Source organism: Rosa chinensis, chromosome 3, assembly GCF_002994745.2.
Source record: "Rosa chinensis cultivar Old Blush chromosome 3, RchiOBHm-V2, whole genome shotgun sequence".
In the NCBI taxonomy this organism is placed as follows: domain Eukaryota; kingdom Viridiplantae; phylum Streptophyta; class Magnoliopsida; order Rosales; family Rosaceae; genus Rosa; species Rosa chinensis.
The window spans coordinates 45855349-45927437 of NC_037090.1; the positions used below are offsets into that span (position 1 = coordinate 45855349).

Genomic DNA, 72089 nt, shown 5'->3' on the forward strand with positions numbered 1-72089 from the left:
AGAAGTTCCGCTGGCGGGGTTTCGCTCAGCGGAGACTTCGTCACTTGGAAGATGACAAGGGAGAAGTTCCGCTGGCGGGGTTTCGCTCAGCGGAGACTTCATCACTTGGAGGATGACAAGGGAGAAGTTTCCGCTGGCGGGGTTTCGCTCAGCGGAGACTCGGACGGTTGGTGAAGTTATCGCAGTGGTTACTTCCACCAGACGCTTCGTCTGGTGGTAGTAGACACGTGTCCAACCCGCAGGGGGTTAGCGTGCGGAGGTCTCTTACCAGAAATGATAGTAATTACGGGTTTCGAAAACGAAGCGACGCCTCGGTTTATCCGGGTAGTAAGTGGAGGTCTGTGACACGTGTACGGCTGTCGATTGATGTCGTTTTGCAGCGGACGGTGGAGGACGCGCTGATGTTGACATAAAAGGGGGGGAAAGCCAGCGAGATTTGACACTTTGGTAAAAGCTTCAAACCCACAGTCGTGTTCTTATCGCTCTACTTGTCCGAGATTGAAGAAAGAGGTTGCCGGAGTTTGGAGATATTGTTCCCGGAGAAACGGCGATAGCGGCCCCCCAGGATTACCGTGCATCATCGTATCGTAGGCTTCACCACCGAGGTTGGTATCCGGATTTATTTTTTCCTGTTTCATTGGATCTGCTACTTTCTGGGTTTTGTTGTTTGTCTTTCTGGGGTGACTGGTGGTTTTGTTGGGCGTGTTCTGAGGTGTAAAATGAGATTTTGGGGGGGGGGGGGGGGGGGGGGGGTTGAATTGCGGTTGGCAAAGCGTTAGTGGTTAGGGCTTTAGATGGTGGAATCTAGGTTGAGTGCGTTTGTTCGTGTTTTGGCATTTTCTGGGTTTTTTTTTTTGTTCTTGATGTCCTCGGCTATAACTGATGTGAGAATAGGCTAGATCTGTGTTTGTGCTAACTGATGTGGGTTTTAGGGTTTTGGGATGGCTAACGTCATAGAGATTTCGAGCAGTGAGGATTACGGGTCTGACGTGTCATTCAGCGCGGCGGATAGGATTTTTATTGACTCGTTGCGTCCGTCTGCCCATGCAAGAACCTCACTGCCAGAACCGCTAGAAGTTGAGCCGCTACAGACCATCCCCTGGGAAGTAGCTATGGGTCGTGGTTCGCGTCCAGAGAGCTCTAGGGTGGGTGAGGCCGCTGCTGCCAACGCTAGGCGCGATGAGCGTTTGGCGAGCAATAGTGCTGCCAGCGGCTCCGCTGGAGAAGAAGAAGTAGCGGGGCAGAATGCTGAGTCGGCGTGGTTTCTATCTGATGGCACCGCCGTCGACGAGGCAGAAGGACGGATGGACGCCGCTGCCATTAACCGAATGAAGCAGACGTTCTGGTTGCCGAGCTCGGTGAAGCTGCGCCCGCCGACAGCGGATGAGAAGGCCTCGATTCTCCCAGCGGGATTTGCTGCCATTCATGAGGCGATATTCCGCCAAGGAGTGACATTCCCGCTGGTGCCAAATCTCCAAATCCTGGTGTGGGAATTTGGCCTTGCCTTTGGTCAGATTTGCCCCAACATGTGGCGGTTGATGTTGGCCATGAACTCGCTCTGGCGGTTGTCCGGGTGCGAGGGGCCTACTGTGGTGGAAGTGCTTCACTTCTACGAGCTAGTGTACGTGAAGCGCCGGGGTTGCAAAAGGCAAGTGAACTTGAGCCGCCGGCAGGGAGCCCCCAAGCTGATCGAAAATCTAAGGGACTCAATGTCCTACTGGCGGGGGACCTTCTGCGTCGCCACAGAGGGTTGGGAGTATCACGCCAGGTCGAACGAGGAAGGGCCGACATTTAGGATTAAGTCGGAGTTCCAACCCATTCGAGGTTGGTAACCGGTTTCCGCTGAACGTAGTTGGCGGGTTTACGTATTTGTATTTGTAGTCTCACTAACGATTACCATTTTTGTGCAGCGGGACTGCGGTACACGCTAAAGCGCGAAGAAGAGTGCCGCGTAGCGAGGATCAGAGGTTGCTGGCGGAACCGCAACTTGCTAGATTTCCGACTTCTGACCGGTTGGGAGTTGCTGGTCGACCAGCGGCTAACGCGTTCCATTGGTGAGAAATCTCCGCCATACCGTTTTCTCTTCTTTTTTTTTTTTTTTTTTTTGTGTGCTTTGGTCTGACTGGTACCCATTTTTTTTTAGAAACTCCGCCGGGTAATAAATCAAGTCGCGACGCTTTCGAAAAGGCCATGGACCGCGCGGAGATAGACGACTTTCTGGAGGCCATGTACGCCGAGGGGCTGGCAGCTCAGCAGACGCTGGTGAACCCCGAGACACTGGAACTGAGTCAGTCCGAGGTTCCCGTGGTGCTGCCTATGCCGCACCACTCCCACCTTGGTGAGGATGGTCTGCCGGTAGTGCAGACGGGGACCCAAGCGGCTGGCTGGGAGAGGGGAGGCGTTGCGGCAGGGCAACAGAAGGAGCGGATGCCTGCTCAGAGGCGTCGCCCTCAAAAGGGGAAAGTGGTGCAACCGGCGGAGCCGCCAGTGAGGGTGACGAGGACCGCCGTCGGGAACCAAAGGGCGTTGGAGAGAAAACGCCGGCAGGTTGATTCTCCTGACGAGGAAGAGGAAGAGGAGGTTGAGGTAATCGGGGCCCGCCGACAGAAGAAGGCTCGCCAAGCTCCTTCGAAAACTGTTGCGGTGGAGGGAGAGACGCCCGCCGGCAGTGATCTGGACTCGTTTGCCGAGTACGCTGCGTTCATGACAGATGGTGAGCGGGAGTTCCTCTTCCATCTATGCGAACGGCTAGGGTTCGGCGGCCTAGCGGGTATCTCGCGCCCCACGGCAATTGACCAATCGCCCTTCAGCTCGGCGTTTGGTCAAATATCGGCGAGACTGCACGACATGTTCGTGGCGGCGTCGAAGCGGCCCCTGATTGAGGGGGAGCTGAGGGATGAAATCAAAGGTCTCCAGAGGGAGTTGGTGGAGACGAAGGAGAAGCTGGCGGAGGCGGAGCGGGGGTTTGCCAAGGCGAAATGTGACTATGCCGACGTCCGCGGTAAGCTCAGCGTAGCCATTGAGCGGGACTTGGAGAGGAATGAATATGTCTCCAAGTTGGAGCAAGACATAGTCCTGCTGCAGGAGCGGATAGCCGCCAAGGACAAAAAACTCATTATTGTGCAGCGGGAGTCCGCCGACCGAATGGCTGAAGTGAAGCGGCTGGGGGGTGAAGTTACCCAGCTGAGGGCTAAAGAGAGTACCGCTGCGGCCGCCGCTGTTGAGGCGTTCAAGCAGTCGGCGGAGTTTAAGAAGGCAATGATCGAGTCGGCGAAGGCTGGGGCCCGAGCAAATATAGACATGCTGAAGCGGAAGGGCGCCATTGACTTCGCCAAAGCATCACAGCCTGACGCGCCGCCGGCTGAGAGTATCCCGCCGGAGACAGACGTGCCTGCCCCAGCCGGAGGTGCCTGCTCGGGCAGCGGAGAAAGTGGCGCTCATCCGGCGGAAGGGTCCCAGCAGACTCCCCACCCCACCCCGTCGGAGGTGTCACGTGCCGGATTCCTGGAGGCACATACCCGAGCGGATGGTACCATGGAGACCCCCAGTCCGACGGCGCGAGGGTCCGACCAAGCGAGTCGATCGATCGTGCCGCCGCCCGCCGAAGCAGAAAATGTCGAAGGCAACCCCAGAAGCCGGCCGAGGCCGCTGGAGACCTTCCTAGTTATTTTTTTTTTTTTGTTTTGTGGCCGCTGAGTCACGACAGCTTGTAAAGAATATTGAAAATGAAATAAATTTCTGAATTGGTTTGCCATGATGTGTTTGCAAGTGCTAGTGTTTTGAGTAATATATATTTCTTCTGTCGATCAATGAAACATTAAAGGAATTAAGATTGGTCCAAGTGCACCACGTAGCGGACGAAGTCCGCCGACGATTGCTAGCGTTGCCAGTTGCCCTCAGTGCTAGACTTGGTAACAATGGTTTGAATAATTCCTCGTTTCATTGATAACTGACGGATCAGTGTACAAAAGTGGGGTAGTACCCGTTGGGTAGCTTCCCTTAGCTAAATATTTGAACAAAAAATTTAGCTAAGTCAAGATGCTCTTGGGTAGCGGTTTGACTATTTGTACTAATACCGAAGGTGTTCAGTATTCCAAGGGTGGGTCGATGTGACGCCGTCCTTGTCCATTAAGTAGAAGGTGCCTGGGCTAACGACTTCCACAATTTTGTACGGGCCTTCCCATGTTGGGCGGAGTTTTGTTGGTGGCGGGATGACTTCCTTCATGACCGAGTCCCCCAATTGGAGGTTCCGGGCCTTGACCCTGGCGTTGTAGAAACGCGATACCTGTTGTTTGTTTTGTAAATTGTGTAAATGGGCCTTGTGTCTTTTTTCCTCTAGGAGGTCCCTGTCCAAGTTGACGCCGTTGCTGTTGGTCTCTGGGCAGTAGCCGTTGACCCTAGCGGTGGGCTGAGTTACCTCAATAAGAAGGACAACTTCTGTGCCGAACATCATACAAAAAGGGGTTTCGCCGGTGGCGGTAGTTGGAGTTATCCGGATGGCCCATAGGACCTCTGGAAGTATTTCTGCCCACAAACCCTTGGCGTCGTCGAGCTTCTTTTTTAGCAGCTTCTTGATTATCTTGTTTGCTGCTTCGACCTGGCCGTTGGTTTGGGGATGGGCGACAGATGCAAAACTTAACTTGGTGCCCAGGTTGGCGGCAAATGAGATGAGTTCCTTATTGTTGAACTGTGTGTCGTTGTCTGTAATGATTGTATGTGGGACGCCATAGCGGCAGTAGATATTCTTCCAAAGGAAGCGGATTACCTTTGCGGTAGTTATTGCCGTCAGCAGCTCCGCTTCTACCCACTTACTGTTGTAGTCGATGGCGACAATGATGTACTTGAACTGGCCCTTGGCGGTTTGGAACTTTCCCATCAAATAAAGGCCCCACGTGGAATGAATCCATGGGCCGATGATGACTGACAGTGGTTCTGCCGGCACGTGTGGGAGATCTGCATACTGTTGGCATTTGTGGCAAGACCTCGAAATCCGTCGAGCGTCATCACCAAGCGTGGGCCAGAAGTAACCTTGTCGCATTGTGCGGTTAGCCAAGGATCTGGCGCCCGAGTGGTTTCCGCATTCCCCGCCATGGATTTCTGCTAGGACGACCTTTCCCTCCTCTGGGGTTAGACAGCGGAGGTTGGGGTGGGTGAATCCCTGGCGGTAAAGCTTGCCGTCCTGGATGTTGTAGCGGGTTGCCCTGCGTTTGAGCTGTCTTGCGTGGATTTTATCTTCTGGCAATGTGCCGTTGCGCTTGTATGCAATGATTTCGTCCATCCAGCTGGGATTGACCTGAATGTTGAAAATCTCCGCCAGGGTCTTTGTGATACTTGGCTTGTCAAGGTATTCCACCCTTGTGTCCGCTGGACTCTGATGTGGTTGGGCGGTTGCCAGTCTCGCCAATGAATCAGCCTTAGCGTTCTTTTCCCTGGGGATTTGTGTGATGGAGTGAAATTTGAACTTTTTTAGCAAGGTTTTGACGTATCCCAAATATGCCGCTAACTGCTGGTCCTTTGCCTGGAAGCTGTCGTTGACCTGGTTAACGACTAGTTGCGAGTCGCTGAATATGTTGACGCTGTCAGCTCCCGAGTCAATGGCGAGGAGTAGACCGGCGACAAGTGCCTCATACTCCGCCATATTGTTTGAAGCCTTGAAGTTGAATTTCAATGCGTACTCCGCGTTCAGTCCCCCGGGTCCTGTTAAGATGACTCCGGCGCCGCTGGCCTTGGCGCAAGCGGAGCCGTCCACGTGCAGGTTCCAATCTGACCGTAGGGGAGTTGCCTCCTAACCGTTTACCATTTCTGTTCCGAGCACTGCTTGAGTACCGGGTTCCGCCTGACGCTCAGTAAGTTCAGCGATGAAGTCCGCCACCGCCTGGCCCTTCATGGCGGTTCTTGGCTTGTACTCTATGTCGAATTCGCTGAGCTCAATGGCCCACTTACTGAGGCGCCCCGAGTGTGCAGGGTTCTGCATCACTTGCCTCAGCGGTTGATTGGTTAACACATGGATCATGTGAGCCTGGAAGTACTGCCGGAGGCGTCTGGCAGCAACGATAAGTGCGAGGGCCAGTTGCTCTAACGGTGAATATCTTGTTTCTGCTCCATTCATGCCTCTGCCGGCGTAGAACACTGGGAGCTCATCCTGGCCCTCCCGCCGGACAATGGCGCAACTTATCGCCGTTGCCGAGACCGCTAGATAGATGAACAGTGTTTCTCCTTGCACAGGGACAGAAAGGAGGGGGACTGCCGCCAGGTATTCCTTTAGGCCCTGGAACGCCGCCTGACACTCTGGGTTCCAGTCAATGAGCTTCTTGTGAGTTGTTTTGAGGAGTTTGAAGAATGGGGCACACCTATCAGTTAGTCGAGAGATGAATCGAGAAAGGGCGGTTAGCTTGCCCTGGAGGCACTGGACGTCCACCTTATACTTGGGGTTCGCCAGGTTAAGGATGGCCTGTACCTTATCCGGGTTAGCCTCGATACCTCGATCGCTGACGATGTAACCGAGAAATTTGCTAGCGGTGACTGCAAAGAAACATTTTTCTGGGTTGAGGCACATATCATAGGCCAGGAGGATGGTTACTATGATCCTGAGGTTTGCCACATGTCCACTGGCCTTTATGCTCTTAACTAGCATGTCGTCCACGTAGACCTCGATGATTTTGCCCAGATGCTCAGCGAACATGGCGTTCATCAACCGCTGGTAAGTTGCACCGGCGTTCTTCAGACCGAAAGGCATGACATTGTAGTAGTAGAGGCCTTTATCGGTGGTGAAGGTGGTGCATTCCTGGTCGCTGGGGTGCATCCTGATCTGATTGTATCCGGAGAAAGCGTCCATCATACTGAGGAGCTCGTGTCCGGTAGTTGAATCGACTAACTGATCGATACGAGGTAGCGGGAAACTATCCTTTGGGCATGCCTTGTTGAGATTTTTGAAGTCGACGCACATCCGCCACTTGCCGCTGGGCTTTTTGACCATTACCAAGTTTGAGATCCACTGGGGATAGATGACTTGGCGGATGAATCCAATGTTCCGTAGTTTGGCGACCTCCTCTCCGATTGCCCGGTATTTTTCCTCATCAAAGGCCCTCCACTTCTGCTTGATAGGGTAAAAGGAGGGTTTGATGGTCAGCTTATGAGTGATAATTTCAGGGGAGATACCTGGCATGTCCGCGTAGGACCATGCAAAGACGGCGGCGTTGTCACGCAGGAATTGAGTGAGCTCTGCCTCCACCTCTGGATCCAGTTGGGCGCCTATGCGGACTGTCCGCTCAGGGTGCTCGTCTGAGATGCAGACAACCTTTAACGATGTGTCCGGGTTGACCGGCTCCTTCCTTACATATTTCTCCTCCTCATCCCTAGGATCCTCAAAGATGTTTGGTGGCGGTGCCTCATTACCCACCGTCAGAATTTCATGGCGGCGCGTCGACCGCGCCATAGTCGTTGAATAACATTCTTGTGCCAGCTGCTGGCTTCCCCTCACACAGCCTATGCCGTTGGGCGTGGGGAACTTCATGAGAAGCATGTACCCGGCAATGATGCACTTGAGCTTGTTAAGCGCTGGTCGACCAATGATGGCGTTGTATGAACTGACACAGTCGACGATAATGAATTCCGTATGCACCTCTGCCATGCACGGACTAGTGCCAATAACCAAGCACATGTAATCCGACCCTAGCGGTTGTGTGATGTCACCGGAAAAGCTGAGCAGTGGCTCGTGATCCTGGAGTAGTTTTTTGTTTCGCTTGAGATGGTCGTAGCAACCGCTGAAGATAACGTTGACAGCGGATCCGCTGTCCACTAAGATTCTCCCCACTGAGAATTTGCCAAGAATGGCATCGACCAAGAATGGGTCATCATGGGGTAAATGCACTCCGCGCTCCTCCTCCTCTGAGAAAGTAATAGGTTCCCAACCTGATCTCGGGAGTTTGGCGGATCTTTCGTAGCGGATGTTGCAGACTTCCTTCGGATGATTAGCGCGTGCATAGCGCTTTCTTGCCCTGTGGGACATGTTGGTGATTGGAGCACTGCCATCGATGGTGTTGATGCGGCCCAAGGTCTCGACGTTGGCAATTACTGGTGGTGGTTGGCGCACCCTGAACTGTTCCATCTTGCCGTCACGGTACAAGGTCTCAACGGCTGTTTTGAGAGCATTGCAGCTATTGGTATTGTGGCCGCTGTCCTCGTGGTATTTGCACCACTTGCCGGTGTTCCTGGGCTTACCCGTTTTTGGGTACTTTGGAGGGGGTGGCGGTGGAATCTGATCCTTGCACTGATTATAGATATCTTCATATGAGGTCGTTAAGACCGTGAAAACTGCATACCGCTGCGAGGACTCCGCCTGCTTGTTGCGGTTATCTCCATGGGTTGGGCGGTTTCCCCTGTTGTAAGGCTGGTCCTTCTGCCGCTTGTTCTGGTGATGGCCCTGCTGCCACTCCCTTTTCTTGTCAGTTGGCGGTGCCGAGGGGTTCTTGTTAGCGGTTTCCTGGTGACTAGAGGATGGCTGTGTTGACTTTGTTGGCGTTGCTGGTGGTGGTGGGGTTTCTCCATATGTGATGAATTCCACCTAAGCGTGAATGACCGCCTCACTCATGACGTGGTCATACGTCGCATTGGGATGACTGTAGTTGAGGTGATAGAGGAACGGTCCTTGAGAAGTCCCTTTCTGAAGGCCGCTGATGCCATAGTTTTGTCTAGGTCGCGGCACTGAGACGCTGCCGCCCGCCACCTTGTGACGAAGGCCTTCAGTGATTCGTCCTCCCCCTGCTTAACGCTGAACAGCTGACACGTGTTGTGATGCCCGGCGGACAATAAGATGAAACGGGAGAGGAAAGCGTGTGATAGTGCATGGAATGAGCTGACAGAACCTGGCGGACACTCAAAGAACCAGTTCATTGCCTCGCCATCCAGTGTTTTGCTGAACAAATGGCATAAGGTGGCGTCGTTGAAACCCTTGTTGTTGGTGACCTTCTTGAAGGTGTCCATGTGGACGAAGGGATCGGACAATCCGCCGTAGTGCGGCATCTTTGGGGTTTTGCATATGCTGGTCTGACAGCCTGCAGAATTGCAGCGGAAAAGGGCCCGGGTCTGGAAGTGAAGAGCGGATTCCGAGTTGGCGCTGGGACGCCCGACTCCGCCCGAATCAATCTCTGCTCCAGTTGGTGCATCCTTTCCAATAGCTGGGCGGTCGCCTCGTCGGCGGAATCGGTCTGAATTATCCGCTGGGCTGGCCTGCACCTCGGCACAGGCGGATTACCCTCTGTCCTCGCCCTGGTTTCTGAGCGGTTGGTGTGTGGGAGTGATTCCGCCTCTTGCTCCAACATTAGCTGAGGTATGGGCGGCGGTCCCATTCCCAACAACTCAGGTGGGTTCAGCGGTACCTGCATCTGTACGACCGGCCCTGGTACCAATGTTCCGGTGCTGGGTCGACTACCCCTGGTGCTACGTGACTGCTCGCTCTGTGCTGGGCGGTCGGTGACCGCCAGCGTCTTCTTTAGTTCCTCAAAACGTGTCATTAGTGTAGCCACCTGCCTTTGGGCTTCAGCCTTTTCCCTGCGCTCCTCCTCACGTTCTCTATTTGCCTTGTGAAGATCCGCCAGTGCTAGCTCGTACATGGTGACGAGATCTTGGCCTGATGGGCGGCTGCTGCCCGGATTTGCCTCACCGCCGGGGTTGTGAATAGTGCGTGGTTAACGCCGATCGCGGGGTCGGAGGGTTGGGGGATGGCGGGCTGTTCTGCTTGCTCCTCCGCGGTTCCCCCGCTACCGTTAGTCATGGTGATTGTAGCGGGATGACCTTCTGTTCAAGGGTTCCCACAGACGACGCCAATGTTGATGTCTAAAAGTCCAGCGGTAGCTGGACCCTAGCTAACGTTGATCCGGTGGGCGGATCGGTACTTGTGTTGTTCTCGAAGCTACCGTTATCTGTCAAATGAAATACAATGGGCGTCAGAGGGAGACCGCGCCGGGTGGTCTTCTGCTCTCCGATGCCTAAGTTAGTCAATGTATTTGTGTTGACAAAGTAACAGTAGGTAAGTATTGAATGCGTCCTTAATGAGGAGAGAGAAGAGAACCTTTTATAGGTGAGGAAGAGGTTGATCTTCTCTTTGTTTTCGATGTGGGACTGACATGCTTCAGTTCCCAGTTTCAGAAGCTTCTGATGCCATCTTGGCGTGGCGCGTGGCGGCGCGTCGGCGGCGATCTGGAGGTGGTCCGACGCTGAGGCCGTAGCCCGTCTAGCGGTGTGTCTGCATGTCATTCTTTTAGTTGGAATTAGTACCTTTGGCGGTACAATGAGCGTGGCCCATTATAACTAATTATGCTTGCAAATGTACATGCATGTACACGAGCAAAAGTGAAGGATCCTCCCCAAGTATTCCAAAGCCAAGGAAGGATTGGACAGATGAAGAGGTTCGTGATCTTCAAGCGGATTTCAAGGTAAAAAATAGTATCACAGCTCTATCTGAACGAGAAAAACTGAGGATTAGTCACTGTGATACTGCCAAGCAGGCATGGCATCTCCTTCACACAACCTATGAAGGCAACAAAAAGGTATGAGCACAAAAACTGCAAAGTCTAATCTATGAGTTTGAAACCATGACTATGGGGGATGAGGAGATAGTGGAGGATTTTCATGGTAGAATTCTGAAAATTGCTGGTCAATGTCTTAGCTTGGGAACACCATTTGAGGATGACAAATTAGTCAAGAAAATACTAAGAGCCTTGCCTGAAAAGTTTCATTTAGGCCTCATCAAAAAGCCTGCGGATCAAGTGGCCCGATGGAGGCCCGCCGGCCCTGAGGGCTAAAAGCCCGGCCCGACTCGATAAAAAGCCTGCAAAAACCCGGCCCGCCAAAGGCTCGCTAGACCGGGCCCGTAAAAGCCCGTAAAATATTTTATATATATATATATGTAGATATGTGTGCGTGTGTGTGTGTGTGTTTATAAATAAATATATATATATATATATACACACACATATAGATTTATATTTGTGTGTGTGTGTTTATACACACACACACACACACATATAGATATATATTTGTGTGTGTGTTTATAAATATACACACACACACACACACACACACACACATAGATATATATTTGTGTGTGTGTTTATATATGTGTGTGTGTGTGTGTGGAAGTTCTTATACTAATATACTTCTATATAGAATATGTGCATTAATGCATATATATATATATATATATATATATATATATTCTACATATCGGTTGACCAATTCGATCGGATTCAAAAATATGGTGAAATTGGCTAAATTTTTTACCACACTCATAATTTATTATAATAAACTCATCCAACGGTCGGTTTTTCCATTTTCTTTGAATTGATAAGGGTTGCTCTTTGGAGTGTATGATATAAAGGACTAATTTCAGTTTACCCCCCTGAGGTTAGGGGTCGTCATCATGTTAGTCCCTCGAGTTTCAATTTAATTAGTAACACCCTTGTACTCTCCAAATTCATCAGCCATGTCCAATTTCTACTATTCCGTCCAATTTGGACTGTTAAGTCTGACTTTTGAGGGCTAAAATGGTCATTTCAAGACAAAAAAACTATAAAAAATATATATATATATATATATTTTTTTTTCTTTTTTTTTTTTTGCATTTTTTTTTCTAGATGATAGGGGTTGCACCTGGTTGTCATTTGTTGCTCTTATAGTTTTAATGCTTAATTTTGAAGTTAGTACTGGTTATGCACATTTAATATTTGATTTCCTTTTCACATTGTTTTCTTGTTTATGAATAGTTTCAATGTAATCTTGATTCATTTGCTTTACCTTTCCACTCTGTTTTGTTTACTATAATGCTCTGTTGCTTCATCTTAAACAACAATCCCAATTCATAAAGAAAAAAAGAAAGAAAGTTGGAAATAGAGAGTAGAAGTAGACAAATACAAGAATCACATAGACATACAATATAATGGGTAGTTGTTGCTCCACAAGTTAAACTATTGTATACTACCATGCCAAAACTTAAATAGAGGAAGAGAGAACTCAAGAACCCATAAATTAGAACGTCAGGACTGAAAAATTGAAACATTGGAACTGAAGAATTGGAACACTGAGGATTTTATGTGAAGTTAAATTCTCTTTCCTCTCTAGCCTAATATAGCTAGAGTTCTTAGCTAAAGTTAAATTTAGCTTTTAAATAAGTATTTTGATGGAGATAAAACTTATACTAAAATTTGTTAAATTTCAAATATTTTTTTTTTGAAATAGGTATTCTGTTGGAGATGCCCTAAATTCTGAGCTTAAGGATTATAAATTTTGGCATCTGCTCTACAACGCCACATGTGTAAATGTTTTATGCTTGGTTTTCTGTTGTGCCACAACTCAAAAAGTGTTTTGGGAACTGCTTTAGTCGGTGTTCCATTACATATATAGTTAGCAGTTTTCAAAGCTTCACCCCACAAAATTGTTGGAAGACCTGACTTACACATCATGCTCCTAACCATATTCAACAATGTTCTATTCCTTCTTTAAGAAACCCCATTATGTTCTGGCATGCCTGGTGTAGTGCACTGTGCCTTAATACCACATTCCTAAAGATAAAGTGCAAAATGACCCTTATTTTCCCAAACTCAGTGTATCTGCCATAATACTCACCTCCCCTATCACATCTCACAACCTTCATAACTGATTTATTTAACTGTTTTTCTGCCTCTGCCTTAAATATTTTAAAGGTTTTAAGTGCTTTAGATTTATCGGGAATAAGATAAACATGAAAAAATTTAGAGTAATCATCAATAAAGTTGATGAAATACTAATTTCCACATATAGTTTTGTGGGGGAAAAGACCACAGATGTAAGTGTGGATGCCTAGAGTTGGTCATTTTTCCTTTCATGCACTTAACACAGATGTAAAAATAAATAAAAAATCCAGATTTGGTAAAATATTTTCTTTGATTAAAAGCTGAAGTCTTTCTTTTGAAATGTGTCCCAATCTTTTGTGCCAAAGAAAAGAAGAGTTTTCATTGAATCTAGACCTTTTATTTCCTATCAGTTTTTCTGTGAAAAACACTTCAGTAAAATTTTTACAATTCATGTATGATTATACGTATTTATATGCGTATAATTATATCTAAAACACTAGGAGTAAGCAAATATCCATGACAATTAATATGTAATTAATCTATTTTTATTTATTTTGTAGAAAATAAGCGGAATTGCAGAAACGAAAGAAAATGGTGCGAGATTGGAGCAAATTGGAGTTTCCGACAAAATGACGAAATAGTCAATGTGCGTTGACCGTGGTCAACACCATTAAGGGGAGCGGAATCCAACCACCTTCGATAATATGTTGTGGAAGTGCATTAAGAAGAGAGAAGAAAGAAGAAAGAAGAAAGAAGCAAGAAGAAAAAAAAAATTGAGGAAAAGAAAGGAAAAAAAAAAAATTAAGTTTGCTGACGTCACCATGACGTCAGCATGGCTGATCCTTCTTCCTTTCACCCACGTGCTCTACTTCTTTCCCTTTTCTTTTAATTGTTTATTTTCCTCTCCTTGTCCACTCACAGGCTGCCACGTAGCAGCCCTATCACTTTTCACACCTGCAGCCACCGAGACCTCACCCAAAATAAAATCCCATTCCATTCTTCCTCTCTCTCTCTCTCTCTCTCTCTGGAGAATATCACGCCCAGAACCATTATTCATTCAAAAAAAAAAATATCTCATTCTTCTTCTCCCAGCAGACCACCACGCCCAAGACCTCCAACTCTCTTTCTCCATTTTCTTCCTTCTCATCTTTGCTTCCCTCCTCACCAAGATTTTCTTCACCTCACCATGATCTACCTCACTAAGATTCCATCTTCTCATCAATTCCACAAATTTCAAAGAGAAGCCCAAGCATCAAGAATTTCATTACCATTAAATTTGGGTAAAAGTGGGGAATCATAAATCAAGGCTAGTCATAATTGCTTAATAGCAATTTGTGGCTTGTTCTTGTTACTCCTACTTCTCTTCACTTTGTTCCTCTTAAAATTATGTATATTGATGTTTGTTTATTGATAGGTAGTGAGTAGATTTGTTGTTGGGGGTTAGGGTTGTGTGCCCTAACCCAAATTTTATGTAAAGGATGCCTATTTTAATGTCATGATGCAATTTAATTTGTTGGATGCTTATATCAATTTTTGTTGGGTTGAAATGCATGTCTAGGAGCCTAGTCAACTCTAGGGTATGTATTTTGAGCATGTCTAGGATGGAGTTAGAGGCTTGACCCCCTCTAATTCCTAAGCTAGAACCCTCAATTTGGTATTGTAGGGGTTATAAGCACGGTGATTTACACCCGCCGCGTGATTGCGAGGGTGAATCGCTTAGTGGTCTAATTCTTGAGCTTTATGCCAACTAGAGCAACTTAGAGACCCTTGAACCGGCTCTAGCTCTCTCTAGTTGCGTTTGTGTGACCCTTGAAACAGCACATTAATACCATAATTGAGAATATATGGTCCTTGAGCCTTGAACCGCCTAGGATACGACTACCGCCAAATGAAGAATTTTGCATCTACATTAGATTAGCTTCCGGCACATAGGATTTGGGTGAAGGAACCTCCCTAGCACCCAACACTCTCTTGTCTTGAATTTTTTGCAAACTACTTTAGCATTGCATTTTTCATTTTTAGCAATTTTCTATTTTCGGTTCTTAAATTTAGTTTATGTCTTCACAATTAAAAATCACAATTTCAGATACTTGTTGGTAGGATAATTTGTATTTGTGTTTAGTTGTCCGTAACTAAGTGGGGGTTCCCTATTCCCTTGGGTACGATACTTGGAGCTTAATTTATTTGCCCTAAACTTGATGACCGTGTTGTATTACGCGTGAGGCGCTAGTATAGGCACCGAATCAATGGCGCCGTTGCCGGGGATTAGGGTGTAAAAACCTTATTCCCTTAGTGTTCGGATTCTTAGGCACTTTGCATATTTTTCTAGCTTTTTGTTTATTTTTATTTGTGTGTGTTAAATATTGAAAATATATTTTGGTAATTTTTATTGCCATAAAAAAAATTTCCAGATTTTTATTTTTGCGTTATTGGTTACTTGTTGAGTTTTTATTATTGTAGTAGATAAGAAAAAAAAAGTTTAATTATTTGTTTGAATTACTTGTGTTTTTTCTTGTGTTCTAGTTTCTAATCATTTTCATAGTTCTCTTTTGAAGGTGCATGAGTGAACTTCCTAATAAGAGAGGAAGAGGTAGACCAAGAACAAGAGTGAGAAATCCATGGACAAATTCTTTTGCACCATCGAGGTCTACTTCACCTATTTTAGAAGAGAGATTACTAAGTCCAAGATTTGAAGAGGTAGCAATGGGTGACGCGGAGAATAATGAGAGACCAATTAGAGCCTATAGTTGTCCTACCGTTGTCAACCAACCATCTTGTATAGTCTTGCCACCTTGTGGAGTCAATTTTGAGATCAAGTCTTCTACTCTTCAAATTTTGCCAAAGTTCAATGGCTTTAGTCAAGAGAGGCCTTACACTCATGTGAAGATGTTTGAAGAAGTATGTGGTACACTACAATTGGGAGGACTTACACCGGATAGCTTGAAGATGCGTCTTTTTCCCTTTTCACTTCAAGACCGAGCAAGAGAATGGTTACATAGATTACCTCCCACGAGTATACAATCATGGCGTCAACTTCAAGAAGATTTTTTGAATGCATTCTTTCCTCCCCACCGGACTACAAGTATGAGAGATGATATCTTGAGGTTTATTCAATTTGATGGAGAGACTTTGCATGAGGCATGGGAGAGATTCAAGGACATTGACCTTGGATGCCCTCACCATGGCCTAGATAAGTGGTTACTTATTGATTCATTCCATAGAGGCTTGCTACCGGAATCTAGAAGACATGTGGATAATGCTACACTTGGAAGAATTGAAAATAAGCATGCTACGGAAGCTTGGGGTATCATTGAAGACTTATCTAAGCAAAGTGCAAGGTGGGACTCTCATGACCGAAGAAGAAGACCAAGAGATGAATTTGAGAAGCCAAGGAGCCGTGAATTGTATGATGAGCATAAGAGTCGAGATTCCTATGATGAGCCTAAGAGAGGCCGTGACACCCTTGATGATTCAAGGAGGAGCCGTGAGTTGTATGATGAGCCACGGACTCGTGAGCATGGTGTTGATAATATTAGAGGTCATGAGCCTTTACCTAGAGGTCGTGGGATTTATGAGGTGTCTATGCCAAGTGATGGAATGATGAGTTCAAAGTTAGATAGACTTGAGAAAAAGATGGAGCAATTACTTGAGAAGCAAGATCGTGAGCCACACATTTCACAAGCTAAGGGCATGCCTTCTACTCTTTCTACTTGTCTTTTATGTGAGTCTCCTAGCCATGTTACTCAAGAATGCCATTTAGCACATTAATATCCCGATTTTGTGGAAGAGCAAGCAAGGGTAATAAATAATTTTCAAGGAAGGCAACAAAAGAATGACCCTTACTCTCCAACATATAATCCGGGGTGGAGGAATCACCCCAATTTTTCATGGGGAGGCAACCAAGGTGGATCAAGTTCGCAAGGTGGTGGTTCTTATAGTCATCAAGGGCAAGGAGGTTCTAGCTATGTTCAAAGAGGCTCTAGTGGCTCAAGTTTTGTACCCCAAGGTCAAGGAGGTTACTATGGTGCATCACATAGCCAAAATGGCTCAAGTTTTTCATCTTTTGGCCCTCACAATAATCAAGGGCAGATTTCACCTATGCATGGTACACATGGAAATGTCACTTATCCTTATGGTTCGAATGTTCAAAATGGCCCTCCCGGGTTTGTGAAAGGTAGAGGCTATGGAAACAACAAGTTTCAAGGTGGTTCTAGTGCTTTTTATGGAGGCAACCAAGGCGGGAATTACAATCATACATCGATATCACATGCGCTTTTGCATTCTAGTGAGCCTAGCAAACCCGGTTTTGAAGAGTCGATGAGTAAACTCATAGAAGCTCAAAATTCTACAAATGCGATCAACAAGCAAACTATTGATTCTCTTCAAGCGGGCTTGCACAAATTGGAGACTCAAGTTGGGCAAATGGCCTCTTCTATGCATTCAAGACCGCAAGGGTCTCTTCCTAGCAATACGGTGCCTAATCCTTGCCACAATGAGCAAGAAAATGCTATATCTATTCTTAGAAGTGGAAAGGTATACGACAATAAGGTGCACATGCCACAAACTTCATCTCCTACTCCCTCGCATGTGTATGATAATATGTATGACCCCTATTCCTCCTCATCCCATTCTTATAATGGTTATGTTCCCTCTCCTATACATGCTCCCAACTCTCCCATTTCAAATTCTAGTGATGAGTATGTTATGGTAGAGGATTGCTCTAGTGATGATAATGACTTTGAATTGATTGATGGTGCCACGAGGGAAGAAAATGCACCTCGTGGCAATGTTGGAAATTCTTTAAATATGCATGATTTTAATTCAAAGGCGGATGGGAATCGGGGGGAAGAAAATGTACCCCCGGAAATTGGAGTGGGTGATGTGCCTTTGTATACGAAAGGAAGAAATAAGGGGGTGGATAAGGAAACCGGGGAGGAAGAAAATGTACTTCCCGGAGGTGCACAATGAAGGAAGACCTCTTTATCTCATTCTACATCTTCAAAGTCTCATGTATCTACTTCACCCGCACCACCTAAGCATGTTCACTTTGGGCCTACTACTATTGCATCATCTTCTAGTGATCATATGGGGAGCAATAAGGTGCAAGACCCTTCTACAAGGAAGCCTCATGCTAAAAATTCAGAGTCTACATAAAAGGGGAGAAATAAGGAGGAAGATTCTCATGTAACTAGTGGAGGTCCTAAGGATAGGAGTACTCCGGTCTATTCTTCACTAGGGGAGGCCGTGTTGGCTAGGGATCCTAGTGGGACCGTGAGCACCCTTAAGGGTCCTATGGGTAACTTGAAATTTACCCTACCATTAGTTTTCTCTCAAGAGCCGATTTTGCCATATCCTAATGTGAAGAGGATGCAAGACCTCAAGATCGAAGAAGAAAGAGCATCAAAATGTGGAGTTCATGGAATTGTTCAAGAAGGTGAATATCAATATTCCACTTTTGGATGCCATTAAGCAAGTACCCTCATATGCCAAGTACTTGAAGGAATTGTGCACAAACAAGAGAAGATTTAGGGATGATGAAAATGTATTTCTTAGAGAGGAGGCCTCTTCCGTGATTCAACGAAGGCTTTCTCCCAAACTTGGAGATCCCGGATGCTTTACCGTCCCTTGTACCATTGGATTGAGAAATTTTGATAAGGCACTTCTAGATCTTGGAGCGAGTATCAACCTTATGCCTTATGAAGTCTACAAAACACTTGCTTTGGAGGACATTAAACCGGTCAAGATTAAATTGCAAATGGCGGATCGAAGCGTGGTTTATCCAAGAGGAGTAGTAGAGGATGTCTTGGTGAAAATTGATGAGATATTGGTACCGCCGACTTTGTGGTTTTAGATATGGAGCCTTTGAGTAGTGATAGTGAGGAGCTCCCCATTATTTTGGGGCGAGCATTCATGGCAACTGCCGGCACCAAGATTGATGTTCAAAAGGGAATTTTAACTATGACTGTGTTTGACACGACTATTGGGTTTCGAATCTTTGATGTTATGAAGAGTTCGGTGTATCTCAAAGATTGCTTTCGAGTTGAGACGATGGATATTATTGATGATCTTGTTGAGGAGTCTAGCTTGAGATTTAATGATGATGACATAATAGAGGACGTGAATCACATGGAGATTATAATGCCATTCCAAAAGGAATACAAGCCCAAAATAGTGCCTCTACCTCCTATTACTACTAGAGTGGTACCTTCTCTTGAGAGCCCACCTACACTTGAGTTGAAGCCCTTGCCGCCCACATTGAAGTATGTTTTTCTTGGAGATAAGGATACCCTTCCGGTTATTATTTCATCAAAGCTTAGTGAGTTGGAGGAAGGGAAGCTTCTTGGAGTTTTGAAGGAGCACAAAAATGCCTTAGGGTGGACAATTGCCGACATTAAGGGCATTTGTCCTTCTAAGTGTATGCACCGTATTCATTTAGAGGAGAACTCAAAACCGGTGCGAGATGCTCAAAGGAGGTTGAATCCTCCGATGATGGAGGTGGTGAAAGCCGAGGTGCTTAAGTTACTTGATGTGGGTGTGATCTATCCAATTAGTGATTCAAAGTGGGTTTCAACGGTGCAAGTTTTTTGGAGAAGTTTGACATCGATTGTGAATTTCTGAATTTTGGAGTTTCGGATGTTGATTTATAGGAATCCAACCTTCGGATTTCCCTTGTTTCCGCTATGGAATACTTTAATTGATGGATTGATATTAGTGATGAAGTTTGGCTTGAATCTTGAAATAAATGGAGATATTGGTTTACGAAGGGTTCTCAAGTTTCGTTTTAGAATCGTATTTAATTGTCGAATTGTTGTTTACGGAATATAATTGTGTACAGGATGATGTATCGGGCTACTGCTCGACGAGGAAATCCGTACGAGTGATCGCCTAAATCGTACTGTGAATGCACATTTGATTTTAAATGATCTATGCAAATGATATGGCAAAAGTAGCATCCAACTTAACCCTGTAAAATATCATCGTTAGTATACGGTAAATACGGATCCTTCAAATCCGGGGATTAAGGGTACACCTGTCATTTTAAAACCAATAAAGAATTAAAATAAATACAAAGTATAATATTTACAAAAATAAACAAGGGATACATACAAACATAACGAAACAAGGGGGGTTTAAGAACTTGGGTTTCGAAAATTAAAATAAATAAAAGAAAGAAAATATAAAAACACATATACAAAGATAGAACGTAAGAAACAAAGATAAAAACCAATTCCATGTAATCAAACTCGATTCAAATCCTATAATTGATCATCTAAGTCATGAGAAAGAAGTTGATCATGTGAACAATTCGAAGCAAATGATTTCCCATATTTTACTTTCCTTAAGCAATTAATTTAAGTGGAAGGCTGAAAGCAATTAAACTAATCCTATTAAACATGCAATCAAAGTCTAGAAAGCTAGCTAATTAACACATGTTCAATGCAAGAAGCATAGAGAAAGGATATCAACTTGAGTGCACAACCTAGTATGAATAAGTTCATCTATTTGCAATCTTCTTCAATTGAATTTGACTGTCCGAAACCTTTACTACTTTTGATTTAGGGTTACAAAACTATTAGGTGAATTGTTAACCTAAATCTAGAACCAATTATATGCAAACCGTAAAAGTTTTGAACCAATTAAGATAAACATATAAAAGATTTCTATCATGCAAATTCAATCAAACAAACTTAGAATCACAACTATGGAATTCGAAAATTTTATTTAAACATAAGAATTGGGCTTAAACTTTGCCCTAAACGTTAGGTTAACTAGTAACATGTTATACGAAATCAAACAAGGAAACCAAAAGTGGTTACAAGGAAAAAGAATGAATTACACCGTGAGTGGAGATGGAGATGGAGAGCTTGAACGTTGAACTTGAATCTTGGAAGCAAGTCTTCAAGGCTTCACGGCTTCAAGGTTGATGATGGAGGCTAGGATCTTCACGACTCCTTCTTGCTTGAAAACGCAGAACTTGAAAACTAAAGAGTGGAGAGAGAGGGTGAGAGCTTTGACGTTGAGAATTTTCTGAATGGAGAATGTGTAGAAAACGTCCAAGGGTGTGGAATATATATAGGGGATGTGAACTTGGTCTCCAAACTTCATGAATCTTCTTTTATTTTCCCCAAGAATTATCTAATAATTCCACACAGCTTCGACTAATCACATAGTGCCATGTCAGCCCTGTTGTGTCATCCAACCAACCAAAAATCTTCAAAATAAGTCCCTAATATATTGTTGCCGAATTTTTAAGGATTTATTCTGATTTTATTCATAAATTTTGGCCAAAATATCTTGAGGGAAAGTAGGAATGAATCTGGACAACGAATCTGGACTTGTTTTGATCCTTATCTTGTTGCACACACTTCCCCATCCCTTGATACTCTCCCTAGATATTCTCCAACGTCATCAATTTGATTCTCACTTGATTTTCAGGGCAACTTCATGATATCCATCCAATGTCCACGGAAAAATACATATATTCTCCAAAAATATCTCCATTACGTCCAACAAAACCCTAAATCCAATGGGATTCCTCCATTTGCCGAAAATCCAAATTAATCCAGAAGATTTTTGGGCCTCCATGCGTCATCTTCAAGCCATAAGGTATCCTAGTGCCTCCAAGACTCTTCTCTCAATGCCATTTTCCTTCATTATTTCGATCATGCTTCCTGATTGGCTCAGGAGTCTTGCTTTGACAAAGTTTCCTTTTCTGAACAGGATTTCCTGGTTGAAACAGGATTTCCTAGTTGGATGAGGAAAACTTCATTTCTTCTTTTTAGCTCTTTTTTGCAGCCCTTGTGCCTTGTCTTAACTTTCTCCAACATTTCCTAGCTTTTCTTTCTCTTTTGAGCTCATTCCAGCTTCGTTTGCTCCATGGGACCTGAAAATAGAAACTTTTGCTAAAGTTACTTAAAATATAAACTTCCTAAAAATAGAAACTTTCCTAAAGAAGAAGGATTTATTTAAGGAAATAACTAAGTAAATACAAGGAAATAACGCTTAAAATGTCGCATTAAAATGCTCCTATCAGCGAATTTTTTTTTCTGAATTATTGATTTATTCGATTTATCGAACACATTATTGGTTTTGCTTTATAATTGGTTTATTGGTTGTTTTTCCATCATGATTTTCTAATATGAATTTGTTATGCTCGAATTTGGAATTATAATTTATGATGATTTTCGACGAGTTATTTTCCGATATGATTTCCAGAATTAAGTATATTTTTATTCTTCGACTTTGAGATTTTTGAAAGGCTTTCAAAAATGGGATTTTTCAAGGAAATTATATTCATTTGTTGATGGATTTGAGAATATCCTTTTGGCATGTGGGACACGTCGTTGTTTCATGTGATTTATTATGCAATTCTCCTAGTACGATTGGGAATCGTACTCGAGCTTTTATTTGTGAGATTTTGGGGAAGCCTTATTGGTTTTCGATTTTCGTATGATGTTACTCCACCATACCTGGGTCAATGTAATTAGTTCTCCTCCTCACGTGGGTGTAGTCGAGCATATTAGTACTCCTCCCCGCTTACTATATGTTTATAGGTGAGTTGAGTAAAGAGTATGGGATGCTTAAGAGGCTGGGAGGCTCCGACCCGAGCCTGGGAAGCTCCTGTAATCGTATAGTGATGACTTCTTCCCCATACTCTATTGTTACTTGACTAGGGGGACTAGTTCGATTTTGTTTAACCAGCAGGGCTGGTCTTATTTTCTTGAGCATTGGAGTTTCAGTCTTTTTACTTGGTTGTTTGTGACTAGCGGGGCTAGTCGGTTTTCTTGAGCCAAACATCATTCAGATTATTTTCCTTCAACGTTGCATGCATCGAGGTTTTATAAGTTTAATTACGTGGGAAAGTATTACAGCTTTGCTTCATTTAAATTATTTATTTGTTTATTTTTGTCCACTCACGCTAACGTGTTTTTCAATTACCTTCCCTTGGGCCCTTCAGTTTTAAATGCCTAGTTTGTAGGTTAGATTAGTTGAGGTCGGGTGTATATGGTGTTGACGCATAGTCAACAGTACTGCTTCCGCATATTCATTTTATTTATGTTTTCCTTGTTTACCTTGGATTAGTATTGCTTTCATAACCTATGGGATTAATGGTGTTGAGTTGAGACTTGTATTTGGGAAATTAGAGGTGATATGATATTGGGAGCAGGGTGGCTCCAGGGATATAAGATTGGTTTGCTAGAAGTGTTTTTGTGTGGTTTGCAGGTTTTGGGTAGTCCATCTTTAGGGGTGACTTCGTCAAATTTTCGATAGAGTTATTCTTAAAGTGGGTCCCGCAGGGCCACCTTGGATTTCATGATGAAATTCGAGACGGGTTTTGTCATAAGATGGCTAAAACTGCTAGGCAGAGAATGCAATGCATAATGCACTACCTGTTCATCCCTAACCCCCATCAATATCTCTTTGAGCTTGCTATTGATGTTGATTAGCTTCATGATATGCTCTCTAACTCCCCCTGAACCCGTGTACTTAAGGTCATGAAATTCCTTAGTTAGCCTAGTTGCTTCTGCTTTCTCACTTTCTTTAAACTTAGTTGTTATAAGTTCCAAAAAATATGATGCTAGCATAGGCTCTTCTATGCTTCCCCTGACAGTGTTGGACATAGAGGTACGGATGAGATTCTTAGCCATCCTATTGAATCTATGACACTTGTTGTAAAGATCAATTTCTTTCTTAGTGCTCTTATCAGTCAACTCTTCAGGCTTATCCTCAATAAAGCAATAGTCTATATTCTCATGCATTCCCATATAGTTCTCTACTGAGTCTAACCAAGCTCTATAATTGGTTCTAGTTAGCATCAAGACACTGTTCAAATTGACACTGTTCAAATTCACACTACTACAAAAATTGAATCAGACGACAGTTTTTAGCCGTCGTCTGATGCGGAGCTGACTGTCGTATATCTCGCTACCGTCTGATGAAACATGATTTAGAGAACTGTCGTCTAAAGAACTTGGCATCCATGTCGACAGCATGTCGACAGACTGTCGATAACTTGTCGACATCATTAACTGTCGTGTGAACGTCACTCAGACAACGGGCAACTTAAGAACCCATTGTGTGATGGTGATTCAGAAGTTATTTTTTTTGTTAAAATTGTTGTGTGACTGTTATTCACACAACTAAAACATTGATTGCATCTGTGATCTGTATTACTCTCACACAACAGTTTTTATTGTATGGCTGTTGTGAACATTGTGTACGTACAGCAGAAAATGAAATCAAAAATCACCAAATGAACAGTAATTACCAATATATATCTAATATTGTTGTAATCCACATAATTGTACTGAAACGTATTAGACAATATTGCCAAAAAGGAGCACTATACTACTCCAACACTAAAATATGGAGCACATCTATACTACTCCACCAGCAAAATAAGTGAAGAAATGTACTTTAAATTGTCACTTTGGAGCACAAAAACACATTTCTAGCCTATTTCTTCAACACATAACTTGCGAGCTCATTACGCACTTCATCAATTTCCACTTGACCATAAACATGGTTGGCTCTCCTAGCCCACTGTAATAGTTTGAAAATAACAATGAAAGAAATGTCATTTGATAAACTAAAACAAAACTATTTTGAAAAACTAACAGCAAACATCCAAATTAAGAAGTTTCAGTTACCTTATCTACAAATGACAAGTTTGTATCATGGATGATATCCCTCATATATCTCATCACAAAATGAGAAAGGAAATAAAATTTGAAGAACCTTTTTCTCCTTCACTGAAAATAATCCTTCAGTTAATTGATTTTCTAGTTTCTGCAATTCTTTCAAGCTCAAACTAGACAAGTCATTGCCCAATAGACGCCTACACAATCAAATATATATCTTACTTCATGCAAGAGATGCCACATATTCCAAAAGTCTAAAAGGTTAGATATAAAAACTAACTAATACGTACAATTGATTCTGTTGTAGCTTCTCAAGTTCATCTTTTAGAACATCCACGTCCTTAGGGTCATCCTCCTGAAGAGTCAGATAAAGTTAGAATTTTCAATAGCATGTTGAATCTAGAAAGTATGATTATTAGAGAAGAAGCACATAGCACATATATAGAGCATAGAGTATGCAAACAGATAAAAGCCTCAAGGATACATTAAAATACCTATAGACTGTGCAAACTCAAGTCCGGTCTACAACAATCATGCAAAACAAAATGTTATAAATTAAATGGTATGCATGTTAATAGTCTTTTTTGAATATGGTACATAACTACATTGTCCAACCACTGGAAAACAGGGTATTGACTTCAGCAGTTCAGCCTTCTAGGTTACAAAAATTTTCACTAGCCAATTCAAAAAAAAAAGAAAAAAGTACAAGCTATTTTCTTTCAGTGTTCGTGTATTAAATCTGATGCAATGAGTGTAGCTACTTCTTATAATGCCTAAATAAAGTCATTTCTAGCAGCAGAACAATTCTTAAAACCTTCCATATATAGTATATTAAGTAGTTACCTTTGATGGCTAAAAGTAAAATGTTTTTGTTAAGACTAAGACTCCAGAACTTATGTTAATTATTTGCAGTCCCAACACTATCCAGGAAGGTCCAAATAATTTCTGGAAACACATAGGTACTTCATTTACCTCAATTACAAGGGAATCAAACCCCTGGGAAAACAGAACAATTGGAACATATGACCTTTTGCCTTAACATCTATACTGGATTCTCATTTCCCATACAATTAACACCAATATGCAACCAGGAGAAGAACAATTAACAACAAGAACAGCAAACATATGGCAACTGATTAACAAAATTATGTTTAAAGTTTGTGAGGTACAAGATAAATTATCAAGTTACATTATATGGAAGAATACCTCTGCCCTTGATTCTACCAGAGCGGTCTCTGAAGACTCATAACACTTGCTGTATCTTGCAATAGTTCACTTCATACTGTAAAAAAATTGGTACAGATAAACATCAGCAACTATAATTTGTATAAAACAGGGTACAATTAATTTCATGTGGCTATAGCACTTGCATTGCAGCATCATTTCTAAGTTATTATATATGAAATCAGTATTAGATCGGCAACTGAATTAATGCTTCGTCTCAAGCTTAATGCAATCATACAAGAGATGCTTTAACCGAAAATATATGGTAGAAAGATACCAATGGAACCAACTAATTAACTAAAGACATTACTTTGTTTCACTAATCCTTGGAGAAAAGAAAGTATGGTTGCCAATGAAATGTCCCATAAAGACTGGGGACTGGAGAAAGCACCTTTACCTAAAGAGGAGACAGCATCTTCAGAGAAAGACTAATAGCTTAAGAGAGTAGGGATATTCAAATATTGTAATATCAGTGAGGACTAAGGACATATGAACTCTCACTCAAGTGCTAATTGAGCTTCTATAACAGGTGGCTACACACAAGTCAAGACAGTCAAACAGAGATTGTAGACTTATTTACGCAAGGCGAATAGGTTAGCAGAGATTCGAGACTTGGTTAATAGGTCATTAGAGAGCTCAACAACAAAATTCACAGTCTGGATATAAAATACAAGAACCAGCTAGACCGGCATTGCATCAGCATAAAGCGAAGACTTAAAGTCATGTAAGAATCCTCAAAATCAACCCATGTCCAACTTCCCCAAAGGCACAAACGAGGAACAACCAAACAAGGGAGTTCTCACGAAACAAAAATATCCTTTAAAGTCTAGTAGAGTAGATTATTTTTCTGCTATAGGTTTCAACGCTAGAGTGACCAGATTACCAGTAATGGGAACTGAAACTTAACCTTCCAGAGTAAACAAAACCTTTTACAGATACGCATCAACATTAGCTTACCAAGGTCCACTTCAGACTCAATTAAGATAGAAAAGAGGTAGCCATTGATTTAACAACAACAAGGTGACCAGATTTCAATTCTAGACTCGCATCCAACTTGTCACAAATAACACATTGTTTTGCAGAATACATAGCTTCAAATTGCTCATTAATCATCACTACCCACAGAGGAAAACCCCCAAACTCAACAACTATTGAGCAACAATGTAGGGATTGACATTCACACGAATCCAAAAGAAAACAAGGGAAACAGAAGCACCCACTAGTCCATATAATAGAATAAAAACAATAAAATATAAACAAATTATAGATGTGATGCAGACATTGAAAATTTAAATCAAAGCCCCAGATAATTTCAACCAAAGACAAAAGGAAAATTATAATAAATAGAGTAAACATGATCAGAAACACATGCATGAACCTCAAAAAATTCAGAAAACTTGGCCCAAAATTAAAAAAAAAGTAGAAAAATTTACCCAGCACTGGAAAACTCAAAAAGCTTGCCAGTGTTAGAGAAGACGATGACAACAACCTCAGCATCTGAGCTTTCTTGAGTAATCCAGCACGCCTCTTTGAGAATGTGACTTGTCTGCTGTTGGTGTTCTCAATCTTCTTGATCTCGATCTTCCCCCTACCCATTTTTTTCTTCATAACCCCAAAAAAAACCCAGAAAGCCAAAACCAATTAATAACCCACCCCCCCCAGAAAAAAAAAAAAAGCCTAAAGACCAGAGCTTTAGACTACGCAAAAGCCTAAAGGCCAAAGCTTTAGACTACCCAATTTATAAGAAATGAAGAATCTTTCTGGGTTGTGTCTCTGCCTCCCTCTCCCTCTCTCTAAAATCAAGAAAAGGAGTGGTCTTTCTGGGCCTCCAACTCTTGCTACATCTGAGAAAATCTACAAATAGAACAACAATAAAGTATCTTAGTTAGAATTTCAAACAGGAGATCAAAACGAGACCTAAAGATGAACTACATGTGACTTGGGTTGGCTTTACCTTCTCCATCACTTATCAAACCCCACCACAACACACAAACAACAGAATGAAGAATACCCTTTCCTAATCCCCAACAACCAAACAAAGAACATGAATAAACAAACCCAGAAACCCATCCATAAATTTGGGTCCTCATAATAAAACACTAGGCGCAGTTGACCCCATGATAATTACAAGAAAAAGATCAGAACTTGAGAGAACCCAACAGAAAACAGGACGTAATAATCAAAACTCATTTACAGAATCGGAGAGAATCAACAGAAAGAAAGTTTTAATACCTGAAATCACATCCAATGTGGGAAAAAAATGGAGGCGCGCGAACAATTCGGTCTTGCATATGTGTATTCGCTTCACCAACACGCTCGGCTGGCTTAGTCAGCTCCGAGTTCTGAGTTTTCGCTCAGGGTTCTGAGTCTTACCAGATTTCTCCAACAGCTTCACTGAGCTGAATAAAATCGATCTCAGTTCAACGCCTCAATCCTGTTCGCAGTCTACCATCATACTCGGAGAGATGAGATTGGTTTGGGAGAGTGACATTTTGGCGAGAGAGTGAGCTAGCTAGGGTTTTGGTTTTGGGTCGTCTGTTGAGAGTGAAGCGAGTCGAGAAAGGGCTTTGGCCTGTTTCGATCGGGTCTGTCGAGAGAGAGAGAGAGAGAAGGTTTCGGTATTTATGTTAGTCTAGTTACTTTAGTTCTTTTTTTTGCTTAAGTGTATGGTTTCAACCGGGTTTGTGATGAGACCCTATCAATTTAGACAAGGACTCACTCAACAGATTTGTCTAAGAATGTGGTATGAATGCAGCCATCTAAATTTGGGATTAGTCTCCTATTAATTTGGCTTCCCTCTTTAGGGAGCTGGAGGAAACATCATGGTGGAAAATCTCCCTCCTTTCTGTCAATCGTATAAATCATACCACAGTTTTATTGTTTCTCGTTGTATGATTAGCACCTGTTGGGCAAAATTTTGGACTTTGAGATGGGATTTGGCACCACTGACATGGTGGGAAAGTTGCCGCTCAATTTTTTTAGGGTCATACAACAGTTCTGTCCTGAAACGTTGTATGAATTTGATTCATAATTTCATATCAGACGACAGGTTTTACAAAAACGACATCCAAAAAAAAAAAATCAATCAGACGGCAGAAAACTGTAATGTGTCGTCTGATTCAATTTTTGTAGTAGTGTCATGTAGGAGTTACCTAAGGAGAAAATAAAAAACGAGTGAGTTCTCAATTTGAAAAGAAAATTGCTTTTAAGTTTTCTGTGTCTTTAAGAACTTAAGCAACCAAAACAAGAACAGTCCAAAAAACAAAATCATATAGAAAACTTAATCAATCCATACTTGCATTCATGTCAGTCCATAATATAAAATAATATTAAGCATCACTTTTGAGCAGAAGCATAATATTTTGGAGTTCTTTATCAATATACCATGTTTAACAAAAATAAGTTATCCAAAGAAATTTATCCACATCTTTAGACAGAAAAAAAAAATTTCTAAGTATCCAACTATATTTCCATTAAACATGCATATTGCTGTCTTGCATTCTAAAACCATACTCGACCACTTCTTTGGAAGATAAACAAAAGGGCATAGTTTTAAGACACTAGACACAATCTTAGTTTTGTTACACCATATGCTTTCTGCCAACACCAATAAAGCATGCTTTATGCACCATATCCACTTATGCCAACAGAAAATCACAAAACTCATGAGCTTTTAACTTTATATTCTAACAAGATCAAATTATCTTTGTAAGAAAATAAGCTCTTGTATCTGTCAATTTCAACAATGCGTAAAACTTTTGGGAGACATTAATTCTTTATACATTGTCACACGATCACAAACACAATATCATATAAACAATCAATTCATCATGCATATTCAAGCACAGACAAATTCATTCGATTCCAAGAAACCACAGAACAATCAAGAAATTGTAAGTTTCATTCGGTCACCATTGACTCTAGTCTAACGCATGCAGGGAATGCAACTAGGGTTCTTGAGCACAATCAAAAACTTAATAATCATGCTATGAATCGAAATGAGTTTCACAGAAAAAATTGGTTTTGCTTTTTCCCCAATTTCCTGCTAAAATTTTTCAGCGGAAGCATGAACTCGATATCCAGATGTAGCAATTAACTCTATTGGCTTCTTGATTCACAAGAATTGGGGTTTTGAATCCCTTCTCGAGATGAAGCATCTCGCGCGTTTCCGAGTCCAATCTCAAACCTTCTTCTTGATCAAAATTAACCGTTGTAATACAACGGTCACTTGTTCTTGAGGTTTTGTCGGGTTTGGGCCTGGATCATTCGCTTGCTATGACTGGGCCTAGAATTGTTAACAGGCTCAACCCGTAAAGCAAAAGAAAGTTTTTTTATTTTTTTTTTGGTAAAACCTTAATCGATTTTCATGTCAAGCAAAACTAAAATCATATTTATGAGCCTATGCTCTGATACTAATTGTAAAACCAAATTCATGCTCACAATCATATGCACATAAGCTCAACAACATTCAAACAAAATATCAAGGATTACCTTCAGCTATTACTGACATAGATTCCATCTCTACAGCACTGCAAATCACGATCACTTGAATATACCCTTCTATTACTTACCAGCCTTACTTCTCAATGGACAAAACTTATGAAAAATCTCGTGGTAACAACAAGGACCAATTCATCTATTTATATAGGTGACTTAAAACCTTAAGAAGCCTTCCATCAAAGCAGTTCATTGTGGTGACCCGAGGTAGGGGTCCCACAGCGCCACGACCCCGAGCTAATTGTGACGTCCCGAACCCGAATTCACCGGGTTACTAGTCATTTGGACGGTAAACAACTTTTACTGTCACTTTTACTGTCGTTTCAATGCTTTTAGGGGGCCCTAAAAGTTGACTTTTTGTTTGGGTCAAAATTTGAGAAAATTTCCTTCATGAAAGTTGTAGAGGACGTTAAACCGAGCGCGTGCATATGTGGTGCGTAAAAATTGGACTTAGTATGTGAGAGTTATGGCCAAAAATGTAGAATTTACTGTTCATGGTAAGTTGTATATATATATGGAAATTACTGTTGGTAGATTTCCATTTTTGGAAAATCTACCTAGCCCCCGGTAACTTTCTCTTCTCTCTCCCCGACTCTTCCTCCCTTTCGGCCCGATCTCTTCCCCCTCCGATTTCTTCCTCCTCCGGCCGACCCAGAAAGTAATCCGGCCACCCCCAAGCTCGGTTTCTTCCCCTTATCACGTCTGTGGAGGTATATTACGGTGATTTGGCCGGAGAAGCTCGATTTGGAGCGGAAGAAGCTACGGTGGCAGTTGGCCATTTTTGCCGATTTCCGACGATTCCGGCCACCTCTGGTCACCATTTTGCCGTCGAAGGTTTGGTTTTCCACGGAGATCATTTCGCCCCTAGCCTCGAATCAAGATTTGAAGTGTAGAGGCAGAATTGAAAATCTAGGGTTCTTGATTTTCTGGGTTTTCTTCACCGGTTGAATTCGACTGTTTAAAGGTAAAATTGGGATGTGTTGTAGTTGAGAAAATTGATCAGTGTGTTGTGTAGGTGCTGCTGTCAAAATATGGTGGCCATCGGAGGTGGTTGCCGCCTGCGCGTGGGTCCCACGCGCCGCCACTGTGGGTGGCGCGTGGAGGCGTGTTGGGCTGTGTTTTAATTCCAGTTTTTAGCCCATTAAATCCTATAAATATTGTAGAGCTTATATATGAAATTTGGTGAATTTTGGAGAAGCTTGGAATTAATTATGAATTTTTGAAGTTTAGGGTTTCGATTATCGAATTACGAGAATCCGGCCGTCGGATATCTCTCGGTTCTGCCTTGGAACCTTTAAATTAACGAAATGGTATTAGTGGTATAATTTGGGTTGCATCCGAGGAGAAGTGGAGATGTAATTATGAGGATTTGGTTTTGAGAATCGTATTTAATTGTTGAATAGTTATTCACGGAATATAATTGTGTACAGGGCGATGTACCGAGCTATTGCTCGACGAAGGAACTCGTATGCATGGTCGCCTAAATAGTACTGTGAGTGGACATTTGTTTTTAAATTAATTCCGCATGCAGTATTATTATTATTTTCTTCCAATTGAGATTTAATTATGTTTTGAATATTTGAGATTTAGTTTATCGAGATTTATTTATAGATTACGAGATTAGTATTGAAATTTCCTTCCCGAGGGCTTTTAGTAGATTTTTGAGATAGTCATTCATGAGTTATTGAATTGAGGAATGATTTTCGGGAAGTGACTGATTCAGAAAATATTATGAGAATTTTGGATTTCGAATATCGGTTTTTATGAGGATTCACGAGTACGAATGTTTCATCGAATATTTGAGCATGATTGATTTATCGAGATTTATTGAGCTTTGAGCTCCGTACTTATCAGCTTTGAAGTTAGATTGAGTTTTCTTCCGAAAGCATTTATTGATTTACAGAGTATTTGATTTTATGCTTTCGAGGATTTATTGAGATATTGAGGTTTGATTTAGTGAGTTAATCCTGAGTTATGCTTTCGGTGAATTATTATTGATTTATTGAAGTAATACCGAGTTTCTTTCCGAAAGCAAGTAATTGAAAGAGGTTATTTTCAGTTTCTTGAGGAGGCTATTCAGTTTATTAAGGAGGCCAGTTTTGGCGCATGCGTATCTTACCTAGTTGGCAGTCCCTTCTAGGTAATGGTCTGGTTGGCAGTCCCTTCCAGACTACAGCTCGGTTGGCAGTCCCATCCGATGCGTCACCTGGTTGGCAGTTCCTTCCAGATGACATGAGGTAGTTGGTCGGCAGTCCCGTCTACTACCTGTGGTTAGTCGGCAGTCCCGTCTACTACATGTGGCTAGTTGGCAGTCCCATCTATCCACCGCCTCCTATTCCGGTTGGCAGTCCCTTCCGATACGTCATCTGGGTGGCAGTCCCTCCTAGATGGCATGAGATGACTAGACAGCAGTCCTTTCTAGTCATCAAACGAGCCTCATGAAAATCATGTTTTTATAAGGATGGATGATTTAGAAGTGTAATTGTTTGTTTACAGGTTTTGGGTTGTCCATTTTTAGGGGAAGTTCTGTCAAATTTTTTGGTAGAATTTCTTCTAAGGTGGGCCCCGCAGGGCCTTTTCGGATTTCAGGGTGAAATCCGGGGCGGGTCCTGTCACTAATGAGAAACCGACATGTCACTAACGACATCCCGATAACTCATCAACCCAAAATCGCAAGGCCTTTTAGGTTCAGGTTGTTGGTTTACAAAACACTTTCTTAGACAAAAGTCACAAAACATTCTAGCAACCGAACAACATATTTTCAAAAGCGGAATTTGAGATGGGCTAAAAGATTTGGGCTTACAAGAGGAGCCCAATTTGGAAAATAACAAATCACCAAGTAAGTACAAGTATGAGAAACGCGCCCCAGGGTTGCGGGTCTCCCAAAATTTTACGAGTAGGAAATAAATAAACAAATAAATTAGTGAGAAAGTAAATAAACAAGTTACTTTAAAATCCGGTAAAGGACCAAAACCATTTCTTGATAAAGTCAAAGAGAAATGCGCCAAGTCAAGCCATGTGCCTCCTCTGTATGCTCCCCGACCACATACTCGAAACCTGCACACTGTTGTAGGGGTGAGCTTTCGTCCTCGCATGCCCAGTAGGGGCCGACCCAACCATGCTAGGTTTGAAAGATAATAATAATCGAAAATATTTACTACATAATATTGTGCACGTTTATTGAAAATACTTTATAAAGAGGCAACCACAAACATTTATTTCTTTTATAAAGTATATGTAGTATGTTTCACACAATTTGGAGCTCCGAGATACTTACCTGCCGGCTAAACTCAAACAAATCGGTGACCGACCCGGTTCGTCATCCTTCGAGAACCGGCCAACTACCCTGTAGTCCTTGTAACTACAAGTAACAAAAGTGTCCATTTCCTGGCCCTGAGTCTCCTATGACTGGTTCACTGTCTGTACTCACTCTTCCTCGACAAACATAGGAGCACGGTCCCCTCCGGAGGTTCACGGTTATCGACACCGTGGGATACCTAGGAATCTACGCGTCTAGGTCCCATTCACTTTCAGGTCACAAGTACAAACTTACAATGGATACAGTATCTCAACACATAAGTCTAGCCTCGATTTTCGCAATCAGTAAATATCAGTTATAGAAACACAGATATCACGAGGCATCTACTGATGAATAACCAAAAACGTACTTGCAGGTAACATAATATCATACTAGAGCATTCCACATATAGAAAAGTCTCTAACAAGGAAGGGACAGCACACCCTATCTGGAATTGGAGTGCTCGCCCAAGCTTAGCTTCGTTTCTGCCTTTCGATACTTCTTCCAATTTCATGGGCACACGCTCGAGTCCTTTATAATAAAATTAAACCAATAAGTAACTAATTCACAACTCATTTGCTCAATTTCTTTATGAGTCACCAATTTATTCTGAATCGATATTTAATGGTAACCATTCCCAAACAATTTACTTAACGTAATAAGCTCATTCGGGATATGGTGATCACACTTGTTTCCATGTTAAAATTTCGGTCAACCGGTTTGACCTCATTTTATTTTATCTTTTAAACCTTAAGCAATTAAATAGCAACCACCATTCCCAAATAATCCAAATGATATAGCATTTAAATCATTTGGGATATGGTGACCATACTTGACTCATTCACCTTCATTTGTTTAGCATTTCTACTTTAAGAAAACAAAACACAACTACCATTCCCGATGGATTACAATTTTTGGGATATGGTAGCTTTTAAAGTACTTCACTTGTAATTTATTTCATTTATCGAAATTGAATGTCCTACTTTCACTTGCCCAGTTTGGGATTGATTTTGGAGATGCTTTTGAACCTGCTTCTGCTTTTGGGCTAATGCTATGGTGTTTGGTAAAGTGTGTAGAAGCGGCTTTTGGTCCAAATTGATTCTCCTCAAAGCTGAAATTGAGAAGCAGCCTACTACCAGCTTTGGAAAACTGCTTCATGGAAACACGGAGTGAACAGGATTCATTTAATGAAATTTTACTCCCCCCCCCCCCCCCCCCCCGTCCTGCACATCAAATTCGCTCAGCACATATTGGTAATCCTTCTCTTCTTCTCTGCTATTGTCGGTAATGGCCTAATGGGTACACCAAACTGGGGTCTTTTTTTAGGGTTCTCTCAGATCTGGGGATGAAATCGCCAGTCAGTCTCATACTCGATCGTTCTCGATCATTTTCACCCTATATTACAAACGATCGACTTTAATTGATCCAACCTTGAATCTCTTGGCTGGCCGGGTTCTTATCTTCTTCGCTTCTGAGATCAAGAGCAGAGCAAACCCAAACTAGATTACATTCATTCATCGGGTTTCCATCAGTTGAGGTAAATCACGATCTCCTTCCAATTCTATACCATTTAGATATGAAACAATATGATTGTGCGATTGACAGATGAACAATTTTAGTTTTGTGGGTAATAGTTTCAAACTTTCAATTTGTTCAGTGACATGTTGTGATTTCTTTAATTTAGTTCTGGTTAATTTAGCTCTTATATCGACAAATCAGTTTTGCCCCACTTTTGATTTACTACAATCAGTCTTCTTATATCATATCTAAATGTTATAGATCGATAAGCTGATTTAATATCAAAGTCTACTTTATACATCAGTTCTAGGGTGTTTAACCATCCACATGCTTAATTTGATGTCTTTGCATTTCTAGGAAAATCACTGGTCCATCCATCTTTTACTTTACTGCAGTCAATATATAATTGGACTTGAAGGTCTTCTGTTTTGTTTTTAATACAATGAATTGTGGCACCAATTGGTTAAACTGTGGAAGGGCATTTGCTTTTGTAGCTTTGGAAAATCTGACCATGGACTTGGTAAAGTAGGTTTCTCAATGGATAGTTCGTAGTTCCATCGAGTTAGTTTTATGCACAGAAAATAGCAAGTGAAATGACTAATAAGGTTTTGATGCCCATTGTCTATGGACTAATAAAGTTTTATGATTAGTTTGCAAATTTCAGACCTAGATGTGCTTCACTCTAACTCCAGGGTATTATTAGTACTAAGAGACTCAAAAGCGGCAGAAGTCTTATCATTGTTCATATTATATTTTTGCTTACAAGTTTTGCCACTGGATGCAGGTGAGAATTGATCACATGGCTGTTGCTTTGTCAAAGACATTCAAGTTACCAGTAATAAATACCATACAATGTCTTCCTCAACATCAACAGGTAACTCTCATGCAAGTATTGTATTCAATTGTACTATTGTATAGTTGGCGTATTTTAACTCCTCTTTGATAGTTTCACTAGTTTCAAGCCATCAATTGAACATATTGGCAAGCTCTAAATTATTGGTCATTGCTTTAGCTTAGTCTGCAAGGTCCCGTTAAATTAATAGCTAGCTAATATTCCTTGGCTCTATGTCAAGCTTTATAAGTTTAGTTTTATAAATTTAGTCCTTGTACTTGCATTTAACAAGTGTTGATATATTTCCTCATCTGCTTTACCACAGATTATAGTTGTGCTCTGCTGCAAAGCATTTCCGTGGTGTAAAGAAAGATACAACTATAGAAGAGTTGTGTTTTCTGGCTAATATTTTCTTGTATGTGGACAGATGCCGCCGATTTTGAGTTGAAAGGTTAGAGGAAAGCTCAATGTTATCAGCTAGCTGGGTGACAAGAACAAAGGCTCAGTAGAGATTACAGAAGCCAAAGGACCTGGTATTGGAAATCAGAAGAAAGAAAAGTAAAGGAAGTTCGGTTTGAAGAAGAAGACTAAGCTAGATTAATTCCCTTTGTTGTAGTTTGGTAACTCTAAATCTGTAAGTTTGGCCCCTTGTTCTCATAAGGTGTACAATGAGTACAATTCTATTTCTATAAAATATTGATTTTGCTTCTGAATCAATGTATAAATTGTAGATTTGTGAACATATATATATATATATATATATTTTTTTTTTTTCAGAATAGCATTTACGGCGTGCATCCAATGCGCGCTGTAAATTCTTTGCACTTTTACGGCGTGCATCCGTTAGTATTTACGGCGTGCTACGATGTTTTTTACGGTGCTCATTTTGCTTCAGTTATGGCACACAAATGTGCGCTATAAAAGACACGGGATCTTTTACGGCACATTTTTGTGTGCCGTAAAATTACATTTACGGCGCACTCTGTGGGCCGTAAAAGTCCCTTTTTGGTGTAGTGTATGTTGTAGAGACTCTTATGTCTCTTTGTGCGAGTTCAGTTTTTCTAAGAAACAAGTGCATAATAATCTCCATATTGAACATGATTGTGCAGGGTGTAGCAACCTCATGCTTTGTGGCACTCCATCCACAAGTTAAGGCAGTAAGCAGCGAATATTTTGCAGACTGTAACATTGTCAAACCAAGCAATCAGGCCAAAGATGCAGATTTGGCTTCCAAACTTTGGGATTTTAGCTTGAGCATGACTAATCTCAAGTAGTATATATATGTATAAGGTCTTAATGTTAACTTGCTGCACTGTTTCTCATTGAATCAAATTGTAAAGAAACTATTGCGTCTCCTCCCATGTAATCGTTGTGCGTTGAACATGAATGAAAATAGAACACATATATGTTTTGTTGTTGTATGTTCTTCACAATTTACCTGTTCTGTGTAATTAAAAGGTCAAACCCTCTGAATGAATTTCCAAATCCAGCCTATCAAGTAGTCTTCCTTAGGTCAACACTCATAGTAAGGAGGAGAAACTTCTGATTGCTTCCTTGCTTGCCTAATTGCTGGAAGAGCAGTGAAATTGTTAGCCCCTTCTCCAATGGCAGCTAAGGCCTTGGCAATCAGGGAGGCAATTTACCTAGCAAGCTCCTTTTCCAATGTAGACATAGTTCAAGGAGGATAATAAACATGAAGGAGATGGTTTGGGAAGACAAGAAATGGAGGTGTTAAGAAATATAATTGCACAAAGTCTAATGAATGCATCTACTTAATTAGCATTTAGTTGCAAATTTCAAGTGACTTTAATTTATTTTGTGTAATGGTTCCCGTTGAACTATGGTCGGGAAATTAATCCAAATATTCTTGACTTATTTTGTGTAATAGTCAAACATAATATGCATATTGAAGAGTTTAAAGTAAATCTTTTATTCGGTCCAACCAATGGTACAAGAATAATACATGAGAAATTTTTTATTTAGTATAGTTACATAATCAAAAAACAAAATTATGTATTTTAGTAGCATATCAAAGCATGTATGCCCATTTTGGTAATTATACCCAGCCAAAGCACTTTTGCTTTTTTACTTACCAAACACCTGCAAATTGCTTTTCGTTCTCACAGCACTTTTAAAAACAATTTACCAAACACCTCAGCTGCTTCCTCTCACAGCAAGTTCGGAAGTGATTCCTCTCACAGCAAGTTAGGAAGTGCTTCCTCTCACAACACAGCAATCCCAAACTAAGCCTTAACTGCATAAAGGTCACCAATTTAACCATTCTTTGTGTACCTTGTATTTACGACAAATCCACAATTAAAACAATTTCATCTCCTTAATTAAACACAAACAGATCACAAGCATCATTAGAAATCACAACATCACCATAGATGCCATACCAAACATTTAAACCACCATATCACCATTTTTACTCTTTTCCATTCATGAGGCAACAAACTACTTTCTGTTGATTTTAACAACTTCACTTTCTAAAACAACTCCAACAAATCCATTTACAACAATCAGAAACAGAAAACCATCAACATCAATTTCACAATTCAGAATAATCGGGCCCTTACCATTCTTCTTTCCCAAACTGTAACTCGATCCAACATAGTCGTGCTCCATCCTCACCAATCTTTCGAATCCCTAGCAGACAGTATAAACCCAACAATCAACCCAACACCAACTTTTGTATCCAAAACAGAAACTGAGCCTAATCCTTACCATTTCTTCCCTTTTCAAACAAAGGCGAATCCAATCTTTGCTGCTCTGGCTCGACTGCTCCTTGACCAACAATCACTCGAATTCCTAGCAAGCGGGACGAGTTTAATAATCCAACCTTAACCAAATTCATATGCAAGACAGAGTTCATGGTCCTTACCTCCATCCATTCTCAATGAACTGACCCAATAGTTCCTCTTCTCCAAAACTCCAAAAACGCAGAACTTCACAAACCACATACTCCAAATTAAACAACAAGTTAGTAGGGCTCACTCTACTCAAACCAGAAGCTCCAGCTAAGAGAAATCAGGAAATTACCTAATCGAGAAGACCTAACGTTTCCGGCGACTGTGAGCGACGGAGCTACGGTGGTCCACGCACCAGCGGTAGCTCTGGTCGGAGTCGGAGGTCCAGAATTTGGGGGGCTTGGGAGGTCGTGAAGCGAGGATTGTATCCATGTGAGTGTTATAGCTCGATTCAGACCGGAAATTGAAGAACAAAGAACCGCATATCCTCGTCTCCGGCGATGGCGCTTACGGTGGTCTTCCGGCGTTGGTTAGGGAAGTTGCTTTTGGGTTTTGATCTCCGTAGTCCACTGAGTTGAGCGGTGATGGTGGTGTGGCAAGACAGTAGCCGGGATTCGAAAGGAGGTAACGACAGTGGCGTCGTGGTTCGGAGGATCGCAAGTGGAGGCTGGAGTCTATGCATGTCAATGGTGAGGCTTGGGCTTGGGTCAGATTTGGATGCTAGATCGATTGGGGTAGCGGTGTGGTGAGATGGTGGCCGGAGCTGGAGTCTCCGGTGGTTGCAGAGAGAGCAGACGAGAAGGAGAGGTCAGGGAGAGAGAGAGAGGACGCGGCTGCAAGGGAGAAAGGAGAGAGTTTAGCTTTTTAGGGTTTCCAATTTCCTATTTATACTCATGTGCACGAAATGTCCATTTTACCCTTGCGACGAATTACGAAACCCTCCTGGCTGGTTACTTCTGGGTTTTGGGGTTCGTTACTTTACTCGTTTTTCGTCAACGACTACTTTAGTAATTTCTCAACTTCGTCTAGAGTCCAAAACTGACTCAATATTCAGAACTTTGTTACAACCCAACTCGTCTCCTTCTCAAATTTACTTCGACAATCTCTATCTCCATAGGTTCTGGTAATCCTCTAGGCCCAAATGGAAGAACATTAGCTCAAACAAAAATTATAGAGCCCAAATTGTGATCTCGACACCAAAATAATTTCTGAAATCAATTCTTTCACTTAAATCACCTTGCCCAAAAAAAATCATATTGGCAAGAAGTTACCTTCGGAAATTAACTAAAATTTTCAGGAGCTCACAATCATGTAGGATTAGGTCTCCTAATTAGATCCTTGATTAACACTTCATTGTAGTCTTTCTTGCATACTAAAAATTAGATTACTATGCTTAATGAATTGATACACTTTTTCATTAAGCTACAAGTATTGGTTTATAGTTTGTGTCCATGTTAAAATAATTTTGACATTAAATTAATTATTAATTTACTTTATATTAATGTGTGACAAGTCCATAATGAATCTAACACGCAATTATGGCGTAAAGTGATAGGAGTTACGAATTCAGGCATACAATGACTTGAAACACGAATACCACTTGACATACCATACAATTCAACAGAAACTGATGACTAAGCTACTAATTACATCATTCAACGTATAATGTAGGGCAGCTATGCTTGTAAAATAAAAGTCTAAACAAAATAGGTGGAATTTTGTAAATTGTTAGCCTTGCAGTATTTTCCAATAAACTTCTATGGAAATTAACATACTTCGTACAATTTTTAAAATTCTTTATTACCACTACAAATAATAATTCTATTTTTAAGTAATTAAACAAAATGAACAAGGCAAGAAAATAGAGGTTGAACAAAAAATAATTGCAGTAATAAGTCATCAAATCTGACGATTTATTAAAAACCAGAGAAAATTAAACCCTAAATCCCCTAATCATGATTCCACCAATTAACCCTAAATCCCCTTTTTACAGAGATGAATGGCTTAAGCCCTCTCACCCCTGATTCTCCTAGCAAGCTGGATATCCTTGGGCATAATTGTAACACGCTTGGCATGAATGGCGCAGAGATTGGTATCCTCAAAGAGCCCAACAAGGTAGGCCTCCGCCGCCTCCTGCAGCGCTAACACGGCGTGGCTCTGGAAACGCAGGTCCGTCTTGAAGTCCTGCGCTATTTCCCGAACAAGCCTCTGGAACGGAAGCTTCCTTATCAGCAGCTCCGTGCTCTTCTGGTACTTTCGGATTTCACGTAGGGCCACCGTTCCAGGCCGGTACCTGTGCGGCTTCTTCACTCCTCCGGTCGTCGGGGCCGACTTCCGGGCAGCCTTCGTCGCCAGTTGTTTCCGAGGAGCCTTGCCGCCGGTCGACTTCCGAGCAGTCTGCTTCGTACGGGCCATCGACGAAACTCTAGATCGAGATAATTTGAGAATTGAGTTTTGTTTGTTGTGAGAATGAAAAGGCCTCGCGGTCTCATTATATAGTGAGCCCGTGCCTCATTGGACGGCCACGATGCTCCACTGTTGTGTTTCTTTGTGACCCAATCAACGGTCTAGATGTCAGCTTTCCTAAATGCTACGGATCGTAAAACATGAATACTCGCTTCCTATTGGCCTAAAATAATCCCTTTACAATCTCTCACGGAGATTAACCTATTAGCCCAAATTACATCCAGCCTTAATTAATTATTGATGAATTTGGCGGATTTTAGTGGATTTCCTTAATCCCACACGATCGGTGCACAATCTCATGAAAACCATGTCAACGACTAAAATATCCAATATCAATCTGATCACCAATCTCTAGTACATCACAAGTAATCTAACCACTGTGGAGAGAAATAAACATCGGTCATACCACCGAGTTAGAAAAAGTCCCCAACTTCTAAACTTTATGTGCAACAAAATCATCACTTTCATGCACTATATAGATCAGTTAAAACTCAGAAGACTGGAAATCAAGTGAACTGTATCTAAAGTCTTTGTTGCTTAGTCCTCCACCCAATCAACCCTGGACGGAAGTCTCTTATTTCCGGCATCATGTAACTGCAATCAGCTCATCTTAGATCATTCACATAACACCACAACTTGTAGGTTTCATATTCACAACTCAATGAAGAAAGCTGAAAAGAAGGTTGCAGAAGTCATTTTTGTTTTCTTGGATCGATCAGGTTGGTAGAAATTTCACTGATCATTGGAGTTTGTGAGGCTGTTTTTTGGTGGTTTCAAAATAAACTTATTTTTTGCCAAAAAATAAAAAATTAGAAAATAAAGCTGTAGTTTAAACCCTCAAACAAAGTACTTGTAATCATAACTCATGTAGACATGACTTATGCTTTTGTCTGACATCATGCTTTTATCTGAAATCAGACGTACAAGAAAATATACATGTAAAAGGGAATCAACTACAATTCAACAAAGATTCAACTTTCAATTTTCTATAGAAAACAAAATATGGCTACCAGCTAATTCATGTTCCTAGTAGAAGGACCAAGTGTATCTCAAAAGGGGTAAAACTAAATTTAGCCATTTAGATTTCGTTGTATTGTAACAAGTGGAAGTTAATTGATCATTTTAGTTTTCGGTGTTGGTTAAGAGTCAAAAAAGCTGCAGAGCCACAAAGAATGTTGGTTATATCTACCAAAAGTTTTTTGGTGATGGTATCCTTGTTAACCCCTTCTCATTCTGGATAGGTGCACGAGAGTACCGTCTAGACTTGTGTAACTTCAATCTTATTCCAGGAACCTTTCGAGCGACTGCTTTCCATATCATCTGAACTGCATCACCGTCTTTTGATGGGTACTGAAACTCGTAGAAATTTTGAACCTCCTGTAACCTCTTCCACATTCGCGTCCACTCATCCCTACCAATGCTTCTTATGAGTTTAATAAGATAGTTCTTTTTAACAGCATCACTTGTACGAACAAATATGCAGAACTCAGAGTAGTCAAGCACATCTTCATATGGGAGTTCAATATCATCACTGATGATAACAGGCACACAGTGGCTAGCAATAGCATCAAAAAGGCGATTCGATGATGGGGTGTCGCCGGCTATGTTAAGACAGAATTTGGAGGAATGCATTCCCTTCGTAGCATTTCTTATTCCATTTTTCTGAACAGTCCCAAATGCAAAATGTACATCCTTTTCATCTTTAAGAAGATAGAATAACTCTTGCCGAGCAAAACCACCCTGGACATATAGAGCCAGAAAGTGCAGAACAGAACCATTAGTAAGATATGAACACAGCCTACAACAGAATTAGAAAAATGAAGGACAAAGCAGTAAGCAGAGGCAATAAATTGAAACACTTGTGAGCATAATGAATTATATGAATTGACTTAATTTGTTCTTTTGCAACTGCTAACAATATAAACCTGCCAGGAAAAAACATGGACAAATTGGGAAATTATCTTCTTGGTACTAACTTTACCCTCTAAATCAATATCCAAACACACACACACACATTTGTATATGTGTCTGTGTTTGCATGCGCGTGTAACTTGCATATCTATCACAGATAGTACCGACTCACGAGCCCAAATCTACATGAGTGCTCACAGCTCACACACCCAAACTCATTCAAAGGCTGGTCTTTCAACAGCATGAATTTAAAAGAGGAAAAGAATTAATCAACTGAGGTGACATAAAGATGGTATGATGCGTATGAATCTGTCATAACTATGCGGTAATAATTAAAATTGGAGATGCCATTGCTTCTATCTTCTAATATCAGATGTCATTAATCCACATAGATCTCTCATCTAAAGTGAATAGGCGTTAACATGGGAGTAATCTTCGGTACAATGTATGTGTATTAACTTTCTGTTGGATGTTTGTGTGATGAAAAAGAAGAAATATCAGTTATCTGAAACACAACCAACAAAACTGGGCCTAGCGCTATACACCTTTAGATAAGATAAACTGTGATTATTAGAAAATACTTCTTTATTAGATAATAAAGAACAATGCTGCTAGCTTTGTCCCACGGAAAAATCTACCTCATAGTTATTAGACATATATATTTATAGAGGGGAACAACCCAATACCAAAAAAGAGACTATGAAAGAAAGAATTAGACAAAATTATTGGACACAGGGAAAAAAAAGAATAAGAAGTGACCCAGAGAGCTTGTCTCTTACTGTTGATATCTAACTGTCAAGCGATAAGTAAAAGACATGATCCATAATACTGATCACTTCTTATTATTATTATTTTTTTTTTTCTGGCCAACAGTGGACACTGATTACAGGTCATATTCCAAATATTAATGCATAAGTGAATAATTGCATCATGATGCTTCCTACAGAATTATGAGGCCTATAAAATCATACTCAGAACCAGGAAGAATTTGCCGGTGTCATATACAGATGAAATAACCTTGAAGAGGCCGGATATTCATAATATGAAAGTTAAAAAATACTTTACAAATTCAATTTGTGAAATCAAATTGGCAAAAAAGACGTCAACTAAGGGGACAAGGGACTTGTAAACCAATAAAATGATGCAAACTAAGGAAAATACTGTATAGCTAAAGATATTAAAAATGTTCTCCCACAAAAAGTAGTCATAAATATATTCTATTGCTGACTGAACTCGAAGAAAGCTATAAAATAAGGATCTATCGTAAAAAAAAAAAGATATTAAACATTTTGCAAGCCACATATTGTACCTTGGTAATAGCATACTATATGAATAAGTTAGCATGTGGTACTATATCTTGAATCATCTCCTCTAACTATACCATACCTGGCACCCAACAGTTTTCACTTTACTCAAAATACATCTATGCATAGAAGTAATGCAATATTTATTAAATCGTCACTTGAATATTTAAAACTAGAGACAATTTCTAATTTTCTATTATAATGATAAAAGCGTATACGTATACTTATGAGCTCATGTACTTCATACTAGTAATTAAAAGTTCTAGTTATATTTCGTTTAATGTAATGTCAGAACAGGAAATTTTATTGGACAATCTGCTCAAGTATCCGATCGCCAGCATTAACGCAACATTTATTAAATCATTACTTGAATATTTAAAACTAGAGACAATTTCTAATTTTCTATTATAATGATGAAAGCGTAAAGCTATACTTATGAGCTCATGTACTTCATACTAGTAATTAACACAATTATGAAGCGCGGCATAGCCAATCAAGAACAACAAGGAGAAGCCACATAATTGACATTTTAAATTTTCTTTAGAGATCAGCAGAAACTAAAGCCAGCAAGATTATAAACACCAAAGAATGTAAATGAAGGAGAAAGAGCACTTACATCTTTTCGGTATATTGCTCCTTGGAAGTAGAGCAAAGTAGGACGGCTCTCAAAAGTAGACAAATCATTTACAAAGGTTTTGATTACATGATTGTAAGGTGCAATGACGTCTTTCTCCACATTGGCTACGTTTGGAGGATACCTCCCAAAGTCTGAAAGTATGAAAGTTGCAGGCCACAGCTTCATCCTCGCATCCAGAAGGCTATTTGGATGGTGAGCCACGATTAAGTGGTCTCTTCCCCCTGAGGCCTTCCATTCCTTTTGAGCTGTCACATACTTAACCAATATATCTTGAAGGGCCTTGTTATTGCTCTTCTTTTGGTGTAGGTCTATCTTGGAGAACCGGTTATAGCTCAAGGAAGAAAAGAATGGTACAAATATAATATCAGCTTGACTGACATTGCGCACTCTGATTGCAAAACGTGCATTTGGGGGATTGGGAAGTTCTGAAGCAAGGAGGTCCAGTGTTAACCAATATTCTATACTGTGTTGCAAATTCAAGCCACCAGGATAACTCGGCACTTTACTTTGAAGATCTGGCCAAACAGTAGCTCCTTCGGGTTTCCAATCTAAGAGTCCAAAATGAAACTCAGGGGGTAAATCATACATGAATACCTTGAGAACTTCTTTTTCATTGGTGTCACATTTTACACCATGATTAGGTCGGGAGGAAGATGATGATTTTTCTTCTTCTTCCTTATCCACAAGGATGGATCGATTCCCAACTGAGGGTTCAACATCATTTTGACTCTCAGCTGCAGAAATCGCATGGTCAATCACAGCAAGAAGCTTAGAATTAGGCAACAATGTATTGTCTATGAATTGGGGGCGAGTGCTTGAACGCAACAGGAAGACCCAAGATAGTATGAAGAGTAGTGATGTAAATGTAAATAAACAGAACAAAGATTTCCGAGTAACAATCAAAAGGGATGATGCATTCCTTTCGGCCATTGCAAAAATCCCAAAGGATCAGTAACTTGGTCTGTGAATCATGATGATGTTTAACGCCCAGAAATTTGAAAACCAAGGCAAACTACATGAATCATCAATCCAACGCATTAAGCCAGGAGAATCAGAAAAGAGTCCATTAATCAATCAATGCCCACCACAGTAATAGAGAATGATGTGAAAATGGAGAATTATGTGAGCTAACCCATAAAAACAGATCTCATTATGCTCATGCATTCTGCATTGACTAGAAATATGGAGAATCAGCTCAGCAAGATGCGACAACGATTGATAATCCAAAATGCACCAAGATAACAAAACCCAGATGAAATCCGATCAAATCCAGCAAGAGAGAGAACCCAAAATGCAACCCAAGCAAAGAAGCAAACAGAAGAGCCAATGTGGGTTTTGAAAATTAGAATGGCGTGAACTCGTACCGTAGAGGAAAAACAGAGGCTGTACAAGGCAACAGAGATTGTGAGAATTAGAGAGAGACTCTCTCTCCTCTGAAGAAGAAGAAGAAGCAAAGAAGGAAGCAGGAGGAAGAAGAAGCGTGGGAATAGGTGGTCTGGTCTATCTCTACCGCTCCTTCTTTCTTTCGTCCTCGTGGACCTCGTCCGTAAGTGACTTTCTCTATAATTTTTTAATTTTCCGTCTACTGTTGCTTACCAGTCTCTAATTATCAGGAATCCCACCACCCCACCAATAAATAAATATTTAGCAACATTTTCTCTGTCAAACCCTAAATCCAACTTCTACTGGTGGAGGGTCCTTTTCGACAAAAAATCTTACTGGTGGAGGATGGTATCTAGCCAAACCTACTTACCGGTGGGGGATGGTACTGGAGTGGCTAAGTTATGAGTTAAATAATTAAGTTTTAGTATTAGAGTGTGGCACTTTTTCCTGTAGTTTATAGGGTTTGATGAGACCATTGTATATTTGTTGTAATATTTTGTGATTAATAAATATTTCCTTTTGATAAAAAAAATAATAAATAAATAACTCTAAGCAACAAAACTTGTAAACTCATGGGTGAAATTACCACAGGTCTTTTCTACTATACCACATGGAGGAAATGGACAAGACCCGAGGCAGCATATACAAACTAGAACACCTCAAAAGAAAAAGAAAAAGAAAAAGAAAAAGTAGTGAGGGTGCCCAACAAGAAATTTGAATTAGGTCCAGCATTAATAGATTCGTAAGAGTAACCCAGATTCCACAAAAGCCAGTGCAGCCTACATAAATATTGATAAAGTGTAACTCAACCAGATGATCTGCAAAGAAAAACCCAGATAATTGAAATGCCACACGAACCAAGAAGACCCAATTGACCACGCCAACAATGACTGAAGCCCATTCCGTGTACCTACAGTGCATATGCACTAGCGGGTCAACCACCACTAAAATTGGTGACAAGATTTTTTTTCCCAACCCTTGCGCCACCACCAGACATGGAACTAATTTCAAAATGACCGCCTGATCCCATCTAGCCATTGCCCGAGCTTCACCACCCTCCATAACCGCCCACAGTGACGTATCAAATAGGATAACCAAAATGGTTGCAACTGGTAACTTCCTCCTCTAGTCACCTCGAGCCCTGTAACCACTTGGCTTGTCTCTTCCGTATGATTCCAACGCCACCCACTAGTAGACCTAGTAAGAGACTGGTGGGGGCTTATGTATGTCATGCCCTGATTTTTAAAACAATTAAAAATCAAGATAATTCTCACAATTATACAGACATGATGATTCAACTATCAATATACAATATCTGGAAAACTTTTTCATTTTAAACCAAGTACATACTGATGCCCTAAACCCACAATGTCAATACAGACTCACTCTGCAAAGTCATATATTACATTACAGAAATTTAGGAATTAAATTGTATCACAAAATAATAAGTAAATGCTGCTCAGAGCTTACTTTATAGAGGAATACCTTGCAACTAAAGGCAACATAGCAGAATATCTCATGGGGGGTTCCCACTGACCAAAACATTCGATTGTACCTCTCAGCTATCCCCCATGAGATATAATGGCAACAGACTAGAACTCTAACTGATCGTTATCACTCATCCAGCTAAAGGCGTGGTTCCAGATATACTTGCTTGAGGTCACTCCCCTTGACCCCGGATCCTTAAGTCACCCGACCTTCAGACCAAAACATTAAATTGTACCACTGATCATGTTGATGTATACCTTGCAGCTCAATTTGGCCAATGGAGGAAGAATCGAAGGTGATTTCGAACTGAACAGTAGCCGTCGGGTTTCTCGGCTTTGGGTTGAAATTTCGACCATTTTTGCTTGGATTTGGTTGTTTTTGCATGTATGATTGTTGTTGGGCTTGTTGTGGAGGTCATGTTGGTGTAATTAGATTGACCGGTTATGGTAATTGGTGAGGTGGCACGTGAAACCACGCGCTGCCACTGATGGTGGCACCATGTGACGTCGGCAGCCCCTGTAGAATCATGTTTTTTAACTTGTAAATTATGTCCTAGTGATTTAGAACCTTTAGCCACACTTGGTGTTTGGAATCTTTGATTTTCGATCATTATCAGAAGTTGTTGTGTTAAAATTTTATGATTATCTATATTAGTATCGAGAATTGGTTAAGGTTGGTTATGGTAATCGTTATAGTGTATTTGTCTTGAGTTGCAATTGTTGGAAAAGTCGGGGAAGTGAAAGTGGATTAAAGGTAATTAAGAGAGAATTGGGAGAATTTGGAAAGGGAATTTATTTATTATTTATTGGTTATAATTGTTGTTGAGAAATCAAAATTTAATTGATTAAGAAATTGGAAGGAGACTTGTGAAGGTTAGAAAGAATTTTGAGGACGTGGAAATAGTTATGAATTCCGAATCCGTGTCGTATAAATTCTAAATCGGAGGAATCGAATTTTAGGGAAATTGTTGAGTATTGAGTATTAATTTTCGAGGGAATGAATTTTTTATTTTTAAATTATTCCCTTTTTACAGTTATTTATATGCTGCCAAATTATACAGGACGTACTAAGCCCTTGAGTGAGGAGGACACTAGCAGGTAGCAAGATTAGCAGCGAGGCTCACCAGTGGGTAGACCTTTGTTTTAAATTAAATGATGCATGTAGTATGGATTTTCAAGCATGGGATTTAATTTGTGAATTGGAAATAAATAATGGTTTAAATTGTGATTTCTTGTTGAAAGATAAGAGTTTTAAAAAGGATTGAGTTGGCAAGGAGGCTATTATCGACGCATGCATACATTACCTAGTCGACAGTCTCCGCTAGGTAACAGTCTGGTCGGCAGTCCCCTCCAAATAATATTCCAGTCGGCAGTCCCCTCCGGTGCGTTATCTAGTCTGCAGTCCCCTCTAGATGGCCTGAGTTAGTTAGTCGGCAGTTCCCTCTATCCACCGCCTTTTAAATTCCGGTCAGCAGCCCCCTTAGATGCGTCATCTGGGCGGCAGTCCTCTCCAGATAGCATGAGATGACCAGTCAGCAGTCCTCACTAGTCATCGAACGTTTTTCATGCAAAGGTTGATTTCAAAGGGAACGAGTTTGGAAATGTTTTATAAATCTCACTGCATGCCGGATTTAAATAACGAGAATTGGGAAAGCATCCAATTAGTTAGTTTCATAAATTGTTTTATTTTTGTCCACTCACTCTAACGTTTTTAAATGTTTTCTCCTGGGCCCTTTGGTTTTCTAAATGCCCAGATTTCAGATTTATCGAGATCGCGTCCAGGAACTTGAAGCTTAGGATTCTGCGCTTCCGTTTTGATCATAGGTTATCACTTAACATACTTTGTGTGATATCGGCTTAAATACGTAGAACTGCTCTGATAACCAGTTTAATTTGGAGAATTGTTAGTACTTAAAATTTGAATGTTTTGACGCTTTTAAGGTGAAGTTGTTTTCGGGATGTAATTTATACCTAGAATGTAAGTATTTGGAATGTATTTATGGTTGTGAGTTTAGTTTTGTACATGTCCAGATTTTTGTAAACTTTGGGTAGTCCATTTTAGGGGAGGTTCTACAGATTTTTCAGTAAAATTTCACCTAAGGTCTCACATGCTCGTATTCGGGTTTCGGGGTGAAACTCGGGTCGGGTTTTGACACTGACTCCCAAATATTCAGACCACCGATTCAAAACATTAAAATCTTGCTAAAGCAACTCACGCTAAAAGCAAGAAATTACTCGTTCACGTAAGGAAGCAACTCACATCAAATCTTGATACTCACCAAACAATAGAAATTCCCAACTCCTAATATATTGTCTCCCAAAAAGTCAGTCTCAAAATAATAGAATGAAACCCATCATACATACTGTTTAAATCACCCATCAATCAATCCATAAATATATATATATATAGTCGTTCACTCAGGAATGCCACTAATATCAACTATAGTTTGTAGTTAAATAAATAACTCCAAAAAATGATAAATTAACTCCGTTCGTAAATGAATATTGTGAGATTACTTCCCTAGAATCCCACTGCGTCTTCACACAATTAGATAACTAACAGAACAAACTCTGCCAAGCACCTAAGGAAAATACAGCCTCAACTCAGTATACAAACACAAGCGATTAAAGTTTGAATCCCCCATTTGAACTAAAACCTAAAAATAACGCTAATCGAGGTTCATCAAGACCACCCAAAGTCTCTAGAATTCTTCTAGAATCCATATGTCAAAAAGACAAGTCGATCCAAAGGTCGGATCCTCACGAATCGAAAATCGAGATAACCGAAACAACTAAAAACCTCAACATGCTCATACGATCTCCAAATACTACAAACCACTTATCAAAATGCTCGTATCGACAAATAGATGGTATTGGTGAAAAGACCTGCCGAACCATGGCCGGACTCGCTGCCACTCGCCGCCGTGCCAAACTTCACTCCAACTCAATTCGATGGTTCAATTTGGAGAGCTCAACCCAAGGATCAACTTTAATACCTAGGGTTTTGGCCGGTTCTGCCTAGATCACCGCCGCAAGTCAAAACCACTATTCATCTAGAGTAGAACCTCCTCTGGTGGAAATCGATCAACACCACCACACAAGGATTGAAAGAGGATGAAGAGAGTTTCAAAACTTGACCAATTTCTTGATTAGCCATCGCAGGAGGAGAGAGTTCCGGTAGGGTCAGTCACTGTTGATCTTTGCAGCATCGATCCGCCGTAGTGGATGCGAATTGGAGCGAGCTACCACCGCAGGGAGGATCAGCAAGTGTCGGCGAGTCGATCTGGGTTGGTTTCACCGTCGGGGGTTACCGAAAAACGAAACGCCACACAGGTCAGAAATCCGAGTACGGGTCGGGTCTAGGGTTTTGAGGAGAGAGAACAGAGCTTTTCTAGGTTTCTATTTTTGGAAGTTTCCAAAAATGTAAATAATGAATTTCCCAAAACAGAAATTCCTATTTATAGTAATTTCCAAAAATAGTAGAAACTTCCGCTGACCATAACTTTCTCATATAAACTCTTATTTTTGAGTGCCGCATGTCCACGAATTCGTTGGATGCCCTTAAAGAGTTAACGGAAACCACTGAAGACTTGAAATCTGAGTTTGAGATGAAGGATTTTGGGAGAACATAATTATGTCTCAGTTTGGAACTTGAGCATCGTGTTGATGGATGCTTAGGCATTTTGACAAGGTCAAACCTTCAAGCACCCCCATGATCGTCTGTAGTCTTGATCCTGAAAATAATCCTATTCGTTTGAAGGATGATGACGAAGATGTGCTAGAGGCAGAAGTACTTTACTTGAGTACAATAGGCGCATTATTATACTTAGCTCAATGCACAAGACTAGACATCTCATTTGCCATGAATTTGTTAGCTAGATATAGCTATGCGCCAACGCGACGTCATTGGATTGGTGGAAAAGATATCTTTCGGTACTTGAGATGTACGATTAATAAGAGCTTGTTCTATCCCTACAGAGAGACGATGGATTCAGACCCATCACACACCAGGAACGCCGCCAACACTGGCCTGTGTCCTCTATCCCCATCTCAAAAAGACATGTGTTTTGAAAGGTTTTGTTGATGTTGGGTATCTCTCTAACCCACACAAAGGTCATTCCCAAACTGGTTAAGTGTTCGCCATGGGTAAAGACCGTGATATCTTGGAGGTATATCTTCAAACAATGCAGAGATTATTGCTCTTCACGAAGTGGTTCGTGAATGTTTATGGATTGGATCCATAATTACGCATGTTTGAACAATTGTGGTTTGAAGTTATCATAAATGAGCCTACAAGAATTTTAGGATAATGCTGCTTATTTTGAACAAATGAAGCAAGGCCCAATTATGTACTGGTTTCTGTTACCTGGAAGTATTCAAGGAGAAGGTTGGTTACCAATATGCAAAGACAAGGATGTGTTAGATATGTTGAAGTTCATGCCAAGTAATAGAATATTGCAGATTTACATTGTTGGAGGAGGTGTAAGAAAAAAAGAGGAAACTGAGCTAGAGGATGAGGGCAGGGGTTCTCTTAAAGAGGTTGATCACCAGAAGTATATTGGAAACATGGTAGAAGACCTGGAAGAAGTGATTGATGATGGTCCTGCTGTGACAAGCAATTATTGTGCAAAGATTTCAAATGGGGCAGAGGTTTCAAGAAAGGCAAATGAAAAACGAAACAAGGGAGGTAGGCCTAAGAATAAGAAGGATGTGGTTACTCATTTGACAAACCAGTTTATAAATGTTAAGGCTAGTGAGACAATTGCAGATGATAATGTGGTGGGTGAAAATAAAAAGAGATGTAGAATGAAGCAAAAGGCATGCAAGATGAAGAAGAAATCAAGACCATATGACACCAGATTTATGGGGGAATCAGGAGTTAATAGTTTGCATGATGTTGATCTCCAAACCAGGGCATGTACCTGCAGGAGGTGGGAACTTAGTAGACTTCCATGTCCACATGCAATTGCTGCAATATTTTCTAAGGGATATAGACCAGATGGCTTTGTGGATGAGGCATTTTCACTGAAGAAATACATGCTTGCATATGAACCAGCAATAAACCCTATCCCTGGTGTTGATGAATGGGAGGTTGTTGAAAAGCCCATTTTACCTCTGAGGTACACTAGAGGACCTGGAAGGCCTAAGTTATCAAGAAACAAGGAACTAGGTAACACTAGCACTTTATTTTCAAAGTGTTTTATTCAATTTATATTTGATTTTAGACATTGATTGTAATTAATTTCTGGTATCATTTGTACATATACAATTAGGTGAGCAAGCACCACCTCCTGGAACCACAAAGTTGTCAAGAAGTTACTATCAGTCCATCAGTTGTTCAATTTGTAAAAAAAATGGCCATAATAAGAGGACTTGTTCAAGGAGACAACAATAAGAAAATAGTTCTCAAGCTGGGGTAAGACTATTAGGTTACCATTTATTATAGAACGCTGCAACTTATACTCTTTGTAGCCAGAATAAAATGAGATATCTTATTAGCGTCAATTAGGGCATCAAATAATTTAGGTTCAACCATCACAAACTGATGATCAAAGTGTGCATGTGGAGCAAGCTAAAAATGGTGAAACTGAGGTCCAAGCTGAAAATGTTCAAAGAGTTATGCACGTTGAAAGTGATATGCATTCTGGATATGTGCAGCAAACTGAAAATGTTAGTATAAATGCTTGCTGGAACCATTTTTCTGTTTTCACCATGACATGCTTGCTTAAACTATAAATGTTAGCAGATATGCATTCTTTCTTTCTTTTTTCTTGTAAGTTTGCTTTACTTTGATTGGATAAGAAATCTTGCTCTATTGAATTTGGATTGTTAGATCACAATTACATTAATATTCTTGTACAGGGGGCTCTACTATTTCTAGAACATTGGAAGTTTGATGCACATGTATTTATTTAGATTGTTGGTCTGATTGCTCTTATATTCTATTGACATAATGAATTCTCATGTGTTACTGTGACATCTAGTGATTTCTCATAAATGTGAGGGATTTGATTATTTTTGTTTGATACTCTTAAGTGCTGTTCCGTATGTGTATCTAAATATCTACGTATTCAATTAAGTAAACTGGGATTTTGGTATGGTTTTTGCAGGTACTAGAAACCTTAAATATTGCAAGTGCTTTATCTCAACCAATGATCTCATCATCATCTCTGACTTAAGTTAACATTCAACCTCAGTCTTGTTCACAGCAAACTGTTATAAGATCATCCCAAAATTCCAAGACATTCGTATATCCCAACACAAGGATGTTAATGAAGAGCAAGTTAGTAGCACAAAAACCTAAGCCTGTGAGAAGTAGCAACACAAGTGGAAGAGCCCAGCAAGGACCAATGGAGGGTTCCAACAAGAGAATTTGGAAGCCATGAACTAAACTTCTGGACTTGTTTTGTTTATCTTTTGTCAATTGAAGCTGGTCTTAGCAACAACTAGTATTATGATTTAGTTTTTGTAATCATAGCTGTTAGCATGTACTTCATTTGTTTTGATACAGCTTCAAAAGTAAACTGAATTTGCTAGTTTAAATGCATGTTTATTTTTATTTGTATGATCTAAGGAGAAACATGTGAGAATCTATAGTTTGAATTAGGTTTTTATTTTCATGATTTAAGAAGAAGCATATGAGAATCTATAGATTGAGGGGAAAATTTTGGAGGGAAAACTATTCATTTGGGAGGGAATAACTTGATTGGACGAAAATATCCCTCACTATGTTGCAAGCGATCAATTATTTAATGACCAAGGTGACGGTAGTGAGTTATGTGAATGTCTGGTTCAAAACTGAGTGAGTTAAGTGATATTGTTGAAAATACAATGAGTTAAGTGTCGAACATGTCAAAACTCAGTGACCATTCCTGATTTTTTCTCTATCAATGAAAGTACGACTCAATTCTCTCTCAATTTTGGTTTTCCTTAAACAATTTACATTTATTTTTTTTTCCACTCAAAACCTAGCCTTTGTAAAAAACCCGTGTTCCATCTCATAGCTAAAAATTTAGGCCACTCTCCCTCCCAAATCACTCTCAGCCTCTCTCTCACTCACCATCGCTCTCTGCCTTGCTCTGACTCACCATCGCTCTCACCCTCAATCCTCCTCACCCTCTCACCCTCATCGAGCCTTTCAGCCTCACCCTTGCTCTCACTCTCCGTGGGTTTTTCTTACTTCAAGTTGGGATTTCAACGAACACATTAGCTTGTTTGTAGCCACATTTGCATGTTCAGTCAGACATATGAGCCGCTCAACAAGTAATTTGGGCTGGTAGCCAGAAATGGTGGCCGATGAATAAGTGGACACTTTGGTTGGTCCAAGTTGAGTCAGATAAAAGCTAGGCCTTTAGTTATCGGTTGGCTCGTAGTCATCAATTCGAAAAGAGATTTATTGTCTAAAAGCCCATTGGCCAATTGTTTAAGTCGCTCTAGTCAGTTTCCAACTCGAACTCAACTTGGAAAGATAATAGTCGATTGACAAAGAAGGCCGATAAGTGATAAAGATGAAATTTGATCAAGTTAGTATTTCAATCGAATTGAAGTTCGTTAGCCGATGAGGAGAGTTCAATCCAAGATAGTCTAGCCATTGATGACGACCATCAGAGCCAAAGCAAGATAGAGTCACTCAGCCAAGAGGAGGCCAAATTCCACTCAACTTCAAAGAGCCAAGAGATCAGTTCAAGTCACAGAGCAGCCAATATAAATAGAAGCATCGACCGAAGACATCACACACACAACTCCAGAAACTCAAGCCATCAAGCATTTCTTGTTTTCGTCTTACCTTTTGCTTAGGTAGAATTTCCGTCTGGTCCTTAGTTAGTTTGCTCTGCTAATTACAATTTCAATTGCTTTACTTTCCTTGTAGCCTAGTATCAATTTTGAATTGTTTTCTTTGTTTCTTTCAAACAATAGTTAATAATTTTCAGCCATTCCAGATTTCGGTTTCATTGTTATTATCTTTTATTTGCTCTTTATTGTCTTTATGCTTTACTTGTTTGATCATGGTATTTACTGTTCGTAGTTGCATAGTAGCTATTAATCTTGAAGATTTCATTCGTTACGAGTTCACTTTTACTGTTACTTGTTATTACTTAAATCCAATTGACTTAAGCCCTGTGACCAGACAGTTCATATTTACTCATACTCTCACTACCACACCTAACTCACCCAATCTTCAGCCACCGAGTCTTTAATCTAGAGGCATCGAACAATCAGCCGAGAATAAGTTCCTTCCTTGGCCAACAATCGCTTGACAAAGTCAGAAAAGTATACTACATCTGCAATTGCACACTTGGCCTTCTGACCGTGTGCTGGCACGCCCCGCAATTCATTCATCAAGAAGGACGTTTGTTCCTTGATTCCTCGGCCATATAGGCCGAGGTGATTTTCAGAGGCAACATCTTTTGGCACGCCCAGTGGGACATAAGATTACTAATTGCTTAGTAAGGTTGAATGCAAGGGAAGGAGGTTAGTCAACAAAAACAAGACAATCCATACAGTGTAAACAGGGGAAAGAAGTGTCTTCGGTGGGGAGAGTCTGGACATAATTCAACTTTTTGTCCATTAAGGCCAAAGCTCGATCTTACTCCAATAAGAATGTCACTTGAGTCAAGTGGGAATGGAACTTCAGATTCTTCATTGGTAGAGTAATCAGCTGATGAATGTAGAGCTCAAGAAGCAACAAAGATTGCAGTAGCTGAACTAGCCGCAAGGCAAGAGGCTACACAAGTAGCGGCAGCCGACGCCGCTGCAAGGCAATAAGACATGAGACGAGCAGCCGTTGAAGCAGCTTTGGCCAGACAAGCTACTAAAAGCTCATCTAGAGGCTCACCACTTAATGCTTTTCAGAGTGCCTCAAATAATGCAGCCACTTCTGGTGATATCGTATATGTAGCACGAGATGGGAGAATAAGAGATACTGTGGAAGCTGATTACCTAGAACCGGCCGGAGTGTTAGCCGAATACATGTATAAAGTATTAAATGAGGTCGTTAAATTACAGATGAATAAAATCATCGCCCGGGGAGAAATCAACAATAGAACTTTGGTTGATCAGTTAGCAACTGCTTTGGGATAAAATACTAATCGATCAATTGGGGGATTGCAAACGTCTCTTGAACAACTGAACCAAACAATGGCTGCTATGGTGAATGGTTAGAACACTTTGCAAACCTTGCTTGTACAAAATCAACCAAGCACTCCAAATTCCGTGGCAGCAAGCTCATGCTTATATTCCACAGCCACAGGCTCAGTTTCAGATTGGTGGGCAACCGTTTCAAGCTCAACCTCAGTTTCGCATGGCCAACAATTATGTGCAACAACCGATAAATAACAACAACGGTTTAGGAGGACAAAATCCTCCTAGGAATGGGTTGATAGTTGAAGAAATTAGAAGAATTTGTGAAGAAATGGTAGGGCCGGCTCCCAGAAGAACGACTAGGCCGAGATACACCAAACCCTATCTGGAAAGGGTTGAAAACAGAGATTATCTGAGGGGATTCAAATTTCCTGACTTTCCACTCTTCAGTGGAGATGATTACCAATCAACTATAGCACATATTTCTTGGTTCACAACACGATGTGCCGAACACTTTAGAGATGATGACTTGAAGCTAAAGTGGTTTGAGAACTCATTGACCGGCCCTGCACATGGAATGAGCGTTAACTTGGCTACTAATTCTATTTAAAACTGGGCCGACATGGAAAGAGCTTTCCATGAGTAGTTCTATTGAGTTGAACTAGAAGTCACAATTGCCGATTTGGCAAAAATGTCTCAAGAAGCACACGAATCAGCTCAAGATTTTCTAGATAGATTTAAGGCCGCAAGAAACAAGTGCAGAGTTAATTTGGGGGAGTTAGAGTTTGTCCGGATAGCTCAACAAGGTCTAAATTATGAGTTGCGCAAGAAATATGAAGGAGTTGATATTAGAGGCAGTTTTGAATTAACCACTAGCATGGCTAGATGATCCAAAACTTCTAGGAGATAGAACTTTTAGTAGGAATAAAGAGTCGTTACTTCTCTTTGGAAGTTGACTTCTTAATATGAGAGGAAATTATAAAAGACTGGAGAAAGAAAAAGACTAAAACAATGAAACTGCTTTCAATTGCTTTCTTTTCTTCATTCATCTTCTCTGGTTTATATACAAACATAATCTCCTAAAATAGAAATTAAAAATATAGTAATCAGTTTTAAACCATTAACAATCAATGGTTTATAAAATCTCTTCACTAATTATAGTAACTACATCCGCAGTTATAACTTAATTGATTATGGTTAATCTGCTGTTTAACCATAATGGTATAATTGTTAAGCTTAATTATAAACTTAAACAAATATAAGTATACAAAATCCTCCTGGATCATGGCTTCCCCATTTAGGAACCTTTAGCTCCTGTTCAAGGTATCTTGAGATGAGGAAACTCTATAGTTGCCTTGGCTCGGATGTACCACTTAGATTTGCTGGGAAGTTGACCTTTTCTGCCTATGCGGAAATACTCATACTTTCCATGTCGGGTTTCACGAACCTTTTGCTCCAATATACAGTCCTCCTCTAAAGGATCTTCTTGCTCCATTTTCAAGTCATCGACTGATGGAAGACGATTGTCTTCGTCAGGATCATCATCCAATAGAGATGGTTCAAAGAGCTTCAAATTCTCGACATTAATGACCGAGTACATATGCATGTATGGTGGTAGATCGAGCTGAAAGGCATTATCACCAATTTGTTTGATGATCTTGAACGGTCCATATCGGATAGGCTTGAGCTTCTTGTCTTCTCCAGTTAATCGTTCTTTCCCTAGGTGTAACCATACTAAGTCACCTTTTGTAAAGTTACATGGCACACGGTGCTTGTCATGACGAGCTTTATATTTCTGCTGAGACCGTTGCAGTTGTGCTTCCACTTCTGAATGAATCTTTGAAACTCGTTCGAGAAACTTTTGTGCTCGAACATGTTCTTCTTCTTCCTTTCCACTTAATGGCTTGTCACTTGTAGTGAATGCCATATCAAAAGGACTTTGGGGTAAATAACCCAAACAAACTTCGAATGGAGACTTCAATGTGGAGCCATGAATTGCTCGATTAAACGCAAATTGCAAGTATGGGAGACTTTCATCCCAAGTTTTTGGATGCTTGGAATTGTAACCCCTTAATAAATGCACCATAGTTCGGTTAACGACCTCTGTTTGTCCATTAGTCTGTGGATGAAAAGCAGTGCTTCTTTTTAACCTGGTATCCATCATTTCCCATAAAGACCTCCAAAAGTGCCCTAAAAATCGACTATCTCTATCAGATATGATCGATGTTGGAAGGCCAAAGTATTTCCAAACATGTTGGAAAAACAACTTAGCTGCTCCTTCCCCTGTAATAGTCTTCTTGCATGGAATAAGGATCACCATTTTGCTGAAACGATCCACGACGACGAACAAGTAATCATTCCCGGACTTGGTTTTAGGCAATCGCCCAAGAAAGTCCATAGAAATGCTATCCCAAGGCTGGCTAGGTACTGGTAAGGGAAGATACAGTCCTAACTTCCTATTGGAAGGCTTCGAGGTGTTACATAGAACACAACCTCGTATGTACCGCGAGACATCTAGATGCATCTTTGGCCAAAAGACATAACGACGAAGATTCAGTAGAGTTTTCTCCACTCCAAAATGTCCTGCTACTTTGGAATTATGAGCTTCACGAATCCACTGCAATCTATTGCCATCTTCTGGTATGCACAATTGTGTTCCTTTGTACAGTAGTCCATCCTTCAGTTGAAACTCACTAGTCATTCCTTGTTGCAGCTTTGTGTGAGCTGAACTAAAATCAGCGTCTGTGTCATATCCTTTTGCGTATTCAGAAGGAACTATAGGTTGGATCTGCATAGCCACCAATAATGCTGAACTTATTGGTGAAGGGGGTCGAGATAACATATCTGCCAACTTATTAGTCATTCCCTTCTTGTACTTAATTATAATATTGAATTGGTGTAGGTACGACATCCACTTCATATGTCGAGCTTGCTGTAACTTAGACTGAGTTGTCAGATACTGAAGAGGCTTATGATCTGAGTGAACCACGACTTCCTTCCCCAACAAGTAAGCTCTCTAATGTTATACTGCTTGATGTAGTGCATAAAGCTCCTTGTCGTAAGTTGGATAGTTCAGAACTGGTCCACTAAACATCTCAGAATGGTATGCAACTGGTTTACCATCTTGAAATAATATGGCTCCCATTGCGTAGTTAGATGCGTCTGCTTCAACTTCAAATGCTTTATGCAGATTTGGCAATGCTAACACTAGGGCCTCGGTCATCTTCCGTTTCAACAACTGAAAAGATTCTTCATGTTTCTTTGACCATTCAAACTTTTGATTGGCCTTTGTAAGAGAATGTAATGGTGCCGCAAATTGAGAGAAATGTTGAATAAACTTTCTCAAATATCGGCATGCACCTATGAAGCTTCGAACTTCGGTCACTGAACGGGGTGTGGGCCATTGAGTGATAACTTGTACTTTCTCTGGATCGACTTTGAGCTCTCCGGCACCAACAATGAACCCTAAGTATACAAGCTGTTGCTTCCCAAATTCACACTTCTTTCCATTCAACCGTAACTTGTTTGTTCATAGAACGTCCAGAACTTGAGCAATATGCTGAAGATGGTCCTCCCATGTGACACTGAATATCAATATGTCATCCAAATAGACAATGACAAAATTGTCAATGAAAGGGCGGAGCACTTCATTCATCAATCGCATGAAAGTAGCTGGAGCGTTGCATAATCCGACTGGCATAACCAACCACTCAAAGAGTCCTGCTTCGTCTTGAATGCAGTCTTCGAAGTGTCTTCTTCATGGATACGTACTTGGTGATAACCAGATTTGAGATCTAGTTTGGTGAAGTAACGTGCACCATGCAATTGATCTAAAAGATCATCAATCCTCAGTAGCGGATACCGATTCTTAATAGTAATCTTATTAAGCGCTCTATAATCAATGCACATACGCCACCCTCCATCTTTCTTGGGCACAAGTAACACTGGTGAACCACATGGTGAGCAACTGGGCTTTATAGCTCCTTGTTCAATAAGCTCTTGTATTTGCTTTTTGATCTCTTCACTCTCCGTCAAAGATGTACGATACAAACCCAAGTTTGGCAGAGGTGAATCTCCAACCAAATGGATTTCATGCTCTACCGCTCTTCGCGATGGCAACCCCTGCGCATCATGAAAAAGATCCTTGAATTCCTTCTGCAATTTTCCAATATCGGAACATTGTGAAGGTGTTAGAGTCATTGCTGACAAAGTGATAGCATCAGTACATTGATCTTGTGGTCGAATCATCAATAAAATGAATCGTGCACAAGAGTTAACCAATTGCTTGGCTTGGTTAGCTGTCAATAGATTGTCCGTAGATTGAGGCTTACAAGCGTTGATGTGGAACTCCTTCCCATCCTTCACCAAACGGTACTTTTGAAGCCTCCTGTAGTGAATGGCATCACGATCCCATAGATATGGACTACCCAATATAACTTGGCATACGTCCAATGGAACCACCTCGCATGTCACTTCATCGATATAACGATTAGTGATTGGAAATTTAAAGGTACATTGCTTCGTTATCTGCATGTCAATGTCCTTCTGAATCCAGCCTAATGGGTAAGGCCTAGGGTGAGGCATTGTTTCTAAGCCTACTTTCTTTACTAAAGCCTCTGAAATCAGATTCTTCTGACTTCCAGGATCGACAATTACTTGTACAACAGTCTGCTTCACTTGAATGTTCAAATTGAACAATTCTTCTCGGTTGTAAGCATCTGCAACGTTTGTTGGTGTTGTCATTAAGGCAAGTGTAATGTCAGGTTGCTTCAACTCTGGAAGCTCTTCCACCTGTTGCACCGTCAAAGTGGCCTTTCTATCGTTTCTACCCAGGTTGTTCCTCTGGTTCTTGGGTTTCAACTCAGGATGAAGTATCCAGCACTTGTCTTTAACATGTTCGCTGGTACGACAGTGATCACAATAATTCTTCTGTTTTGGGTCATCCCTTATCTGCATGCCTTTACTCCTCCAATCAGATTTACTTACAGTTGTTCGTTTGCCATCCGTCTTGTCAAGTCTTTTATATTTGGCCTCAATGGCGATGGCTTTGATATTGGCTTCTTCAATTGATTCCACAGTGAACAATTTCATTTCTTTCTGTATGTAGTCGGCAAGACCTCCGATGTATTTCATGAAGACATCGTAATCGTCTACATCTATATCCAATACCAAAGCTTGGTTGTGGAATTCAGATGTATAATCTTGTACTGATTGACCGAGTCTTTGATTGAAATGCTGCCATCTATACCATCGTTCTTCCTCATAACCAACAGGATAGAATTGTTTTCTTAACAATTTCTTGAATTTACTCCAAGTCAATTCCAAAATAGTGTACCTTTTCGGTATGACTTGCACCATGTAACAGCATGGCTTGAGAGTTTCAAGCCTGCAAATTGGATCTTTTCGTCATTAGAATACTTATGTATAGTGAAATAAGTTTCTAATGTGTCTATCCAATTATCTAATTTGTCAGCATCTATAACACCGTTATAAGTAGGAATTTCAACCTTAAAATCAATTTTTAAGGTACTTACGGGATTTTTATGTTTACTCGCTTCCTCGGTGGTCTCTCCTGTGATGGTTTCTTCCTTGTCTTCACTGTCATCATCAATCTTCCTCTTTGAAGGGGATGCATGCGAAAGTTTTGAGGCTTTTATACTTTCCACCAATTCAGAAATAGATGCTGATAATAATTGGACCTCTTGTTCTAGCTTGGTGATACGTTCACCGTCACTATTTGGTTGTGGAGCTTCTCCTGTCATTGTTCCTCTCTTTATCCTTGGCTTTCGATGAACGAGCAAAGGACCTACAAGTTCTTCTTTAGAAGTTCTGCGTCGGCCGCGAGTTAGGACCATAAACCACCTTTACCCTTTTCGGATCTGGTGCTTTGATACCACTTGATCCAAAACTTCTAGGAGATAGAACTTTTAGTAGGAATAAAGAGTCGTTACTTCTCTTTGGAAGTTGACTTCTTAATATGAGAGGAAATTATAAAAGACTGGAGAAAGAAAAAGACTGAAACAATGAAATTGCTTTCAATTGCTTTCTTTTCTTCATTCATCTTCTCTGGTTTATATACAGACATAATCTCCTAAAATAGAAATTAAAAATATAGTAATCAGTTTTAAACCATTAACAATCAATGGTTTATAAAATCTCTTCACTAATTATAGTAACTACATCCGTAGTTATAACTTAATTGATTATGGTTAATCTGCTGTTTAACCATAATGGTATAATTGTTAAGCTTAATTATAAACTTAAACAAATACAAGTATACAAAATCCTCATGGATCACTAGATATAAGGCAATCATCAAAGAAGAGACTCAAGCCAGATCAGCCTCGGAGGGAACTTATTATAAGAACCCTACTGTTCATGCTATGGAGGCCAATTTCGAAGGTTTGCAGGTTGAGGAAGAAGATTCGGCCGACATCAGTGCTGCCGAGCTATTTGTAAACAAGCCATTGGTTTGTAAAGCCCTTGCAAAGCCAACAAACCCAATCAAAGACAAACCTCAGCCAATAACCTACCATACCAAAGATGGCACACCTTTAAGATTGACACCCACTGGCACTTACTCTTTTGATATCACAAAGGCTGACATAATTTTTGATCAACTTCTTGCTGAGAAAGTAATTAAATTGCCGAACGGCCATGTTATGCCTAAGGACGATGAAATTAGAAATAAGTCTTATTGTAAATTTCACAATTCGTGGAAGCATTCTACTAACAATTGTGTGGTTTACCATGATGCTTTGCAGGATCTCATCGAAAAAGGAAAGCTGAAGTTCCCCGAGATGAGCAAACCGGCTCAGCTTGTCGATACCGACCCTTTTCCAGTCAACTTGGTGTACGTCAACTTCCCAAGAGGTCACAGGAGGACTTGGACTAATATGAACTTCTCTGATCAAAGGGCCCGTAGGAGGTATATGTTTCGTGACCAGAGGAGGGAGCCAGTTTATGATAGTCAGGATGAGGATGCATATAATATGACTATGCCACCGGCTTTGAAGGCCTCATCATCATCTACTTCAAAAGCACCGCCAGCCAGTGCTGTGATTCTGTGTAGCCGTTGCAATTGTGAAGTAACCCTCGGTAATCTTCTGCAAATCAAGAACCAAGAGTTAGCGACTGATCAACAGGTAAAGCCGGAGTTAAAAGCTCTAACTAATTGTGAAGAAAGTAAGAAATGAGACACAGAAGGGAAACATGCTAGCAATGGATTAGGGATCCCACAGCCAATTCGGCTGAGGATGAAGTACTTAAGCTTTTTGGCCCTCACAGTCCCAAGGGATTTTATCAGGGACAACAAACTTCCCAAAGTGTTTTTAAGATGATAAAGGAATCTGAAAATGCCGAAAGCGGACGACTTTCGGTGAGGAGGAGGTTGACTTTTGAGGATGATGATCTGGAGGGAAATTTTGCTGATGGTTTCAATAGCTGACGACGATCAGGTTTTGACCAAGATGATCGATTTTATGACCAAGATTACTTTGCTAGAAATAGAGGTCGTAGACCTTATAGGACATATAGGCCACCAGTTACTCATGACAATAGGTGGTATGGCCGAGCGGCCAGAGATCAACCATTTTCCCCTTTGACAAAAACTCAAAAGAGACTCATGCAAAGGGAAGTTGCGGCTGCAAGGTAGCAAGGGTCTAAAGGGTAGGAAATCAAACGCTCAACTGAAGCCGATAACAAAGAAGCCCTCATAATAAGAGAGGAGTTTCATAAGGATTTAGGAGAACCTATGGAACTTGAGACCATCGGTGACCAGTTTGAGAATGTTCTTAGCTTCCTAAAGCTACCTCATCTGCGGCTTGCAGAAGGAGGGGTTAAGATCTTCAAACATCTCAACCCTCCATTTAAGTTGGCTGAATTAGAAACAATGAGAAAGTTCCATCAGAAACATTCACCCCTTGCAGTCTATGGGTTTCTGAGGAGCCAAGATTATATTCTCAATACAATAATAGCAAATTCTAATGCAGATCATGCTCTGATTCGGTAGGGTTTCCATAGCCGATTCATTACTCCTAGTTTGAAAGCCTTGTATCTAGCACATCGCAAAGGAATCCAAAAGAAGGATATTGTCGCTCAAATTCTAGTTTCAGAAGCCGACTTTCATTTCCTTAGATGTTTTCATAAAAGTCACTCGGCTAAGGAAACCTATGGCATAATGCCAGAAGAGGTCCATCTCGCAAAAGAACTTGATGATTATTTAGAGAAGAAAGACTTCATGACTGAAGAGCAAGTGAAGGCCAATGCTAGAGCTAAGGATATTGAACAACAGAAGGAAATACAGAAGGCGGTTAAGGATAAGATGCCAAATGGGAAAATCCCCACCATAAGAGTACTGAGAGGACATGATCCGCCGTTCTCAAATCAAGATCTGAGAATGATGAAGAAATATCATAGGATGTATTCAGCATTGGCCACTTATGGCCTAACTGAGGAGGAAAGAGTGATGATGAAGATGTTGAAAACGGATCTGTCTTCTGAATCTTACCTCATCATTGAGGATTCTAGCATCGGCTTAAAGATTAGTTATCAGGCAATGATGGATAACTGTAAGATGGAAGCCAACACTGATAATTTGACCTCGCTTACCTTCCCACTTACCATAAACAATATCCGGCTGCTGAGATATATGGATTCATGTCCGCTGAGAGCAAATTATGGACAATTTTTTTGAATACCTGCGGGCTCGTGCAATCGAGTGGCAAGCCGAGACAGAAAAGACATCCACCAAGCTGACAACTGAGGCCATTGAAGAATTAAAGAAAGAGCAAGCCAGTATCAATCAGAAGTTGAAGGATGAGGAAATGGTAGATGGTTCTGTCGCAAACAATGGCAAGCAGGACTATTTTGCGATGAGGAAGTTGATTATGGGGAAGAGGAAGAACAAGGTGATTATGATAATGAGACTAGAATCGACTACGACATAGGAGACGATACAGCTTTTGATATAGAAACCTTATCCCCATTTTACAAAGGTGAGGCTGCCTTTGGAAAAGTAGAAGGTAATACAATGGACATCAACATGGTCTATGTCCTACCTTCAGAACTCAAAGCTCAACCAGGTCAGGCAAATGAATTGATCGGCGACTTTGTTGCCGATCAACAACCTCAATTTGAGATTGATGAAGTTGATGCCCAATTGAAGGATGAGGAAGGCCGTGTGGTCCTCACAAAACCAACGGCCAAAATGGCTCAACATTTGAAGCCGTTATACATCACAGCTTACATAGAGGGATATCCAATAACGAAAGTTCTGGTAGACAATGGTGCAGCAGTTAATGCGCTACCTACAGCCATCACGAAGAAATTACGCAGAACTGAATCAGATTTGCTCCCTTCAAACATTACAGTGAGCAACTTCTCTGGAGGTAGGAGTAGGCCAAGAGGTATCCTCCCACTCGATGTCACCGTAGGGGAAAAGACCAACATGACAGCTTTTTTTGTGGTCGACTCATCCGCTCGTTACAATGCATTGCTTGGCCGCGATTGGATTCACCAGAACATGTGTATACCTTCTTCCCTACATCAAGTTTTGATCTTCTGACATGGGGATAAAATTGAGGTCATTCCCGCAGACAATAACCCATTTCAGGCATCCACCAATGTAGTGGAAGCAAGGTTTTACGAGGATGACATCAGTTATTTTACTTTCAGTGGACGAGATAGCAAGGGCCGACCTACCCAAGTTATGGCCCAGAAGATTGTCAACCTAGGACGTGAAGACGTTTCACAAGACACAGAGCGTCCAACCCTGTTTGACCTACTTAAGCAAAATAACGATATCTAGAAACCCAAGGTCTCTAGCAAGGAAGGCCGCAGCCCGATCTATTTTAGGATGTTTGCTAGCCTATTGGGCCGACAAGACTACCAAGTCTAACTAGGCCATCAGCTTGATGGAATACATTACAGAACAATAAGAAGAAGAACTGCAATTAGAAGACATCGGCACAGCCCCTGCGGAATTAGAAGATACTGAAGCCAAAACTCAAGATCCCGTAGATCAAATTAACTTGGGAGACGAGGATAACCCTCGGCTGATCTCTATCAGTAGACTTCTAGAACTGGAACTGCGAGCTGCGATGGAGACACTATTACGAGAATACAAGGATTGTTTTGCATGGGAATGCCATGAAATGCCTGGGCTCGATAGAAGTTTAGTAGAACATGTATTACCTCTTAGAGTTGATTGTAAACCTTATAAACAAGCCCCTCGGTGATGTTCCCCTGAGGTACAAATTGAAATGAAAGAGGAAATTGAAAGATTGTTACATGCTAAATTTATTAAACCTGCTAGATATGTGGAATGGGTTTCTAATGCTGTACCTGTAAGAAAGAAAAATGGCAAGATGAGAGTATGCATTGACTTCAGAAACTTGAATTTGGCCACTCCAAAAGACGAATATTCAATGTCAATGGCCGATCTCTTAATCGATGGAGCGGCAAAACATGAAATATTATCTTTCATGGATGGTCATGCTGGCTACAACCAAATATTTGTAGCCGAAGAGGATGTACATAAAACTGCCTTCAGGTGCCCAGGCTTTGTTGGAACCTTTGAATGGGTAGTGATGTCTTTCAGTTTAAAGAATGCTGGAGCAACTTATCAAAGGGCCATGAACGCCATTTTTCACGATTTAATTGGCAAAACTGTAGATGTGTACATAGATGACATAGTTGTTAAATCAAAAACCCGATCGGGACATCTAGTCGATCTTGAGAGCAAACATTCAAACGTATGCCAAAATATAAACTTAAAATGAACCCCAAGAAATTATTTTTCGGAGTATCAGCTGGGAGTTTTCTAGGTTTTCTCATTCACTAGTGGGGAATTGAGGTCGACAAGAATAAGGCTAAAGCCATTATTGATGCACCCGCTCCTTCTAACAAAAAATAGCTACAATCCTTCCTTGGTCAGGTCAATTTTCTTAGACGATTCATCTCTAACTTGACCGGTAAACTTTGGCCTTTCTCTTCTCTACTTAAGTTGCAAATTGGAGATGAATACAAGTGGGAGCCAGAACCCCAAAAAGCTTTCGACGAACTCAAGAAGTATCTAACACAACCCCCAATGATAGTACCTCCACAGAAAGGAAAGCTGTTGAAGCTTTATATCGCGACCACAGCTGACTCAATTGGGAGCATATTGGCTCAAGACAATGATCAAGGAAAGGAACAAGCCATACATTATTTGAGTAGAATCCTCACACCTGTTGAGATAAGATATTTAGCCGATAGAAAAACCGTGCCTCGTGCTATACTTTTCGGCGATTAAATTACGACATTATATGTTACCATCAGTTGTTCACATAATTTCACAAATGGATTTAATTAAATACATGCTGACTTGGCCGATCGTCAAAGGCCAAATCGGAAAATGGACAATGGCACTGTCTGAATTTACTTTTAAATACGTAGCTCAGAAGTCAGTCAAACGCCAGGCATTGGCTCAATTTCTCGCCGACCACCTTCTATTGAAATTGAAGATATGGAGAACGTTGAAATAGATACTGCACAAGTCGGCCAGATGTATCACGAGCCCTGGCTACTACATTTTGATGGCTCAAGCACTAGTGATTCCGCCAGGGTAGGGATAGTGATTGAATCTCCAACTAGCCAAAAGCATCAATATGCCTTCAAACTGGACTTTAACTACACAAATAACCAGGCTAAATATGAAGCCTTAATAATTGGCCTGGAAGTATTGGAACAGCTTGGAGCAACACGAGTTAAGGTGTTTGGGGACTCACTACTAGTCATCAATCAAATGCTCTAGGTTTTAGATGTTCAAATCATTCACTAGCCACTTATTATGCCGCAGCACAACAATTGCTTAGTTGTTTTCATGATGTGAAATTTCACCATTTGCCGCGAGAACTCAATCGTGAAGCGAATGAAATGGCTCAAATTGCTTCTGGTGTCAGCATTCCGGAAGGCCAGCCTAACAAAATCATCATAATTGAGAGAAAATCGTTGCCATCTTTGGCCGAGAGAGGTATGCCGGCCGATGTTTTTGAGCTTGACGTGCCACTTGGTGATTGGAGATTTTACATAATCCAACACCTTTTGATGAAAACTGATGGAGGTGGGAGTCGAAAAATCAAAATATTGTCTAGCAAATTCACTATTAAAAATGGTGAACTACTAAGAAAAAGTCCTGATGATGATCTCCTTCTTCATTGCCTTGGCTCTGAAGATGCCCAACTCATAGTGGCTGAAGTTCATGAGGGTATTTGCAGAGCACACCAAGCTGGGATAATAATGAGGTGGTTAGTTAGGAGACATGGCTACTACTAGCCAACTATTCTTAAAGACTGTATTGAGTATGCAGGAGGCTGTGCTCCATACCAACTTCACGGGTCCATTCAAAAAGTTCCAGCTTTCCTCATGAATCCAATAGTAAAGCCATGGCCTTTTCGGGCTGGGCAATGGATATAATTGGCCAAATCTCTCCCCCATCTTCCAAACAGCACAAATGGATTCTGGTAGACTACTTTACAAAATGGGTTGAGGCCGTTCCATTCACCTCCATAAGTAGTGCCGAGGTGATCAGATTCATTGAGCAGAACATAATTCACCGCTTTGGTATTCCAAAAACTATCACAATTGATCAAGGATCGATATTCATAGCTGAAGCTGTCATCGAACAGATTGCCGAGTATAAGATTACAATGGAGCAATCAACACCCTATTATGCTCAGGCTAATGGACAGGCTGAGGCCACAAACAAAGTCCTCATCCAAATTATGGAAAAGATGAGTCAAGAAAATCCGCGTGATTGGCACAATCTTTTGTCAGAAACTTTATGGGCTTATCAGACCTCCAAACGCTCGGCTACAGGGACAACTCCCTTTACTCTGACTTATGGACATGACACAATTTTACCAATGGAAATGACAGTCAGATTATTGAGAGTCGCAATGCAAAACAATCTCACGGCCGATGAATATAGTCAGACAATGCTTCAAGAATTAGAGGATCTTGGCCAGGCACGGTTGGATGCATATGATCGGCTTCAAGCTCAAAAGAAGGCCGTCGCTTGTGCTTACAATAAAAAGACTAGATACAAGAGTTTTGGGGAAGGTGAGTTGGTTTGGAAAGCAGTGTTACCCATCGGCACGAAGGATCCCAGATTTGGAAAATGGTCACCAAATTGGGAGGGTCTGTTTATTATTGACCAAGTTCTCGGAAAAGGAGCATATCATTTGCGAGATAAAGATGGCGAACGACATGCAATGCCTATTGGCCAATACCTAAAGAAATATTATCCCACAATGTGGGAAGCGCGAGCTACTGAATAATGGTGTGACCAAAAGACGGCCACTAGCTTATAATTTATATATGTTTAGGCCGTTTTGATTCCTTGGCCTATGCAGTTAGGCCGAAAAGATTATTATTTTTATCAGATTTTTCCAGTTTGTTTGCTTGGCCATTATGCTCCACTTGTACTTACTACTACTAGATATTATCTATACATGACACAATAAAGTTTATGACAAGTTACCGGCAAGTAAATAATTAGTTTTTCATCGGCCCATAAGTTTCAAATGTTTACAAAACCGGCCAATGGCCGCCAAAAGGGCCACCTACATAAATCATCATTACTCAGCTAATAAAGCTTTAAGAGCTCCCAAGGTAAAACCAGTGTCTAGAAGGTCACTCTCAAGTTGCATAAACCTAGGCTCAGAACTTTTCAAATCGGCCTCTATCTTTTTCAGTTGTTCTCGGCTTTGGAAACATTGCTTACTTCTTTGAAGAAGCTTTCCCCCACTTCTTGTCTCTTTTGCTTCAAGGATGCCAATTGTCTTTCCAACTCATTTATCTTGCTGTCAAGAGACTCCACAACCCGTTTTTGCTCCATACACCACCCAAACTCTAGAACCATGGCTTTCTTCATTTGCTTACAAGCCAAGGTTTGTTGTCTCCTTTTTTCTATTTCTTGATAAGAACCAGCTACACGAGATATTTGTTGGGCCAACACCTCTAGCTTCTCGCCAATGAGGGTTACCTTGGAAGGGGTAAAATATTTGGCTCCAAGTACTACATCCATGGCCACTTTCACTTTTGGTAGTTGGTCTGTTTCCATAAACTCTTTCAATGGATGAGACAAAGTTTCATTTACTACATTCAGAGTCCCATCAATTTCCTCCCTTGATGTCGATTAAGAGGTCGGTAACTACGAAATTGCCACGCAGCATTCTAGTTGGGTTGGAGCATCGGCCGAAAATGCCCTCATGAAAGCTTGAAGTTCGACTTCAAACCCTTGATGACTTTCCTACAATGTCAGCCACTAACAATTAGTTCTTCAGCATATAAAATAGAAAAGAAGTAATCACAAAACATGTTTGGTACATACTTACAGGTTCGTTAGCCGATACTAGTTTCTCACTAAGCGACGAAATTACCGACAAGGAAGTACAGGCCTGCGTTGAAGTTTGAGTGAGTACAAGTGTCTCCTCAATATTCATTGTCACAACTTCACTTTCGGCCACTCTTTCAATAGACACTATCTCCCCCACAAGTTCATCACTAAATGGTTGGTCATCTTTGTCAGTGGTTAGCTCCACAAATTCCTCTGTTTCACTGGGAATGGCATTTTGGATGCTTGCTAGCTGCAAATTCGGGATACCAAGTAGGTCATATATATACTCAAGATAATATCCAATTACTCTCTAAGACAATGTGTCATACCTTGAGTATCTCTAGACGGCTTCGTTTGGCCACGCACAATTCTTCTTCACTTTCAGAGGATTACTCGTCTTGTTTGCGGCTTGTTTAGCTGGAGGAGATTGAGACGTTGAAGACATGGTGGCACCATCTGTTATTCAAAGGAGACAAAACAGAAACGCCATTAGCCATCGGCCATGATTCCTTACATAATGGCCGACTGCAATTCAAATTGATTTCGGCCTACCTTTGGCCGCCTCAGTGGTCGTACTATGGGTGGCCTTTCTCTTTGTGCCACCTTTGGTACACTTCTTCAAAGACTCTTGGCCACCTACAATTATCAAACCTCAAGTTGGTCAACAAAATAACTACATGTGCATAAATGAAAGGACACTTGGGTGGGGTGGGGCAACAACTTACTTATAGTTGGGATTTCTTTAGCAACTTTGCTTGTTGTCTTACCACGCTTTGCTGCTTTCAGGTTTTCTTGTACCCATGGATTTCCTGCAAAAGCTGATCGCTTGGCTGCTTTCAATCCATCTTTAAAGCGGCTCCCTACTCGTTTCACCCACCACTCTCTGAACTGAGCCGAACTCTTGCTAGTTGCCACTCTTGTCTTCATGGCAAAGCTCATGTTGTACCGAAATGTCTTATTATTCTGCTCAATGTCGTCCTTGTTGGAGAAAACTACTCGCAATAAACTATATCTGTTTGACGATTCTGGAACCTGAGCAGGTATAGCTTGATAATATCCCAACTGACGATT

At 41.0% G+C, this 72089-nt stretch overlaps 2 protein-coding genes, 1 long non-coding RNA gene, 1 other non-coding gene and 1 pseudogene across 4 annotated transcripts; all 5 read right to left on the reverse strand.

The window, feature by feature from the left end:
- Nucleotides 1-15689: 15689 nt before the first annotated feature.
- On the reverse strand, nucleotides 15690-15796 carry LOC112195567. The gene has a single exon (XR_002934625.1). It is a non-coding gene; the product is annotated as a small nucleolar RNA R71 (small nucleolar RNA).
- Nucleotides 15797-24284: 8488 nt separating this feature from the next.
- LOC112194948 lies at nucleotides 24285-27122 on the reverse strand (annotated as a pseudogene).
- An 11062-nt stretch (nucleotides 27123-38184) lies between these two features.
- On the reverse strand, nucleotides 38185-38790 carry LOC121052151. The gene is made up of 4 exons (XR_005808197.1): nucleotides 38662-38790; nucleotides 38504-38567; nucleotides 38347-38430; nucleotides 38185-38268 (listed from the first exon to the last, which is right to left on the reverse strand). It is a non-coding gene; the product is annotated as an uncharacterized LOC121052151 (long non-coding RNA).
- A 1354-nt stretch (nucleotides 38791-40144) lies between these two features.
- On the reverse strand, nucleotides 40145-40837 carry LOC112192532 (histone H3.3). Its single transcript, XM_024332300.2, has one exon. The coding sequence runs from the start codon at nucleotides 40782-40784 to the stop codon at nucleotides 40374-40376; it is 411 nt and encodes a 136-aa protein (XP_024188068.1). The 5' UTR covers nucleotides 40785-40837; the 3' UTR covers nucleotides 40145-40373.
- Nucleotides 40838-41682: 845 nt separating this feature from the next.
- Nucleotides 41683-46309, reverse strand: LOC112192531 (probable arabinosyltransferase ARAD1). Its single transcript, XM_024332299.2, has 2 exons — nucleotides 44667-46309; nucleotides 41683-42575 (listed from the first exon to the last, which is right to left on the reverse strand). The coding sequence occupies exons 1-2, from the start codon at nucleotides 45615-45617 to the stop codon at nucleotides 42021-42023; spliced, it is 1506 nt and encodes a 501-aa protein (XP_024188067.1). The 5' UTR covers nucleotides 45618-46309; the 3' UTR covers nucleotides 41683-42020.
- Nucleotides 46310-72089: the final 25780 nt, after the last annotated feature.

Coding starts and splice junctions, on each gene's coding strand:
- LOC112192531 (XM_024332299.2), bottom strand. CDS start 45,617: ATGGCCGAAAGGAATGCATCATCCCTTTTGATTGTTACTCGGAAATCT. Junction 42,576..44,666: donor GAGCAATATACCGAAAAGAT/GTAAGTGCTCTT, acceptor CTATATGTCCAG/GGTGGTTTTGCTCGGCAAGA.
- LOC112192532 (XM_024332300.2), bottom strand. CDS start 40,784: ATGGCCCGTACGAAGCAGACTGCTCGGAAGTCGACCGGCGGCAAGGCT.